This window comes from Aptenodytes patagonicus, chromosome 1, assembly GCF_965638725.1.
Source record: "Aptenodytes patagonicus chromosome 1, bAptPat1.pri.cur, whole genome shotgun sequence".
NCBI classification, from domain to species: Eukaryota; Metazoa; Chordata; class Aves; order Sphenisciformes; family Spheniscidae; genus Aptenodytes; species Aptenodytes patagonicus.
Genome location: NC_134949.1, coordinates 24,755,570 through 24,827,658, shown reverse-complemented (window position 1 = coordinate 24,827,658; position 72,089 = coordinate 24,755,570). Strand labels below are relative to the sequence as shown.

General features: G+C 40.3%; 1 protein-coding gene across 3 annotated transcripts; it reads right to left on the bottom strand.

Annotated features, from left to right (window-relative positions):
- Window positions 1-15,011: 15,011 nt before the first annotated feature.
- On the bottom strand, window positions 15,012-68,570 carry WASL (WASP like actin nucleation promoting factor). 3 transcript variants are annotated; one of them, XM_076329731.1, is made up of 12 exons: window positions 68,161-68,570; window positions 41,420-41,554; window positions 39,871-39,957; window positions 39,233-39,329; window positions 33,584-33,607; window positions 28,318-28,486; window positions 25,053-25,095; window positions 24,498-24,651; window positions 23,631-23,648; window positions 20,393-20,913; window positions 19,157-19,265; window positions 15,012-17,744 (listed from the first exon to the last, which is right to left on the bottom strand). In XM_076329731.1, the coding sequence occupies exons 1-12, from the start codon at window positions 68,278-68,280 to the stop codon at window positions 17,683-17,685; spliced, it is 1,539 nt and encodes a 512-aa protein (XP_076185846.1). In that variant the 5' UTR covers window positions 68,281-68,570; the 3' UTR covers window positions 15,012-17,682. The 3 variants fall into 3 exon arrangements, with proteins under 3 accessions (XP_076185846.1, XP_076185863.1, XP_076185854.1); XM_076329748.1 differs by lacking the exon at window positions 68,161-68,570 and adding an exon at window positions 62,560-62,586; XM_076329739.1 differs by lacking the exon at window positions 23,631-23,648 and having other exon boundaries at window positions 68,161-68,569.
- Window positions 68,571-72,089: the final 3,519 nt, after the last annotated feature.

Genomic DNA, 72,089 nt, shown 5'->3' with positions numbered 1-72,089 from the left:
AGTGTGTACAATGCCAGTAACTAACAGCCAGGAAAAATTGTTTTGAATCAGAAGAGGGGCAGAAAATGGCTAGGATAATTGGGGAACTGGAGAGGCTGTCCTATGAGAGAGATGAGAACAGGTGGTGGGATCAGCCTAGTCAAACAAAGGCTCAAAAGGATTTCAGCTCATGTCTATAAATACTGCAAGGGGGAAGGAGCTACAGGACACTGAGAGCAATAGGAAAAAAAAGGACAGAAAATGTGCATGACTGCATTTGGATCAGAAATGAGAAGAAATTTCCTAAATCTTAGAACAAGGAGGTTCTTGGAACAGCATTCCCATTAAAAAAGAATGGGCAAATTCACCAACTTACTGTTAAAAGAATGCAAGAAGCTTATGAAAAGGATACTATGGTATGGTGCTTTCAGCAGCAGAAGCCTGAAACTGGTTACACAGAAGCTCCTGCCATGGTTATATTAATGCTCTTAAATGTGATAACTCCACAGGATCTGCAAGCTGGAATAGTATTGAAAGTTGTAAAAATCTCCTACAATTTGTAGTAAGATGCTTTATTTTCAAATCCATGCAAGTCAGAGGTAACTTTAGAAAAAGACTATCACATGGAAGCCAAAGTCTTCTACTAGATGCTGGCTTAATACCATCTACGCTTGATACCAACAGGAACCAAATACTTACAAGAGGGAGCAGAATTTGGTTCACATATTGATAAGCCCAGCACTGTACATAGACTGTCTCGGTCTGACAGAGCTCCATTTCCAAAACCCTGCACTTAAGACAGAATTCATTTTTATATTCATTCCTCAGAAGTTACAACACAAGTTTACTTTGACTTGCCGGTTCAATGAATTCATTTTGAATTTTACGTTCTGGAATAGGATAGTGATAGTTGTGCCTCACACACAAGGAGAAAACCTGCAACCAAGAGATAAAGCCTTGCTCAGAAATTAAATTGTGTGCCTGTGTCACTGAGAAGATGCTCTTTAGAAGCACCTGGTGATTTGGAGTGGCCACTTTTATATAAGTAGCATGAGATATTTTTCTTTTCAGACATGCAAAATGTCAACCCACTGACGATGTTTCAAGTTAGGCACTTCTAAATGAAGTTTCTGAACCAGACTGTGATTTTTGCAGTATTTTGGTCATTTTATTTTATCTGACAGTTCTCTTGGTCTTAGAAGTACAGAGGACTCATGTTTAAGAGCTGCTACTCAGAAAAGACCTTCATCATCTGAGGACAGACATCTCAACATCCTACCTCTCGGCTGGGACTTGGGCTTCCCAGTCCTCAGCCTCACCCCAAGCTGCCAAGACCCGGAGCCACAAAGGAGGAGGATTACGGGCAAGGGGTACCATCACAGCTCGGGTGGGCAAAGTGAAGGTATGAATCTGGATGAAGTAAGTGGGCTACTGGTAAGGTTTAGCTGTGGCAGGGTAGCTCCCAGCATGGACTGGCCGTTTCCCCCCGGTCCGTGCTGCTCCCCAGCTTGCCAGGGCTGTCCTGCGAGGGGAGCGTGGGCTGAAGGTCCGTTGCAGCTTTGGGTGGACTCAGCCTTGCGCTGAAACTGGAAGGTGAAAGAGCGAACTGCAGCTAGTGCACAGCAGTTGAGTGGCTTACTTTCTGTGAAGATAGTGGAAAAATAGGGCAATTGTCACCAACCATCACCAACCGGCTGTGGGGTAGCTGGTGCGTTATCAGACTAGATGTAACTGTTCTGTGTGAAAAAGATGGCTCAGTCCAAAAGAAAAATGGAGATATGGAAAAATTCTGCCCTTGTTGAAAGCAGGGCAACAGCCTGCCTGCCAGGTGTATTTATTTCTACCATCTGTAACATTTGACTATTTTCAGCTTCAAATGAAAATGAATTTTATAAAGCCTTTTTAATGGCAAAAAAATGAATTATTTTCTACAGAACTCTAACACAGGGAAAGATGCTTCTCTTTCCTTAAAATACTGTCACAGTGAAAATTCTCAGTGAGTTTCTGGTAAGAGCCAGAACATGTCTCCCAGAGCCAAGACTGAGGTTATGTCCTGGGCTGTGCTTCTGCTATTTGTGTACTCTGGGGTATATTGCTTAATTTCTTGTGCCTCTTTGCCTTGGAGATATCAGTACTGATCTGCCTCACAATACTGCAAGGCTATGTTCACATAGACTCAAGTGTGCTCCAAGATCCTCAGACATCAAGAGCTATTAGATGCATTATTTTTATTTTTATTTTTATTTTTATTTTAGCTAACAGGAATGTTTTGACTGGCTGAATATAAGTGAATATGATGAGTGTCAGTGTATTTCTAAGCAGTAAGAGAAACACAGCCCATGACCCAGTGCAGGAAATTTTGTAAATGCAGATGAAGCAAACCCTGAGGACAGGAATCCCAAGGCTGACTCGGCCGTGCAAGAGTGCCGTCGAAGGGAAGACATGCCATTTCTGTCATTTAGTCACCTAAGAAACAAGCCTATAAGGAACAGAAAGGACAGTCAGAAATGCTTATGCACCCTGAGGAGGATCAATTGGGTTTGTTTCCCAGGAGAGGCCTAGGAGACAATTTCACCAGACTAACCAAGTATAACCTCTATCCATCAGACTATTTTTCTTGCGTGGGAGATACCTGAAGTTTCAATTCCATAGGTAAGAAATTTGTCCCTTCTACACCCCGTTACGCCTTTCTGCTGAGAGCATAGGTCAATCCTCCCATAAAGGGCTAAATATTTCCTGGGTTTTTTATTTCCAGGGCTTTTTCTGAGAAACATTTGGAGCCATAGCTTTATTTTTTTATTAACATACTCATGAGTGTTCTTGAGGGCCGTCAATGAGCTACAGTTAAAGCAGTGAATTTCACAGGCACCTGAAGGAAGTGTTTATGTGTACACAGAGTGGGGTCACTCCTTTTGCTCGGTCTCAGCTTACTGCTCTTTAAATCAGTGATACATGCACGTGTTGCTGTGTTTCACAAACAAGTTGGAAGGCAACAGTGCTCATGTTTCATGTGCTCTTGAACACTTCCGCCGAACTCCAGCTCTTTGTTTTCCTCTTCACCGAGTCTGCCCTGGCCACGGCAGGTTAGTCTCGGTTGTGCAGGGCGGGCAGGTACAGGCAAACTCTGCCCATACTGCGAGCCGGTGAGACAGGCACCAGCGCCAGGCCAGGTGTGCGACTGCACAGGCAGCACTCAGGCAGGGCAAATATTCCCGCCTTTCATCCCGGTTTAGCACGCAGGTTTGGGTGCATCACTAGCCCCTGTTACATGACTTTTGACATCCCATGCCAGGCTTATCTTCTGTCTAGCCAGTCATGAGCTAAACTTAGTCTCTGTTATAGTTTAGAGGTACCAAAAATAGCCTAAGTGAGATCCAATCACTCCAAACATCCTAATAGTTGGATTTTAGGTGCTACATCAGTCAGAGCAGCTCCAGGACAATTTTGCAGCTCTGGATGAGCACTGCTGTGGTCCCTGTTGCCTGCTTCATGCCTGCCTGTTTGTGCATTGCTGTCCTCTCTCTCGCACCAAGCCTGCAGTCAGTCATTTCAGGGCGGTAAACCAGCACCAAATAAAAAGAAAACCAAACAAACAAAAAGGAAGACTGTTCTGGTTTGGTTTCCCAGACCTCTCACTGCAGTTTCAGCACGGTGTTGCTGGTGCAGGGGAGGTGGTGGAAACCTCTGGCCAGGAACGGAGGGAGGACAGCATTGGGCAGCGTGGATTTAACTTGGCTTAAATTGTTCTGGATCCGTACCCTGAGCTCTTTGTGACAACAGAACCGCGGATGTTGATAGCCCAGCACAGCTGAGCAGCCCGCATCACCCCACCGTGCCGCTGGCTCCCGCTCTCAAATTCCCACTGAGATGAATCCCACAGGTCACATGGAGAACTGAGCTCACAGCTGGGTGTCAGACAATCCTGAGCTCTAATCCCGCCCTGCCAGCTCCGTGCTATGAGACATGGCGTGCCTCAAGGGCATTGAGCAAGTTGTGTCAGCTTCCTATTTCTGTAGGGCATAAAAATTAGTTATAGAAAGCACTTCCAGAGTGGCCTTTGCTCCAAGACAAGATCAAACATAACTAAACCAGTCCTTAAAAATATGTAATAGATGGAGATCCTAGTCTCCCTAAACAACCATCCATTGGAAAGTCTTCCTTAGTGCTTCATCATCTTCTCAGGTGGAAAGTAAGCCCATTACTTTTTGTATCATCAACCACATTGGACATGGAGGATCATTCACACTGGAGGGTCGTCGTTTGGCTACCTCAGAGTGACAGTGCATGTCCTCACCTGTGAGTGACTGTATAGCATGTTAATACTACAAAATGCTGTATCTCGTTCTACCGTTTAATTAAATGCAGGGTGACCCGACCTGTTCAATGATAAGGGTACTGGGTCCTCTGACGGTCATCCATTCGAAAGCTAATAGGGCCCATAGCTCATTGCAGATGTTAGCTAGCTGTGATCCCACCAAGAGCACGATTAATTCTGAAGCAGTCAACTATTCCTCCTGCAATGTGTCGCTCCGCAGCTCCTCGGCTATATTCCCCACCAGAAGAGACATGGTTGTGAGTAACTGGGAATATGGGGTCATTATCACATTTGGGGATCTGCATGACCCAATATTGCTCTCCCATTGCTTGCTTTGCCTGTCAGTTTTCTGATACTGTCACATTGTTGTGTTGACACCGGTAGTGCCCCCTGGGATAAAGTGGTAATGAGGTGATAGGTGCAGAGGCGGTTCTTTCCTCAGGGATGGGCCAATTCATCACTTCCAGGGCGGAATTTCTGATCAGAGTGAGAACCAGCCTGAGCCTCTGGGTCTCAAGTGCTGCTGTTGTGGTGGGACTCACATGCCCGAGACCACTCAAAACGAAGACCTGAACTTCACTCTGTCATATTTCAATGAATGTTTAAACACCTGCTTTCCAAGTTAGCCTCTTTCCAAGCTGATAAATACTTACTCCCCTCTCGAAATGGAGTGGTGGTCTCAAGAGAATTTACAGTTTGACTGTAGCTTTGTTTGTAGGACATTTCCTTGTTTGAAATTCAAGGCTAATGCATCTCTTGGGCAGATTCAGCGTGTCTCTCTCTCTCGTTTGCTTTTCACGAAGAAATCTGGAGGGTTCATTTCTTCCTGGAGCAAATGGTGAAACCGTTCAGTTCTTCAACAAGCCATGGGATGGAAAACCTCTGCAGGGCCATTCAGTCCTCTCGCGGGGGCTGGGAGAGCTGCAATGATCTCTGTGCAAAGGAGAAAGAAGATTCAAATGTGTCTACCTCATTCCAGTCTTTCTGCCAGCAAGAGATGCTGCCTGCTGCCCTGAGGTCACGGGAGGTCTCCAGGGTCATTGCTGGCATTTAAAAGCAAGCAATGGACTTGAGTACGTTCTTTCTGACACAGAACATCATACTTTAAAAGCAGCACATCTGATTTAGTTGAAACTGTCTTGGAATGATCTGGAGGCTGATCAGGAGTTGCATAATTTATTACAGTCAGCTTTTAAGTGAAATCAAGGATTTAGTCTGGAAACGCTGTTGAAGCTGCAGCTCTACTCTGATCTCCTGCCTCTTACACCAGATATTCTATAACGCTTCAAAATGCAAACACTGAGCTAACCAGTGGCAGAATTTCGTGCACGCTATCTACATGGCTGCTTGTGAGCAGGACTCCCACTGCAGTACAGGGCGGAAGGCTGTATAAAAATATATATGAGGAACTAAGGATGCTATACCCCTTTATTTGCTGTTCCACCAGTGGTATGTAAGGGATCACCTTGCTGTGAGACGGAGGTGGGCACCATGCTGCCAGTGATCAGACTTTTCACTTGAAGGGCTTTCTCACCAGCTTGGCCTCCACGCTGCACGGCACCAAGAAAGGTTTAACTATGGTCAGTTTTCCTTTTTTCTTTCCATGTCTCTTCCCATTCCTCCAATTACCACTTTCAAAATGATGGAGGAAGCATGTCCCAACACATCTATTTTCTCCTGCTGCCCCTTCTCTTCATTTCAGTGTTTTGCACAGAAGAGGCTTGCTTTTTCCTGCGTTTGCTTTGGGACATTTGTCTGTTTAATAACTCTTTCAGAGACATACTCGGTGTGATCCAAGTGTTATCAGCTTGGGCTCAGGGTGCTCTCATCAATGTCAATCCTTCCCTCACATGTCTCTGTGCTGAGCTCCACATTGTTATGTCAAAATCTTTCCCCTTTGATCCTCATCTGGCATTGCTCGGGTCTTGGGAGATGTAAGTACAAGAGGTAAGGAAAAGCCGAGCCTAAACCATGAAGACAGCCTGAATCAAAGCTCCATCAAGCTGCTTTTCCTTCCCACTGGCTCTGAACCAGAACAAAGAACAAGACATCTTTTCATCTTATGTCTCACTACTGATGAAGAATGTACTTCCTAGCAGACGCCACACAGGCTTTTAAATCCCTGGATGTGTTTCAGGTAGAGGGTCCTGTCCTGGTGGTTGGAAATGTGATAAACATAAATGAGAGGTTTATCTGGTGGATAAAGAAAGATAAAACTTCCACTATGAATCTAAATAAATGTTCTTCAGCATTAATTTCTCTAAAGCAAAAAATCCACAAAGCATTTTTAATATAGATTTGCTGCTTTTCTGTATTCTAAAAATCTCTTTTACAGATTTTATTGGAAAGCAGCTACATAATCACCTGCACCACATATAAAATATGTAATTGCAACTCAGAGGAGAAAGTAAGTTTGTTCTGGTATTAAAAATTCTCTACCAGAAGAATTTGATAGATATAATGCAGCATGCAGAATCAGCCTGATTTTTATTTTAAATGCCTTCTCCAGTACCATAGGGGTATTTCCTTTATGCAGATCCAGCCTCCGGACAGCCAAACAATTACCCCCGTTACAAAGGCCAAATGCTTTGCCAGCTTGCAAGAATTGCCAAAACTGTAATATGAACTTGTGGATCTCTTGATATATTCCCGTACAGACTGATGTCTTTCTGTGTAACTGGCGCTGCCTCAGATAGCCTAACAAATCCCTTCTCAAGCCTGTAATTCCAGTCTTTGTTTCTGCTCTGAGTTCTGCCAAACGCTCATGTGCGCCAGAGAGAGAAGTCTGGGGGCTTTGATCGTACATACTGTGCAGATTGCTTCAGATGCTCCCATCTCCAATGTAACCTTACATTTTGCTCAACAGCTATGTTCTTCTCTGAGATAGCATACATTTAAGAGGAAACAGTGATGAAATGCAGAGACAACCCCATACCATATGTCCCCAGCAGGTAGCTATGGTACATGAGAGCTGCTCAACGAACATTATAAAAACTAATCCTATAGGGACTCACCCTCTACAAACTAATAGCTCTATTCCTTACCAAACCTGTGGTTGAAGTATCACACCAATTAAACACATATGCCTCTCTGAGACTGAGACTATTGCTAGTTAAGTACTGCCATACCACTGCATTTGCTGTTGCAGAGCTCCCATCCCGTCTATTTCCAGAACATCCCAACAGTTTGACTGATTGAGTCCATACCATGACTTCACTCCAGTTTAGTAGTTCTAAATACAGCTTGGCGGAAAGATTTCATGACTGGATAAAATGTAATGCTGCTGGAAATAAGGAGCAATGGGTAGAGCGCATACCTTTATCACAAAATTCTGCAAAAGCCTTGGTGAAATGAGCCTTTCCCATTTACAACTGGAGCAGTAACATTTTATTGCCTGAACCCTTTACAGAACCTCTTGCAGTCCAATCTGGTTAGTGTTAGGAAAATGCTTAGAGGTCCTGAACAAAATGCTGGCACATGCGTGCAGAGAATAACCAATAAACTGAATTAAAAACTTTGGGATTAGTATGTCTATGAGCTTCTGTTTAGCAAGACCTTAAGAAGTTGTGTTGGGCAAAAACATTTTGCCAGTTTCAGGCAAATTAGCAACACAAAAGATCAAGTTTTTGTTTCTTCTTTCCTTCTTTAATGCTGCAAAACAGATGCTGCTAAATTAGAACCCAACTGTCTTCATAGTAATAAAACAGTAGGTCAGATTTAAAGAGCTACATTTGCCCTTGTGTTTCTTGGAAGACCTCTCTGTCTCTAAGTTGACAGTGCAGCTGTTCACTGAAAATTATGCAGAAAGATTAATAAAATCTTAGTTGGGATCTTCAAATATACGACAAGTCCGACAGTTTTAAGTAAGCGTGGATCACATTGTTCAGCTGAAACAGCTGACACATTTTTACCCTATGGCTGTAGTATTTATCAAGTGCAAATAGTAAAAAAGAAATTTAATAGAGGAAGGTAAATCAATCTGATTTCAACTGCGTCCAGTCACAATGTCTCCTAATGTCCCATGATGATCCGAGAGGCTGGGGGATATAGAGTGTGACTATCATCCCGCAGCAAAAATATTATCACACACTTCAGAGCTATTGGCTGCCTTTCCTCAAATAAAGTCAGAGCTTTAACATGCACCCTGATGAAAACAGGATGGCCCCTTTCAAACCGAGATGATAGAGACAGATGAGGCAGTAAAACAAAACCAGCAGAAGCCAGCACACTCAGAGCTGCAGTAAATTCAAACTATAAACAGAATGCCTCCTGTACCTAAACCTTCCGAGGCCCCTGAGCTTTCTGAAAACATGGCAGCAGCACTGCTGCACCCTTAGGTCTTGCAAACCTGCAGGGATTCAGAAGAGGCACCAATTCCTGCGATTTTATAATGAGTTACACCCATGAAACTAATGTTCTTTACATCTTTAGGGCGAAATGTGTGACTGTTCATAGCCAATCAGCAAGGAAGTCTGATAGATGAAATAGGCAGAGCTGAGTGGCCATACGATAGGGCCATACATAGCTGCTGCCGCTCGTACAAACGCTGCCTGCAATAATCACGCTCTCGGGCTCGGGTGGCTCGCCCTGGCGAGGACTCCCTGTTCGGGATCAGTTAAGCTTCTGACACCGTCAATCACAGTGCAGCGCTCCTGATGGGAGCTGCTGTGAGAGGGTGTGCTGCAAACCTGCTGAGCACATTTCACTTGTAAACCATGGGATTAGCAACTGCTCTATAACCTTAAGTCCCAAAACTCATGGTTTTTCACATAGTTTATTAAAACTTTTTTAGTTTATTAAAACTAAATCAGAGGGGAACCGCATGCTGTGGCTGGGTTTCCAGTGTTCTGATCACATAGGAGACACTAATTCAAAAGCACAGTTTAAGGCAACACTGGAGTATGACTCAATATTTGCACACAGAGATAATCGACCTGCTCAGATTAACTCTGGTTTACAGACACGATTCAGGTGGGTTTTGTTTTTCTTTTTGAGAGCTTAAAAATGGCTGCTGATTCTGAAAACCAGGCCTAATAGAAATAAAGAAGTCTTACCTAATGTTTTTGTTCTGAGAATTGAGATAACTAAATTTTAACAAGTAAAATGGCATTTAAAAATATTTTAAGTGTCATGTCTGGACTGCTGTACCACAGTCTGTATGTATTTATATGCATTACTTTTGATATGCTGTTACCACCATTACACAGATGGGCAACTGAGGCACAGGGCAAGCTGGGATGAGATCTGGTTTCAGATAAGACACCTACGTCTGTGTCTGAAGTACGGATGCCTACCTGCTCAATGGATGTCTACACTCTCATTACAGCCAATGGAGATAAACAAAGTCTGAAGAGTGACTGAGTTGGACTAATGTAGGAGCCTACTTTGGGATGCATCCCACCCTGATTTCTCAGTAACACATCATCTATTTCTGAGAGAGAATACAGCTAAATCTCTTGAACGCTGAGCCATGGGGCCTGTTAAGTGGGGACATGACCCCCATGATGTTCACTTTAGGTTTCTGTACGCACTGCTGAGCTACCCCATGTAGACAGTCCTCCCTGGTGGCCACCACTCTTTGGAGTCACCTCCAAAAGAGCACCAAGAGATAATCTGCTTGAGGTTAGACAAGATGCTTCTGCCACACACAGCAGCAGCTTCATCCACGGCACTGTCCTCCTGCTAACAACCTGAATGAGTTTTATGGCAAAGAATGGACAAGATGGCAAATCTTCAGATAGTTTGTCTTTTTACTGTCTTCCAGAAGGCACTAGTTCTATCTATGCAGAGGGAACATCTGAAGAATGGGCCAAAGGTAAGAGGCATAGTGCTGAAAATGGCTTGGGGAAGGACATAAGGAAGTATATAATCTAGTTTTATTGGAAGGTTAGGAACCACGAAGATCTGTAATGATCTCATATTGTATCACACTTCTGGAGGATTTCAGGACCAACAGAAAGGCTGTTCTGACAGTGAAAACACAAGGAACACAACCAACAACTTCAGCTACCGCAGCATTTTATTTCAATCAGGGGGTTGCAGCTACAGCCTTTCAGGAAACATAGCCTGGAGAAAAGGAGGCTGAGGGGAGACCTCATCGCTCTCTACAACTACCTGACAGGAGGTTGTAGCGAGGTGGGTGTCGGTCTCTTTGCCCAAGTAACTAGTGATAGGACGAGAGGAAATGGCCTCAAGTTGCACCAGGGGAGGTTTAGATTGGACGTGAGGAAAAACTGCTTTACTGAAAGAGTGGTGAAACATTGGCACAGGCTGCCCAGGGAAGTGGTGGAGTCCCCAACCCTGGAGGTATTTAAAAGATGAGTAGATGAGGCGCTTAGGGACATGGTTTAGTGGGCATGGTGGTGTTGGGTCGACGGTTGGACTCGATGATCTTAGAGGTCTTTTCCAACCTCAATGATTCTATAGATATGTTATGTCTGCAGGTAACAGTGTGACAATTCATTTCTACTTGGCAGAATACACAGTCTCACTAAATCCTCTGCACTGCAGTGTAGCTGAAGGTAATTCGGTTAGTCAGCTGGCATCCACAATGCAAGGTACAAGGAATGCTGCTCTAAACTCATTCCAAATCCAGATATCATCTCTAGACTGGATGGGCAGCTTGACTGAGGAGGCAGATTCCTCACATAAAATAGTGGAACCACGATGTTCATCCTGACCGGTCGCTGCCCAAGGCCCACATGATTTCCTGAGGTCCGTAGCCTAAAAAGTCAGCACACACAATGAACCAGGCAATGTGCCCAGCAGCAGAGAACGATTCCAGTATTTTTTTGTTTTCTATGCCAGCAGTGATCTATGTTGGGTTGACTCCTGATGAAGAATGCATCTTGGATTACAGCTATCCTTTGACCAGCCACCCATCTCTCACGTTGCTCGTTAGAGCAATCAGTGCAAAGCTTTCTCTATTCGTCACTTAATATCTCCCACTATTCTTCAGCTAAGTATGTAGATAAGACCATTTTTTCCCCATTTTCAGGACAACTTCCGTTCACTTTGAAATGGCTCACGCGTTACACAACAGCTGCATGCTGTAGGCTGCTGAAGGTATTTGTTAGGCAATTGTGCTAACTCTATTTTTATGATGAGGTTTGGAGAGCTGTCCAGGAGTAAGACATTGGTAGTGAAGACCAGAATGGCCGAGAGTAGTAAGGGCCGAGATGCGATAATATATCTGCGAGAAAGAGACACTTCAGTTATCTGGGTAGGACATTAGTTTATCAGGAGTCAGAAGAGCATCCCAGCTCCTGTAAGGCCAGCGTGGAGGATGTTCTAGCACAAAAGGGATCCTTTAAACATTACAGAATGATTTCATACAGTTTTTCTTTTCTTCATCTTGCTTTACTGGACTCTGTTGGTCCTTCTGCAGACTTGTAATCAGGTATTTTTATTTTTTTCCCCCCAAGGTCTCTGAACACTCTTGGTATGTATTTATCTCCATTTTGGCCACTAAAAAACCCTAGTAGGGCTGTGCCTTCTTCCCAGGCATCTTGCTGGCTGAGGTCTTAAATTTTGTTGGTAGCTTTCCTTTTTTTCCTAGTCTGAGAAGAATTCTGTTTTATCTGATAGCTTGCATTGCATAGGGTAATTCATAAGGAATATACATGAGGTTTTTAAGTACGATTTTCTCCATAAGGAGTAACCCACATGTGATGGGTTGCTGATCTGCTCCTGAGCCAGGCAATGTAATGTGCCACATTCAAATACTTTTCTAAGAACACAGAGTCTGCGGGGAGACCTCCTGCCAAGAAAATCGGCATTTCCCTCTCCAAACCACAGTATGCCATTCAGACGGAAGTTTTGGAAAAGTCATCTAGAAATACTTCTAAAGATGTATTATTTCTGCTTGGCAAATTGTGGACATGGTGAAGAAACTAAAAGGCCCAGATACCATCCCGCTACGCTTTTCATCCAGGAAGCGTATCGACTCACATATGAAAAAGGCAGCACAGAACCTAGATAGGAGCCGGGTGGGATGCTGAGAACTAATCAATAGCATCCCCGTTTCAAAAACAAACCCAACAGCAGTATCATGGTCTGCGTCTTCCCTGTCACGCGCTCTTGGCACCAACTTTGATACAAAGAGCTTGCTGGTTTTTTTTGTACCAGATAACCCACCATTAGCGTGGTCAAAAATACAAAACGCAGGCCTGAGCACTAACACAACTGACAGCAGAGGGGCTCGCTTGCCCTCCAGAACTAATCTTCCTCTTACCTGTCTTGGGGACAGCAGGTGAGTTTTAGTAATATATTCTCTAAGGATTAGATACTAAAGCTACTACTGGTGAAAACTTAATTCGTGATGTAGGACCTTGAAAGAGAGTGTTACTACCTAGCAGATTTCTGCTTTAGCCACTTGCCTTTCACACTTACATTACCCTCAGGAAACTAACCACAGAAAACATGTTTTATGTTAACTGCGTCTAGACCGCTTCTTCCGTTTCTTTTTGAATTTCAAAATAAAGACAGATTCTCTGCTGACAGTTGAACAGGCATAACCCCGACAAAGAACTATATGCTGAAGATCATTTCTTCCCTTGATGACGAAACAGTCCAAAAGACTATTCTAACCAGAAAAATTCTACAGTAGCATCTAGTTTAAAAAAAAAAAAAAAAAAAAGAAAAAAGAAAAGAAAAAAGGATGCAGGTTTCTCAACAGTCTGTCAGTCTGCGTACCTTGTATCCCGAGCATCTGGGAAAGCTCCATCTACCAACAAAGGGCTCCAAATCCAGCTCAACTGCTCCGGTAGTTGCCTGTTTTTTTGGCATCAACATCCAGAAGAGCCAATTCCTGATTTTGCGTGCCTGCCGACATCATTTAAGCGAACACTTTGTATCTGATATACGATACAAGCATTATCATATTTCTTAAGCTTTAAACTCTGGATTGTATTGTGTCCCCCAGCTGGCACATACAAAAATACAGTGCGGGTTTATGGCTGTTTTTGAACTTGTGCTGGTTTTTAAAACTTCTCTGAAGTTTTTTCCTCAGAAAACCTTACACCCCCTCATCTGATCCTCTAGTAACAAGTTTAAAATTCGTACTGCTCAAGTAGCAAAACTCAGAAAAGATGATTAAGCTTCAGGGAGGGAAAAAAACCACACACATGAAGTAATGGCTCAAGAATTTAACTCCAAAAAGACTCCAAAAACTCTTTAGAGCACTAGCAAAAAGGCCTTTAAGTATGTTTGTCAGTACTAATAGATAAAACCCACAATAAATGTAAAAGATCAAGCTTCACAATTTCAGGTGTGTATTAGGCTGCTTATAGATGGGTAAGTCCTGCAGGTATTACCCAAAACTACATTAGAGAAAAATTTGAATACCTGATAAATTACTATTCTAGCTCATTTTAGCAGGTTACTCCACAAATACTGTAAAATTCAGCGTGAAATAAAATTTGTCAGAAAACAACTTATATTTATTGATGCAGTAATTCTACTTCTCAACATGTACCTGGCATTAATTTCAAATCTGTGATTTCAAACAACTAATGGTTTATTTTTTCAAGCACAAAACAGCAGACATGCCATTGCAGTTTGGTGATTAAAAAGAAAAAAGTCTCTTCCATAACTGTATAAACATCCTCAAACTTTCGAACGCTACCTTAGAGAGAAGTGTCAGGCTTAAACATGGACATTAAACCTCCACAGCTCACGTTCTAGTTCGTACTACCCTACCCTTTCCTTCTTCTCACTCACAAGAAAACTGCAGGCAGTAAACAAGTACATAGCAACAGGAGTCCTTACTGCAGCGCTAGAGGGTTACGCTGGTCCTTTGAGAGACAGAGGTTTAAGTATCTTCTAAGCTTCCCTAAACCATTTTCACTTTTCTATAAATAAAGCTGCTTATCACTGTACTTAAGCTTCAGGAACTTTAATTAGACCAGGAATTCCTCTAATGATTAGATAAAGGCTGTTGCAGCAGATTGGTTACAGTCTTAAACAAAAACAAAAGGATCTCTCCTCCTTTTTCCTCTTTACATATGTCTTACTTGGGAAAGTAACCATTGTCAAATAAAAAAATTGAAAGGAAAAGTCTCCTTTCAAAAGTATGCTTTAAGCTTCTGTTTACTAAGTGGAGAGGAAATAATGATATACTTCAGCACACCCTGTAACAATTCCAACTTTGCCTTGCACTTGAGGCCTGAAAACCACAGAAGTACTAAACTTCAAAAGAAAGTGTACACCAGATAAAAATTTGAAATGCTGGACTCTTCAGCTCTTCAGCTTTAGAGGAAGAAAGCAAACGTCTGAAGTGTCCAGAGCTCAAACATGACAACACGCAAGACAGATTTACATCTGTAAAAACCTCCTAAGTTAGAGCATTCATGGACAAGTTAACTGTTTAGTACTCCTTCTAGACTGTTTATTAGCGAAGCCATGTTTGTTTGACCTTGAACTGTTGCTGGATTACTGCACTTGCCTGCAGCAGTAGCTGTTTCCAGAGAAGCTGCTGAGCAGCTGTGAGATCTGCCAGGAGGACAGGGTGTCACATTCTTACTCATTGTGTTTATTCGCTAGCACAACCCAACTCTCCACAGACATGAAAACGACTGCGATTTGACAGCGGCTATTTACTGCTTTGTGAACTTGGCTAGGTGACCAAAGTTACTTTTAAAGCGTGCAATCAATATGCAGATCTATTTTAAAAGCTGTGCCACAATTAACACTTACAAACCACACAGTTTTACGCTAGTTGGGTCAAATTAATTTTATTATGCTCCATGATGAATTGCCACCAGTGCAACATCCTATTCACTGTACATTTCAAAAATTCACATACTAAAAATTTCAGTTCGATAAATGGAAAACTGAATGATTGAGAAGTTCTTACGGATTTCATACGTACAAGTGGCTAGCTGATATTGTCTATGCACATAGAGTGTTGAGATACAAAAGCCTCATGCTAGTTCGTTAATTGCTAAGGCTATCTGGACAGTCATTTAACCAGAATATATAAGAGAGGCCTTCATTACAATGTTTAGCAACAATGCACCAGTATCATGAAATGCTATCTTCTGCTCATAGTGCAAGTGGCGGAGTGCTGAAGCATGCGGTTATGACTACCTTAACTGCCATTGCAGTCTTTATGCCCGAAATTTATCATGTACAAACACTACTTTAAAGTAAATAGTAACCTGGACACCACAGAATGTGAGTGTACTTTTTGTATGAAGAAAAAGAAATAGAAAAACCAAAAGCTGTCTTTGGCCAGTATCTACAAATCAAACTTTTATTCAGTAAGGTAACTCCAGAGCTCCCAAAACCTGGAATAGAAGTTTGATTAATGAACTGTGATGCTTAATTATTAACTATATTACAGAAATTCCAATTCTGGGAACATAACAGCTAAACATATCTAACAAGTAGCATGTCAGGAAAACCTCTAGGCCTCATCTGCTTAATTTTAAAATGCCCTATATGCAATAAAAAATAAGGGAGCAGTGCCAGAAGTTATATGAAAGCCATACAAATATTTTCCTTATACACAAGTTCTTAACTCCACTGCCATTAGCTACCCCAGGCTGCACTTGCACTTGATCCAATGCTCAAGCCATTACAGCAGCAAAGCTAGTAGGAAGTGTTTCTAGCAGCAGAGGGCAATGCGAAAGTTACCGCAACAAAGTGAGACCACTTGGAAATTTTCTTCCTCAAGTTATGTGCTTAAATTACTCTTGGAAGGAAGTTAGCATCCTCTGAATAATTTAACTACAACCTTACCTCGCCCACTACTTTTCAGCAACTTTCCTTTCTTCTCATATGAATGACTAAATTAATTCGCTAAAGACTAGGTTATAACTGGGTTAGAAATCCAAGCCGTATCATGCAGGTCCAGCCTGTCAAGATCAGGTTCATCACTGGGTTTCAGTCAATACAATTCCGATAACTTAAATTTAGTCTGATAGCTTGACTACAGTCAAAGACCCAGGACACTATGCATTAACTACGCTCCAAATATGACTGACTTAACTAAACAGTCCGTGCCAGATAATGTGGTTTTAAAAAAGATTTTCTACCTGAAAGTTACAGTAAGTACAGTAATTAATGCTGCAGATATTAAATACCCACATAGCATAGATTAGTATTTTGTAATAGGCAGATATGCCAATGTTTACTGCACTACGAAGTACAACTTATATAAATGTGCAAGCTGTGAAATGAGAATCCTATTTTCCATCCACTTATTCAAATACTATTCTTGTGAATTGGGTTCTTGATCTTCATCACAACCCTTGGTCTTAAAGCCAACATATGAAGACAGAATATTTCCATAAAGTTCAGTACTTATTCAAAGTGTATATTGAGTTAATGGCTTTCCAACTTTATGGATGTAGGATTGGTGTTTCGGAATTTGTTGTGTACCATAACGCAAAGACTGCAAAGTAATACCACTTATGTTTACTTTATTAGTACACCAATGTCCTACAAATTTTAAAAAGTAATTAAACATTATTGAAGCAAGCATTAAACGCAGCCCTTCAGCCTGAAAACCACATAAAATTGATTTTAAAAATAAATCAAACTGTAGCGATTGCCAGCCTCCAGTATAGCCCCCAGTAATTTACACTTCTTCATTCTTAAAGTAAGAGCTGGGAAGGGAAAAAAAAATAAAATAAAAAAAAAAAGAACGAACTTGTCTGCATCAAGGATGCTTTTACCACTATTACAATGTAAAGCCACCCTGTTTAACTTCAGATAGAGAGTTCCCTAGTTGAAGGATTTAATTACTACTGCTGCTCAATAGCAGTCAGTATTGCTACAGTTAGGGCAAGGTAATCTTCACAACTAGCTGTGCATTTCTGTCGTGATTTTGTTTTATGTAAAGCATACTGCTAAAATTTGAACTGCAATGTTGTGATGTATTTGAAACCATGCAATAGTATAAACCAGCCTCAACATTCACGTAGCATTGCATTTGAAATGAAGGGGCTAAATAAACTAAGAGCTGCATCACTTAAAGAACATAGTGCTATACTAGGTTTTAATAAGAAAATTTAGATACAGAAAAAGTAGGGTATGAAAATAGTGTTTTCCTTCTTGCATTATAACTAAATTACATTAAGGTTTTTGTCAGTCTCACATATTACATTTAAACTCCCTTATTGATGGAATGGAAAGTATTCACATGTACATGATCATCCAGGTGTAAACTTGCACACATTAACAGGGAGTAGCTTTGTAGAGGATTATGACAAACCTTTACAGATTAAATGAGGTATTGCACAGATTAATAAAAAAGCAAAAGGCAACAAAAATATACAGCAAATTGGTAGAACATTTACATGATAATTTTACAGAATCCATAGACAGAAAGTAGTGTTTAGTATATCATTCACCTTAAAAAATATATATATAATAATATATGATCAATCATCCCATTCATCATCATCCTCAAAGTCTTCTTCATCATCTTCATCCTCATCTTCATCTGTAAGACAAAAAAAGCAAGTCACTTGCATGCACCAAATTAACATGACAAGAAGTGTTACTGATTTCTCCCACAACTTTCTGAAAACAGAACAATCAGTTTAAGGAGGTCACGACAATACATGTGGCAATACTCTATTTTAAGATTTCTAGACATGACATTCAGTTTAGATAGATACTGGCTGAAAGTTAAATCTAATTTGTTTCCCTTCTCACGCCTTTCCCAAGGTAGGAAAAATGTATCTCGTTTTCTGCTATGAGAAAAAGAATCAGAAGTTCTCATTTAACACTTACTACTTATTAATCTTTCTTAGAGAATGTGAGAGTGGCCAGCTTGTTCCAGACTGGATTTTAAATTTCAAGGACAGATTAATTTCTGAAACGTAAGAACTGCTTCCCCAGGTTTACTACATAACAGGATTTCTGTTTACCATACAAGCAGATAAAAAAATTTTGTGAGCCAAGTCTGTTGCGGTTACTGGAATATTCTAAGCTGTGTAATGCACATCAACTTCAACATCAATGTTTGTTGTTAACTTTATTCAGCCTTCCACTATTTTTATATGTATCACAATTTAAAAGTTGTAGCCTGTTAAAATTGAACTACTTATTTGTTAGGCAAGAGCATTTCCTACCCTAGGAAAATCCTTTATTTAGCACCCTTCTGGTACTTAATTTATGTAAAGTACTGAAATTGGAGATTGCTACATAGGGCAGCAAATCAACAAACTATATTGCACTTAGTCAAACGGTCTGCAGACTGCAAGTGCAGTTTTGGTATCAAGGCAAGCTCTGGAAGAAAAGTGTATCAAAGCCTAAACAGAAGAGACGTAACCAAACAGCTGCACTGCAGCTACTGAACTGCATTTATTACAGGCTGGTATTTGAGAAATGCAAATCCTCTTGCAGCCTTATTTTTTTCCAAGCACTGAAGTGTGAAAAGTTGATCCAGCACTAGTATGTGACTAGTCAAGTAACACTAGTTATCTGAGTATTATCCAGCAGGTGGCATCCAAAGCACACTGGAAGCCACAGTTTTAAGAGCATGAAGCTTTTGCTTCTAGAAACAGAAAGCATTAAAAACCTTCCCTCCAAAATATTTTGACAACTTATTTCATCAGACATCTAGTGGATAAGAATAAGTCAGTTGTGTGTAAAAAAAAAAAAAATCTTTATAAGGATATTAACCTTGATTAGTAATTTTTAATTCAGTATTACTGCAAACTACTATACACCAGTAATTCAAAGTAGCACGACGTAACCATTCAACCCATCACTAGGGGTCTGCCTAGAGCATTCTGTATTGGACTACATGCCGAAATCCATGCTTTTTTCCAACAATGTTTTATGTTGCATAGAAGTGTTAACTCTTGAAAACCTGACACCGTGAGGTCAGAAAAATTCCAGACTCACCTGAAGAATGAATGGCTTTGCTCCTTTTCTGCATAACTTCCATTAATGCACCCACAATTCCTGAGGTGGGTGCAGGTGTAGGTGGTGCATTCTCCTGACCATCAGATACCTTGGAAAAAAGGATACATTAGAAAGATGCAATTAGCAAAACAGAACTTGTTTATTTTGAGACAAACTTCCTTATAAGATTAACGAGTTTATTTCAGCCAGAAGGAAGAGTGAAACTGCAGTTTGTGTCTTTAGCTCAAGCTAAGTTTTTATTTATAAAAAAGTCAACTTTTTCTCTTTTGCCATGTAACACAACTGTAGTTAGTCCGTACTCAAGATTAAATATTTCAGCTCTGACTGTCATGAAGTGAGTGCTCAGCTAAAGGAAAGCTTCTTAATATGGTTGTACAGGCATGACTTGTATGGCTGCATAAACATTATTTATTTTATCCTGGGTATATACCACAAAATATTTTTTCTTTTTTGGATTTGTTAACCAGGTCTGCTTTGGGTTGAGAATCCCTTCTGAAAGTAATAGACTTTGAAACTGCATACCTGTAATGGCAAATAAACATTAACATGCCCTCACACTTTTTACATCAGAAGCCTCAAGTGCAGAGGAGTGGCAAAAACAAAGAAAAAAAGTACCTACGGGCAAAATAATTTTGAAGATAGTCAGTGACATCAAGAAGAAATAGTAATAGCCTGAGCTGCTGCAGCAGGAACAGCAGAGGCATCCCCCACAGGCGGCACTTTTCCAGACACAGGCAGCCACCTTCTTACAAGCCTCAACGCTTGCAGAGCACAGGTCCATTTTAAGATGGGGAAAAAAATTAGTAAGAAAAATCTAGTGTTTGCCTTTCACTATCGTCACTGCTGAACTCATCCCCTGCAGTTGTTTAGATGATTTTAGTGAAGTATTCAGTAGACCAGCAATCTTTCATAGTTCTTGCAAAAGTTCTTTACAGCCACGACATTGTGGTATCATCATTGTAGGACTTATGCTTAAAGCTTTACTGAAAAGTGAGAAATGAATTTGAAACAAGGATAATTTCATGCACCAATACTCATCTATAGCAAATATACGTTCTAAGCATTTTCTCAGTACTGCCATTTAAAGCATTACTTCAAAAACTCTAAAAGTTATGATCCAGCCTGAAACAGAGCCACAAGTTACTGTTCACGCTGCAATACTGCAGCCATTTGCAAGTCCCAAGGGAACACAGATGAGAAACAGCTTTTACTCACGGATTTCAGCTGTATACCCTGTCGTATCTGGTCTAACAGTGCATCTCTTCCTGAGCAGGACACTGGTCGACTGTTCTGTTCTACTTTCTTTAACTGAGCTCCTTCTCTGATTTGATCCAAGAGTGCTGCTTTGTTTCCTGCAGGAACTGGAAGCTGGTGATCAACCTCTGAAGGAAGGCCTGGTGGCGGAGGAGGACCAGGAGGGGGTGGAGGAGGAGGAGGTGGTGGAGGAACAGATGACCCACTTGCTGGTGGTGGTGGTGGTGGAGGAGGGCCGGATGGTGCAGATGATGAATGCACTGGTGGTGGTGGAGGATACATCCTGTTTGGAGGAGGTGGGGGCACTGTGGCACCAGGTCTAGATGGAGGTGGGGGTGGAGGTGCTGCTGTGGGAGCTCTTGAAGGAGGTGGAGGTGGTGCCCCTCGGCCCCTAGCAGGGGGGGGAGGGGGGCCTGAGCTATGGGGAGGTGGTGGCGGAGGTGGAGGAGGTCCTCCTCTGCACGGTGGTGGTGGAGGTGGAGCTGAAATGAAACAAAACAATTCACAATTACATGCTACTCAATAACCATAAGTCTTTTAGACTAGCAGAAAAATTAAAAAGGCTTTGCCTTGCCTTTTGCAAGGATCTCTGTGCCTGTGTAAATTTTACCAATGCTGGATTAAGTTGAATATAGCTGAATATAAGATAAGCTGAATATAGCCCCTATGTCTGTCATGTATTCTGTAGAACAATCAACACCGCAGGAAGCAAGTGCAATACATAAAAAGACTAATTAAAGTCACAAAACAAGCTTGGTCATTAATTTTGGTTTGGTCCTATGGTAGTAATTTTCTTCATAATCCAAGTGTATCTTAAGTTAGTGTTTCAATTTCTCATAACAAAATGCAGAAAAATTTCAGAAAAATCCTCTAAAATTTTGTTGAGCTAGGACAGAAGGCAAGAGAAAGAAGTTTTAGAAAATACACTTAAAGTGAAATAGAAAATTTCCACTTTATAATCTATCCATTATTTTATCAGGGAATTACAGAGGCAAATATTTTTTGAAGCATCATCTTCTAGTAACAAAAAACTACTAATGCATTACGATGCAGCATAAACTCTGGGGGACTCTTAGTACCTTTTACTGAAAATTAGTTCCAACAATGTCTTTATGGAAGGGACCGTAGAAAGGAAACAACTTCAAGGCTACCTCAACGCACAGGATCATTTCTGTATGAAGTGGCCTTGAAATATATGTGCTCTGCTAATGGCATTTGAAATAGCACCGTTTCATTTCCTCTTCCATTAAGCATCTAATGGCTTATGGTACTTTAGGTTGTGTGGTTATTGCAAGTAACTACATAACAATCCAGGTGCTGTCATACAACTAAGAAAACTCACATTTGATTTCATATGCTTTGATAACGAAAAAGGTATTACACTCAAGAAGATACTTCTTTACATCTTCTATTATCTCCTTCCTGTTACATGCTGAGAAAGTAGGCTGTCTGCACTGGAATACAGAGGGGACATCCCTAAAAAAGGGATTTTGAGGAAGCAGGAGACACTAGCGCCTCAGTGCCTCCTTCCTTGCCCATCTTAGAGAAACATACTCCTCCTAATGTTACATGTTATGTTCTTAAGTTCCACAAACTGCTCTGTTCTTTTCCATCCCTTCAAAAGAACAACATGGGGAGTATCTCCTCTCAAACGTCATATATTTTGCAAGAGACATACTGCCAACAATCTTGGTTTTAAAAAAAAAAAAATAAAAAAAAATCCCACCACTTTTTGGCTGACATGACCATAGTTTCCTTTTCGGCCATTGGAGGCCAGTATTTTCAAATATAACTTACTCAGCAAGCACTACAGACAGTTTTTCTGTATTACTGAAAAGATATGTAACATGGTCATGCTCCAGAGTCTGTAGCGTCTGTAGATTTTGAACACCAGGTTTAAGTTTTCCTGTGAGGAAAATAGAGAGATATGCCACATCCAATCTGTGGAAATAGAGTTCAGGAGTTTTTATAAGGCTTATCTACACTCAGCTGGAGTGAAATGAGGAAGGAGGAACAAGGAGGGAGCACTGTTACCTCATCCTCTCTCCTTCCCCCCCCCAAACAGATGGTACAAGCAAAGCAAGAAAATAATTTAGATTTTTATAAACGCACATTAATCTGAACATGGCTATTAAGAAAAAAGATATGTAAGATGGCGGCAAACTTTTTAGCAGGGCCTGTTGCAACAGGACAAGGGGGAATGGTTTTAAACTAAAGGGGGGTAGATTTAGACTAGATATAAGGAAGAAATCTTTTACGCTGAGGGTGGTGAAGCACTGGAACAGGTTGCCCAGAGAGGTGGTGGATGCCCCATCCCTGGAAACATTCAAGGTCAGGCTGCACGGGGCTCTGAGCAACCTGATCTAGTTGAAGATGTCCCTGCCCATGGCAGGGGGGTTGGACTAGATGACCTTTACAGGTCCCTTCCAACCCAAACTATTCTATGATTCTGTGATTCTAAAATCTATTGATGGTATTGTCACTAAAAAAAACCAAAACAAAACAACGAACAGTACCAAAACTAGGGAAAGGGCAGGAAAAACAAGAAAGTAACTTCTATCTGAGCAGAACGTGTCTGCAACTCTCTAGTCAGCATCCTAGCAGGGTGAATACGTAAGCACAGAAATTCTTGCAATAAAACACAGAAAAATGTGTTTCAGTTGAGAAAGAACACTTCAAACAGCAGTCAAGCCTACACATCAAATAACATAATTGCGGAAAAACCCAGTGAAATACTGGAATATTTTCTCTACCTCTATCAAAAAGCACAGAGGTAGATTATTATCATGCATGTTAAAGACGAGGCAGCTTTTCTTTCAATTGCGTACATGCAAGTGGCCGTAACTTGATGTTAACACATACGTAATAGAAAAATAGGCATCTTTAAAGTATTTTAAGCTAGTCATAAGACTCCAAGGCAAGTCTTCTCAATTCAATTTTATGGTCAGCAGTCTGGGATCAACAACTCTGTAACATTTAAACAGAGTTAAGATTATATAAAGAAACTGACTGATTTCTTACTGAGGAAAAAAAAAAATCATAACTGAAATTTTGCTTGCAATTTAACTAAGAAGTTTGACTATAATTTTTAGTATTGCAGTCAACCAGGTGTGGACTAAGGTTTCTCATCTAGGAAAGAAATCACACAGCAGCATGAATACTTTGAAGCATATACTTAGATGCCAGCTCAAATACGTACCGCTCCACCGTGGGGGACCTAAGGAATATGAAGAAAATTAACTCTATCCCAGCCAAAACCAGCACAATGTAACAAATCATTGTACCCTGAATCTGTATCTGTTCAGTCACTCAAACAATTTATTCACTAGTTTCAAACTGCTATAATTTCAATGGCATTTATATCCTACTTCTCTTGAGAAGTGTTCTAGGCAAATTTTTGAAAGTTTGACATTCGCAGTGTAATTTTCAGACTGACTTGCTATGTTCCACTAGATAATGCATCAGCTGAGATCACATTTAAAGATTAGGCAGGAAATGGCTTATTTGAGAATTTTCTTGCAGCAGAAGCCTGCTCAAAACTAATACTTTTTACTTTAAATTAGAAAAAAGCTTTTCTTCTTTTTTAAATATTAATATAAAATTTGCAGGCCTCTAGCTGTTGCAAGGTTCATTACACAGTGCTGCCAGGGTAAATGGGCACCACACGTACACCTGTCAGACATGTGCTACTACTATAACTGACAACAGCAATATTGTTTCTAAGATTTTAATTTATTTATAAGATTGAGATTATAAAACAAATATGCAACATACAGTCTGAAAAATCTATATGGAATATACTGCATAGCTTTACAGTCAGACTAAGTGTTACTGGAAATTACTTAACTGACATACATAAGATCCTTATTCGTTAGGGAACTCTCATGGGTCATGCATGAACGTTTTTACATAGCGTATGGTATACAGAAACATTATGAAATCCAGTGCAACTGCGGTGACATGAAGTCCAGAGAAGAGAATCAAAAACTGCTCATGATCAACAGCTTCTACTCTTAAGGCAAAAAACACCCTGCTAATTTTTACATGGAAATAAAAGGAATCCCACCTTGTCTACGCAGTTCATTTTTAACAGCTTCCACTCCTCCTGTTTTTTCAATGAAATCATATATGACCTTTGATGTTTCTTTGTCTTTTAGTTGAGCCTCTGAAATTCCACACAGATCAAACAGGTTTTTCAGTTCTGGGTCTAAGTTGTTCACCTGCAAGTCAGATACATTAGTTTTAAGTAGCTTGAAATAGAAGAATTTTTTAAAATATCAGTTGTATTGGGGAAAAAAACCCACAAACCATGTAGTTAAAAGAACAGTAAAGCCAAGAACATGTCTCTGGGTTGACTTTTCAGTGAGAAAGGACTATTTTAGGAGAGGTAAGTACCTTGCACAAAAACTTTAAGTTTTGCATGTTTTCCCCTCAATCCCAGATCTCTCCTATCCACTTCTACTCCAACATCTCTATGTCTGAATCATATCATAAAATCACAATTTATAACTATTTTGATGTACAGTTAAATTTATTTAATGCCAATCTTTACAACTTACATTAAAAAGCCTCTAAAGTTTTTAATTATTCAGTGTTTTGAATAACTTATTAAATTACTTACATCAAAACCTGTGTTTGGATCCCAACCAACATGTCCAATGTGTCTAAAAAAGCAGAAAAGTCCATTTAATCAGCATAAAAAGGACCTTGTTAACTAAAATAACAGGACACCAAGATAACTATAGAGATTACTACAGCTTCTACCTCCAGGCTTATAAGACACTAAGCAATTCTTACTTCTTAGTGCCCCACTTGAGAACAGAATAGTAAGATTTCCTTAACTCCCACTTTTTGTCTTGCGTCAAAAAGAGCAAGTGGAGACGTTATTTTCCTCCCTTAGGTTATGGTCTGTGGCAAAACATGAAGGCTCCATGCCACCCTGTGGCGCATATGGATGGTGATGGAAGGACTGCACAGAGATCAGGGGAGGAGTTTGGCCTTTATATAGTAACTGGACTTCAAGCTACTGCCAAAGTCTTGAGTGTCATGCAGCTGGAAAACCTCTTCCTCCCTACCATCGCTGTTTGTTCTCTCATCACCCTTCTCCCATTCACCTTCTTCTTTCAAAGAGAAGTCAGGATTGTTTTTTGGATATAACTATGGTATAACTATGATTCTGTGCCCCTCCAAGCTACTTCATGCAACTGCTGTTGGCTATAGAAGACAGAACCATCACGTTACCAGCACTCGATGTTTTGGGTTTCTTTTTGCCAATGGCCAGTTCCAGAAACACAACACAGTCTTCAGGAAGTCCCATTCAGAGTTTTAAAAATACCAGGTGAGCCATTAGTAGCCAACACAGCCTAGACTAAGCTTGTCAAATTACAAGGACTGTTTTGCTGTCCTTATACAGTGCCTAGCGCAACAGACCTTGTATTCTTGCTTGGGTCTGTTAGTACCACCACCAGCACAAGTTTTCCTAATGAGATTACTGAAGCGCAATGATCAGTTTTGGTATAACTATGATTAGTTAACTACTTAGTTTGAGGGGTAAGAAGTAAAAAATCTGGTTTTAAACTGACATTATGCTACAGAAAAGGCAAAAAAGGGAAGCGCTCCGTTTTGCTTAAATATTTAAATGCCTTTCATTACCAAAATATAGGATGATTTATTGATTACAGAATTCTGGATGTTAAGCTACAGCTTGCTTCACATAAATTAGACACACATTTCCTAATACACAGTCTCATATCCAATTGTAATGTATTAACTGGCATATGAAAGTTGACAAATTTACCAGCAAATACAATCTTACCCATATATCTCTGCATATCTGTGCAATTCGTGATGCTCTTTTAAGAGGCTGTAAGCATACGATTCAGAGCTTAGTGTACTTAATTTATATTAAAATTTATATGGAGTAATGTTAGCATTATTTCTCATTTAGTCTTCATCCTTCAGAGTAAAATACGTTATTGTACACGTTGACTGTAACACATTGTTTTCAGAGGTCTTTTCAATGAAAATGCATACTTACCAGGTAACTGCAACTCATGTTATTTAAAAGAATGTACACAGCAATAAGTTATATTAATGTTAAGTACAGGTTGATTTTTTTTTCTCAGAACACTGAAAGTCTACATCTGTCTAATAGAAGGCAATAAAAAATTGTGTCTACTGATTGCAACTTTGATCCGGCATAAACAAACAGTGACAGCGTTGGCCTTCACCAGTATCACAGCTCAAGTTACATACAAGTTATCCCACTGGCATATTTGCCTAACAATACCAAACACCAATTCCCCTATGTTTGTACAAAACCAGCAATTGAAGTATCTTACACAGTAAAGTGACACTTAGCTGCACTCTATGGGAAACTTAACTAGACCTTAAGCTGAACAAAATAGACTTTCAATCTTCTTTTGCAAAGGTTCACCACTTACAATTTAATATTACATTTAATGATACAGGAACATATCTTTTGTTTGAACTTCATTAAATATTTTATCATCTTATTCTCAGCTTCTCTAAGTCTCCTTTAATATTTTATGAGTGCACATAGTGTTCTGCAATGGTCACAACCTGACAGACATTATAAACAAAATCTCAAATTCATTTTGTATCTGCGCTGCTGCACAACCCTTTCCACAAATTCTGATCAGAGGTAAGACACACTAATGCAAATCATTATTTGCAATTTTGTCTGCATATGCTGAAGTCTGTGCCAGCTACCAATCACCACTCAGTTTTCTTTCTTTCATTCTTCCTTCTTTTTTGCATTTTTCAGTTTAAGTGACATTAATAGATGCAGCACTTCACTGATACTCAGATCAGAAAGAACGTGGTTGACGTCTGAATTGCCTAAGCACAGTCTGCTTAGGGAAGCATTTTAGCCATCTCTGCTTTTACTTCCTGTCCACTATCCCATTCTACAGAGCACTCTCTCAAAACACTGTGCAGTAACATTACTGTAACCGGTAATACCAGCATTATGTTTTGGAGTTTTATTCTGGGAAGGCATGTCAGTGGAAGTGATGCAAAATAATGGTTCAAAAGAACAAGACATTCACTTGGCATGTAAACCTCACACTGGTTTTCTAATACTTCACAGGAACTGATCTTTCCAGTAACTAACTCAAGCTCTTTAAATTCCTGTTGCTTTAGCAAATAAAGTACGCTTATTTTAAAAGGCAGAAGATTAAAATACCAAATTATAGTTCAGGAAAACTATAGCTAATTCAGTAAACTGACCAAACCCAAGTTTCATGAAAGTGAAGCTTAAAATGATACATCATAACTATTCTAAAAGATTGAGGATGCGTAAGAAACAATATTAGAAAAAACAACTCATTCCTAAGAGGTGTAAACATGCATGCTGTACTTTCATCACAAGGTATGGGTACTAGCCCATATACCAGAGTAAGTAAGTTTGTAAACAGAAAGCCAGAAATAAAAACATGGCTATGTCATTTCTGCTGTTAGGACAAGTCAGGACCTGCATGCGTATTTTGTACAACGAAGCACAGCTAAGTAGGCACAGTGGTAAGAATAACAGTGCTAAAGAGTTGACCATTGAGGCTAAATATGAGTCTGCACTGAGCTGACCACTTCAATAAGACATTTTTATGCAGCTAAATTGTTTTCTAAACTATTTTAGGAGAGCAAGTTACTTTTTGTTTACAATTGCAGTAAACTCCTCACCTGTGTATAAACTAACTTGCTTTTAAACTCCGCAGCATTCCAGCTAGCATTCACTGTAGTTCAGGTTACACACAACAGTCACACATTTAAGTCTTGAGCATTTGCAAGTGTAATTGACACAAAAGAAACCAAAAAACAAACCCCTCCAAGCCCCCACCAAAACCCAAACTCAAAAAAGTCCTTACTGGAAATTAGATGGCGTTCCAATATCTGCCTTTGTCAATCTTCTCTTTTTAGTTTTTCCTTTCTTCTTTTCTTTGGTATATGAAATATTGTTGACTTGTGGAGTATAAAATCTGTTAGTTGTAATTTCTGGGTTTTTGATATCAACAGTTGCCATTGGTAGATTTGGGCCTGTGAAGGTAAAGTACAGGAGTTTTATTATCGTGTTTCAACAAAGCCATATTTAACCTACAAACTTTTTCCTTTTTTTGAGTGGCAAAATACTCGTACTGTAGCCATAGTTCTACATGCCACATGCATCTGGCTGGATTCTGGATGTCAGAAACAAACTAAGTTATTTGCTGAAGAAAAAAAAAAAAAACAACATGTTGCTAGAGCAGAGCAATGGCAGGAAAATTTTCTAAACTAGAATTTGATTTTTGCAAATTTGGCAAAGAAAGTAATTCTAAACTAAAGAGCTTTCATGTGCACAGAACACATGGAAAGAGACACATTAAGGTACAGCATAGTTACAATCCTACACAAGATTAAAGAAGTGAGTGCTATAAACAGTAACACCCAGCACGCCATTACCTGGGCAAGCACAGTAAACTGATCTTAAAGGAGAGGGAACCTTCGCTTAATAAGCCCCAAGTGGGAATGCTTTCTGCCATCGCACACAGAACTAGAATATCACAAGAATTTCAGAAGGCTGCTCTGGACACACTGTTGTCTTCAAATATATGACAGTATCTATGGAACTATTCAGGATTTCTTATTTCTTACTCTTTGACAGGTTTACAAAATAAGTTAAAGTCCCAGACCAGAAACAAAGCTTGAAGAGCCGTGACAGTGAAAACAGCACCAGAAATAGAAATTAAACACTCAAATTATGAATCATGTTCTCAAACCTTGTTCTTCATTATAAACAATTCTAAATAACTACTTGCATTACTTAAAATGCATCTAAATTATACTGCCAATTTTAGCATTTTACCTTTATATTACTTGCATAATACTAGCAAATAAATACACCTAGCATGTTTTCCACTCAGGTTCTTTAGTTTTGACAGAAGATAACCCCTGACATAATTAAGTGATAGTATCTAAATACTAGGAGGCAGTTTATGCATTTTCATACACACACACACACACGTATATGCTTATTTTTAAAGAAACCTGCAAAAAGGATAAGCAATCTCATTCTTCCAACACTGAAACTAAGCAGTCAGTTTAAGACCAGTTTGGCCAGAAATAGCTTGAAAAGCATCCTCCACTCTGCTGTGAGTTACTACCCAATGGTTAGCAAATCAATTAAAATAAGACTCACGCATGCATTCTTACTGGGCAGATGATAAAAATGTCTAGTTAGACTTTGATAAACCTGAACCTTATTTTGACGTTATTTTTTCATAACTACATTTTGTACGGATAATTCAAAGTTCTCCTAAGCATTCTGAAAGGACCAACATGCCTTAGGTTTCACAGTCCAAAGTCCAAATCAGAAAGGAGAAGGAGACAATACAGTAGATAACATAGCTGACATTTGGAGTTTAAGACCTCAGTGGGAAGCACCTAGTACCAGCCAGAACAAGAAACAAGAACAGAAACAGGACACTGGGCTAGACAAAACACATATGACAACTCCTACGTTCCTGTAGGAGTCTTAAAGGACAAGATTTAAAACTGCATTGAACTGCAGGAAGAATTTCTAAAGTGTTTTCTGCAAAGCAGAAAAGCCTTGATCTAGAAAAGTTATGATCTAGACAACTGTCCTTTGAGAATACCAAAAAAACCAAACTGACCACATACAACCAGGCAAAACAATTTGTACTGTTAAAGTTACACTTAAAGTTAGCATTAATTCACTAATTGCCAAATATTATCAACCCAAAACTTAACAAGTGGAGTTAAGTAAATCTTCAGGATTAATTGAAAGTTACAGTCTTAATTTAATTAGATTCAAAAACAAAACCAAAAATACTGTAGGAGTTCACTTTCACTTTAATTACCTATTGTATTTTATCACCATTACAGTGATATTTGTAGTTTCAAAAGCTATACTGAGGTTCAAAAAGAAACATGTACCTTAGCACTTCTAGGAAGTTCTTGATATTCTTCTCAATTCCTAACAGTCTTTGAAATTACACCTTTTTTGCATGTAAAATCCTAAAGTAACCATACATGGTTTTAACCATGTAAAGCAGCAGCCATTTGCAAATTGAAGTTTTATTCAGCTCAGCTGAAATTAAGGACTGATAGCCTGGTATTAATTCCTTGATACTAATGATATTCATACCAGAGATCATAGTAAACTTAAAGATAAAAATTTTTCTTACTGTCAGGTTTAGACCTGAGATGTCCACGAGGGATAAAAGAACCTTGCAAAGAATTGTACTCTTCTAGAACTGCCATATTTATATCCAGTAAAATTTTTCCCATCATAAGACATGCACCTTCCCCATCAGGTGTAGATAGCTCAATAAAATGAAGATGAGAGGGGCATATAGAGCTCATCGTTAGGAAGTACCTGACAGTAGAGTGGCCTTAAGCATCCACTGTTATCAATATCTGTGACATCTTCAGAAGGGGCTCCAGAAAATGTAGTACAGAACATTTTGAAATGTTAGTTCTATGAAATTCTTTGTATTTTGTTTAGAATCTCTCTAGGCATCTGTCCCAGACTACAGACAGCCCTACAATAAATGCAAACTGTTCTAGTTAACATCTGAAACAAAATTCTGCCACATGGTTCTCAAAGATTCCCTCAAAACCTAATTCTCTGACAAATCCTTATTTCATCCAGAACTTCACTAAGAGGTCAGTTCAACCACAACAACTCTTCTTTATTTCCATAAAGAGACCTAGCTATTACAAATGAGTAAAACATAAATCCCAGGAAATTACAGACTAATACATTTTACATAACTGTTAATGCCAATTTGATTTTAATCCTGCAATTCTAAAAAAAAAAAAAAAAAGAAAAAACCCCACGTAAATCCGTACCATTGAAAACGTCATACAAAAAGACAGAGTGCTTTTTCCGTGCAGCTTCAACATGCAGAAAATCCAGACAAACAAGCCCCACTAAAACAAAATTCCCCACAGTATTTCAAGCATGGATCATGTGAGTACAGAAATGTGACTGTTCTTGTTTTTCAGTTTTAAAGGTAATTATGCATTGATACCTAGTACAAAAAAAGCAGGTGTTCCATTTCTTTTTCCCAATAGAATTTCACTGCATATGGAGAGTAAAACAAAAACTAGCTGATCCTACAACAGTTTTGGTTGTTTTTTTTTCCAGTAACATGCTGATAGTATATATCTGCTCTAGTCTGAATTCCAAATACTGAAATGCTGAGTCTGTACAGAATATAGCCACCTGAGGCTATAACCCATACCCTGACCATGTCTCACCTGTGACTACAGAGGGCATGACCACACTTAACTCTTTGCCAGCAGAGAAGCCAGGCATTATAGAATTTGACAAAAATCAGAAAAGGAAAATGGACAGGTTGTGAAAGAGTACGTGGATATCCCAGGGAAACAGTTTACTGAAAAGCTGACTAGTGATTATAAACCTGAAACACTGGGCATAAACCTGTATCTTCCACAGAATATTCAGGATAAAGGCATAGGACCAATGACTGCAAGTTTAGTATGTGAGTATTTTTGAGAAAAAATGCTGTTGCCTGAGGTCTTATAGGATGAATTATGCAGACTACTTTAAGCCCAAAAGTTTTTGCAGGCTTAGTTTTTACAGGTTTAGTTTTCTTAAATCTTATTCCAATCACAGATAGCAAACTAGACAAACAAATTGTTTGTGTTACTGTTGGTAACATTTACAGTAGAGACAAAGGCTAAATTTTTTGTGGTAGGTGGCACTACACAGCCACCACTGCTGTCTTCCTTCCCGTCTGCTCTGCAGATATTGCTATCAGGGATGCACTGTTTAGGTGAGCAGAAGCAAATGTCGCTCAAGAGGCAGAACAGTTAAAACCACCTGAAAGCTCAGAAAAGCTGGTAAGACTATCATGGATGGTATTACTATGACTGTTTCAAAACTAAACAACCCAGTCCCAGCTGAAGGAATTAATACTAAACATGCCTGGTCTAAACTGATGATTGCCTGAACTTCCTCAAAACTTAATGTTTATGAAACAGAGTAATTTTTTTGAGAAGTATTCACATGGTGGGGGGGGCTTTATTTGGATATAAAAGATATCAGGAGTTCCCATAATTCAGGATTAGTTAAGGATTACCTATTTTGGTGACCTACCGAGATGTTTGGACGTCTTGGTTAGCACAAATTTAAGACTACATCGTCAGGCCATAAGGAGACCTCAGATGACCAGTTGACTATACCCTTGCTCAAACAGCAAACTAACAGATACAGTGATATGACTTATGATCTGGATCACCAACAGAAATATCACAGGAGAAGTAACTTTTTAACTTCAGTGTGAATTCAGAACTACAAAGACTCCAAACTTGACGTTCACTGATGTGCATTTTTCACTTGATTTCAGAATAGATGGTAAAAAATTTTTGGATCAAATCGATACATAGTTTTGACTCCTTCCACCAATTTAATGAGAGGATCTCTTGAGGAACCTGTATCTTCATGCCAGTGAGATGTATTCCTGACAGGCAAATAGATTCAAGTAATCCTTCGTGCAAAAAAAAAGTTTAATATTGACAAACATATGACATTGTTTAGTGGGCATGGTGGTGTTGGGTTGACGGTTGGACTCGATGATCTTAGAGGTCTTTTCCAACCTCAATGATTCTATGATTCTATTCTATGATTCTATATGACCAAATGGCTATGTTACACGGTTAGCCGGTTACACTGAAATTGAAGTTTTATGGATGTTTTATGAAATCTGTCATCATTAAGCCTGCCTTTAGACAAATAGGCTAAGATTTAACTTCAGCATTCGTTTCTGTATAGTGATCCTATACATGCATATTCTGAAGACCAAGCAGCAAATGCAAGGTACAAAGTTTTCTTCTCAGTTTAATATGAAGGGCCTCTGTCCTATTTGCAACAAAACATACTCCTCCAAAAACATTCTTTACAAATGCCAGCTAAGCCACAATTCTTTCAAGCTACAACTAAATACCAAAGAACAGAAACAAGACAAGTGTACTAGCCTCCAGAATAAGAGTTTACTGCTTTTGCCACCACATAACTATCCTGAACAAGTCCAAAACAAAGCTATACGTAAACAGTAAGTGACAGCAGTAGGAAAAAATAAAATGCAGTGATTCATGCAAAAAGCTTACCATTTGGTGGGTCTCGTCTTTTTTCTGTTGAAAAAGAAAAAGAGCTATTTATTCATAGGTATCACAGGAAAAATTGATTCTAAATTTTAGTTTCTAGTGAAACGTTCAAAGACCTTGAACTCAAACTTAAGAATCTATTAATATCCTTAAAGCCTACTTGTTGTGCAGTTGAAACAAAGCATTACAGAACAATAAAAACCCAATCTTAGATAATAAGCACCAATTTCAAGTGAGCAAACTGAGTAGGAGGATAAGGAAATAGCTACTGAGTTGGTTTCAGACATTTTGACTGCAAAGTAAGGTGAAATATTCAAAAAGCAGCTGTTTTGGTACAACCTATCAAAGCAAGATTTTTGAAGCGTTATGCTTTCTGATTTCCACTGAATGAGACTGTTCTTTCATTTTTATTTGAAATATAATTAGCACTTTTATACAGTATTGTTCTCACACAGAACCTAAAATATATTATAATTATTTTTGGGTTTATGCAAAGAAAATAGGACACAGAGGGGCAAGACACTTCACCTATGTTATCCAACAGGTAACTGAATAATACGGAACAGAACTAGGGTCTCCTTAGTACTAATCTGATATTCTCTTCACAACGGCAAACTGTTTCACAGACCATGAAGAATTTGGCTTGATCATTTAAAATGTAGTTGTAAACATTTCACACCTCAGTACTCTCAGCCTGTGATAGTAAATTCTCCTTTAAAGGAGATTTCCCTCACTTACTATTAATTCCTATCCACCACATTTACCTGCCCTGCAACCCATCAGAAATAACATTTACCTACCCTGCCTTCAAAACCCCCAGTAAACAGTTACACTATTTGTGTACCTACACACACACACTCTTAAGAATTCTGCATTTAGCAGTACCCATATGGGCAAACAGTTTGTCATCTCACCACACCAAAAAACATGGCTCTATAAGGCAGGCTGAACATCCTTCCCTTTCAGATCTGGAGCATCTGAAATCTAACAGGACTCCCAAGAGTTTTGTATAAGAATTTGTAACAGACACTTGTTAACTTGTTAGCAAGTTACACTTGTAACAGCAAGTCCCAGAAAAACTGTTAACATTATATTTTTCCAGATGCAAACATAAGGGAAAAGGAGAACGTGCCTCCACAGATGGTGTTGACCTTGTCCTAGCAGTATTTAAAAAAAAAAATCTACAATCCTAAGTGTGCAAGGCAAGTCAGCCTCATATCAGTCAGCTGATCTTCAGGTAGAAATAAAGAACCTGTCAAGGTCATCAAACCTTCAGAGGAAGGTGACCAAAACCCCTTGAGAATAAGAATCAACTTTTGCTGAGCAAGCCTTCTAAAGACAGACAAGTTGCCTCTTAGCTCACAGCAGGTTACTTTTAGGCACAGAGGTGGAGAACCTCTGCAAAGGTGCCTCAAGCAAACGGCATCAGGTCTGGGGATGGGGGAGGGGGAAGGCTTTTTGGCCAAATACTGTGCTTTCTCTTCCTAGAATACTCAGTTTAAGAAACCACTGGTGTTGTACTGCAAAAAATCCAACAACCCGCCCAAAAATACCCACCCAACCCAAATTCAACTTTTGGAACATAATTAAAGTTTTATTCAACAACTCAGAGACAGCAAAGAAGAGTGCAAGTCATTTGGCACAGGATGGGAAGCTGGCAAAAGCTGGAGGTATTCATAGAAAGTGTTAAGTGGTCTTGGGCCAAATCACGGGAATCTGTTACAATTTTCATTAGAAGAAAGAGTTCTAGAGAGAAAAGATAATGGAAAACAAAGCAAGACATTTTAAACACTTCCTGTAATTTTTGCTGGGTATATAAAAGATTAATTTGTGGCCCAAAGATACTAGATCTGTTTTTCTATGGTTCCCACTTCCGACTAGAAAATATGAACTCCTGTTCTGAAGTGCAGATGACCTGACTGGAGAGTGGCGGATTTCTCCTTTTTTGAAAATGGAGATGCCCACTGATCCAAAACAGATCAACTTCACCAGCTGCCTATGTCCAAAAAACACAGCTCCCTTCAATAAGTATTCCTGGAAACAAGAATGATCTCTGCTGAGACTTGAATCCAATGCAAGCTGAGCACTTCAGAGATGCCCTTGTCTCCCAGGCAGCAAAAACAAAAGCTGTGACCAAAGATGGAAAAAAAAAAAGCTCTCCATATTAAGTATCCAGCTTGAAGCTTATCAGGAGCTAAAAGCTTGTGGAGGAAAAGGGCAACTTCAGAGAGGGCTAACAGAGCTCCCACCCATAAGCTACAAGCAGTCCATAAAAATTAGTCAGGAAGCCTCCTACTTCAGAAAGGCAGTTAAGAACAAGGCTCTGTTCTACAAGTCTCTGTTGCCCTTTTATGGCTGAGTGCTCAGCATGTGGAGAGGACACTTGTGTGTGTGTACACACATTAACATTTCTGAGGCAAGATAATAAAAATAAAAACTAATGGTACCTACGTGCAAGAATACCCAAAGTAAGAATGTACTACACCAACAAGCACTGAGAAGAGAAACACTGTGTTCACCCTGCTTACTGAGGGAACTATTTGGGATTGGTTTAAGAAGTAAATGGAGAGATTATTTAAGTAAGTTTACCAGAGAAATTAACTAATTATAGTAATTTCTTCCTAACCTAAGGTTAAGAATTTAATTGACTTTAAAAAAAAACCAAACACAACAGAATTTAGCTAGATGAAAACTAGCTTGATATTAAAAAGATTAAGACAACACATCAACAATTCCTTCTCTGCCTTTCCCCCTCATTCTATTCTCTATTAGATATTTTGTACATGTGCAAGCTTTTGTACATTCTCTATTTGGAGCCAAATTTTCACCTCTCTGGAACTCCAGATGCACTTACTCAGGAGTTGTCTGTATATTGGAGTGCATTTCATGCTGAGTGAGTGTCCTGGTTTCAGCAGGGATAGAGTTAATTTCCTTCCTAGTAGCTGGTACAGTGCTCTGTTTTGGATTTAGGGTGAGAACAATGTTGATAACACACCGATGTTTTAGTTGTTGCTAGGTAGTGCTTACACTAGTCAAGGACTTTTCAGCTTCCCATGCTCTACCGACTGAGAAGGCTGGAGGTGCACAAGAAGCTGGGAGGGGGCACAGCCAGGACAGCTGACCGAGAACTGGCCAAAGGGATATTCCATACCATGTGACGTCATGCTCAGTATATAAAGCTGGGGGAAGAAGAAGGAAGGGGGGGACGTTTGGAGTGATGGCGTTTGTCTTCCCAAGTAACCGTTACGCATGATGGAGCCCTGCTTTCCTGGAGATGGCTGAACACCTGCCTGCCCATGGGAAGTAGTGAATGAATTCCTTGTTTTGCTTTGCTTGCGTGTGTGGCTTTTGCTTTACCTATTAAACTGCCTTTATCTCAACCCATGAGTTTTCTCACTTTTACCCTTCCGATTCTCTCCCCCATCCCACCGGGGGGGAGTGAGCGAGCGGCTGCGTGGTGCTTAGTTGCCGGCTGAGGTTAAACCACGACAGTGAGGAAGAGCAAAATACTGTTGCCTCTTCTTGCAGCTGTTAGACAGTATTTTGTGTACTAGTCTCGGCACCAAGACATAGTTTCATGAGCCAGAACTGCTGTTCCTGCTACCTTCCAACAACATAAGCTTTCCATAAGACTCCTGGAAAAGTCTCCTAGCAAGCCCTGAATGGTATAACAGGCTGCAAAGTGATCACATGGAGTACTCATTTCAGTTGAAAGCATGTCAGGTGGCATTGCTATGAAATGAAACATATTTTGGAAGGCATGGGAGTAAAAATCCCATTAAAACAGAAAAGCATCAAAAATACCAGACTATTACCTCTGTGTTTGAGAAGTTAAGATGCATTAGAATACACACAATTTATATATACATTATAAATAATATACAACTTATATATCATTTATATTATATATAAATATGTATAAATTAATACAAGTTTTATAAGCATTTATATATAAATAAATAAACACCAACAGCAAATCAGCTTTGACTTGGGCAAGGGCAAAGTCTTTTATTTTAGAAGTGCATTAGATACAGTCACATCAGTGACAAATACAGAACTCCATCTGGTGGCTTGACTAAGGAATCTCATGATTGTTTTCAATTCTTGTTTTGCAGCTCTTAACGAGAAAAAAAACTTGGAAGTTTTTTTTGTTTGTTTGTTTTTTTAAATTAAAGTTGTCTTCAAGTTGTAAGTGTTTGCAGAGGGGGAGTTCTTTGTTTGTTAAAAGACAAGGTATGGAGTAAGCTCACCCTACAACATGAGTTTGAGTACACAAACCAAGATATTAGCTCAATGAGTAAACAAGAAAAACTTATGTGGTCCTGTGAAAAAAAACTCTATCTGGAAGGACAGAAGTGAACCTCTGTGCTGTGAACAGGAGGTTTGACTGAACCATTTTTTTCAAACAAAGTTTGCTATGGCCAATAATGCAAACGTATTTCCTCCCAAGTCATGTCTGTGCACTGTAGCACTGTGTTTTAGACACATAATAGAGTGAAACTTCAGGAACAGGAGATGCAAGCTGATGCAAGATTACTTTTACACAACGAGTATGGGAAAGATTATTAACGCCACTTCTTAGTGACCCCACTTCTTCTCATGAAACCCTATGAACTTATTCTAGTTCTGAGCAGAGGGAATCTTAAAAAAGCTATTTAAGCTTCTGGAACAAATGCTCTGCACCTGAGACACCATACCTGAATGAAATCCAAGTGAATACATATAGATCATGTAGGTTCTCAAGAATACTTGCAAGGATGGCACTCCAAGATGAGGGCTTCCTCCCTTTACATTAGTCTACACTGCATTGCTAGTGCAATTCAATTCCCGAATGGACTACAAAAAATGCATCCTATAGCTTGAACACAAGTCCACACTACAGCTTACAGCAAGCCTGAGCACATCCACGTGTTCCCGGCCTGTTTTATATCACCTTATTCTTCATGGACATATGGCTGTCAGACAGGCAAGTTGTTTATGGGCTCCCTGGAAAAGGACCAAGACAAGATCTGTAGGAAGCCTGAGCTCCCTTTAAAACACTGACCATGTTCCTAAGGCATCTTGCAGCTGGCAAAAAGCATACTGTGCTTCAGACTGCCCTGTGCTGCTAAGGACAGTATAGGCACATTATGTCTTCTGTTCTTGTCCTCCGCCAAGATCACTGGTTTTGAATAAAAGATATTTCTCTACTAAATGCTGGACCAATGCCAAAAATTCATTCACATGAACTACTGAACATACCAGATGGTAAAATCTTTGTTACAACCCACTTGGGCTGAATTTAAACAAATCAGTTATAAACAGCCCAGAGCTAAAAGAGTGTTTAGTCAAATGTGAAAACAGCTTACAGAAAGATTTCTAGTTTTCCCACTGACAGCTTACCATTTTTGCTTCCTCCTGATCTATATTTTCAAACACCACAACCCTGGAGTCTCAGCTTACAAGGAAACTTACAGCAAGGAGCAGCAAGTTAAGGTATTTCAGATTATTTTTGCACAATAGAGAAAAGAAGCACACTTTAGTAACACAATTACTTCTAAATATAAATATGGCAGTAGTGCCTCCAGTAGTTTTCAGACATAGAAGTAGCTTCCTGCCTCCCCCCAAAACAACATAAACAAGCCTGAATTTAAGATTAATTTGAATATTTACCAGATTTTCTCTGCCGTCGTCCAAGTAAATCTGTTACTGTTTTGCGGAATAGTTTAGCTTCTTCTTCATTAGCAAAATTAAGACCAACTTGACATGTCTGAAAAACATTAATATTCCCCCACCCATGACTAAGAAAATGTTTCAAAGGCTTTCTTAAATGTCTTCTTACACCTTCTGAAGGTGTAATCAGAAAAAAGTCATCACTGCAAATTTGGAACCAAGTCTTAGTGAAACATTCTATCTTAGGAATGTCTGTCTACTAATCAAGTTTCCAGAGATCATGGCTAACAAATTTGAGCAAAATCTTGCAGTGAAATCAAATGGGAGAGGAAAATTTGTGCTTTAAGAATATATGATACTTCACAAACATCATCTGCAAGTCAAAATGTAATTTCATTAAAAGGAGTTGAAAATAAAGAACTACATTTTATGCTTCTGTCCTACTGATTAAGTTTTTCAGTTGAGACACAAAAAAAATCCTTTTATAAATAAACTTAAAAAGCTTCAAGGAACACAGGTAATATTATACTTTTATAAATAATTTACAGAATGAAATAAAAACCTCAGTTACATTAAAAGAAGCTACTGTTCAAATAAAAGGCATTTTAAAATAGGTATTCAAAGACGTTGAGACTCACATCTCCAGCAAAGGTATGAAAATATCCTCTAGGACTATTATATACAAAGTTATTGTACAGCTCCTGCTCCCACAATAATTTCCCATCCTGAAAAGAAGAAAAAAAAAGATTTTGAAAAACTTAGACAAATTGCAGACTTTAACTTCTTTTACAATAGAACCTATTGAGAGTTGGAAGCTGCATGGTGTTAAGCATGCTTAACCTTGCTATTAACCCAACGAATGAGATCAAAATATATTGGAACTTGTGGAAGACTGTTCCATCAGGTCACTGTGTTCTGTTCACATTCCTGGATGTTTTCGAAAAACATCCTTCAAGTTCTACAGTCCTGCAATAGTGATACTGGGAGCAGTAATAGTGAGCAGTGATAGGAATACAGTGTTAACAGCAATAGCAATAAAGGAGACTTCCAGTCTCCTGTTATCATCTCAGGCTTGACTTGAAAACAGTTAACTTAAAGGCAACAAAAATCTCACCTTTTTAAGAAGTTTTATATATTTAAATGGCCTCAAGTTGCGCCAGGGGAGGTTTAGATTGGACGTGAGGAAAAATTTCTTTACTGAAAGAGTGGTTAAACATTGGCACAGGCTGCCCAGGGAAGTGGTTGAGTCACCATCCCTGGAAGTATTTAAAAGACGTGTAGATGAGGCGCTTAGGGACATGGTTTAGTGGGCGTGGTGGTGTTGGGTTGACGGTTGGACTCGATGATCTTAGAGGTCTCTTCCAACCTTAATGATTCTATGATTCTATGAAATGGCATTATAGTTCAGCACCCAAGGAACAGGTTTCTCACTAAGTCTAATAGCCAAGTGACCAAATCACAAAGTGAAATGCAAATGCCAACTGGCAATCCTGAAGAAATCTGAGAGACTTCAACCACTGAATGCAGACAGATAACTAGCTGTTCCTGGCTGTAGGGATAATGGGAAGCTTTCCAAAGTCTCAGCAAAGTCAGTAGGACTTATGCTTCTCAGTATCATTTTTGTAACGAAAACACATCTTGGACACTTCATCTCTTAGTTCCCACTGCCTTGAGTGAAATATTATAATAGGACAAAGATCTTCAGTATGAATGTATATATTGTGGAGCGAAAAAAAACCCCAAACTTGTTTGTCCTGCAGTTTTCACATGCACCAACACACTAATCAAAAAGATTGTTTCCACCCATACAGAACACAGCTTCTATTTTGTTAGTATCATCCAAAGTAGTGGATTTTGACAGCTAGCCATATCAGTGACACTATACTAACTTTCACTAGTTTGACTAATCAGATCCGTAGAGGACAGCTTCTGTGAGCTGTAAGAAAATTGTATCTGATATTTATTTCATCCATAAAAGCTGACATCTATGAAATAATTTAAATTTAGAATACCTGAGAAAGTTGCACTTGCCTATTAATAAGCACTGTAATTGCACCGCTTAAAGCACAACCATTTACTTGAGAATTTCTGAGTTTGTAGATACGACATCCTACACTCATTCAATTCTAAATGGAGAATGAATACAACCAAGCTTAAAGAGTCTGAAAAAGAAAAAAAGATGCTTACCTTAATGTCAAATATTCTGATAAAATACGACCTCTGCGGATTGTCCTTTACAAGGCAAGCTACACCACAGCATTTCTTTGACCACATGGCATTGCGATCTGCAGCGTATATTTGAACAACTGCTGAAGACATCGTCTAAAAAGAAAAGGTAGCTATTACTTTAAGGTAAAAAAATCACAAATTCTACATTTCGTCTTTTATCAAAGCATCTCTTAATTTTGTTCCCTGTTCTAGGCAGCAACTTTGATGATTTCCCAGGTGGTAACACAGTAAAGTTCAAATGACCCCAAATCACTTCTACGCTTTAGATTTTAACTTCTACACAAGATTTAGACATCTTAAGAAACCAATTGAACTTTTTTTTCTTGCTCATAAAAATCAGCAGAGACTTTGCCTGTAAGAGGCAGACCAGTAACTACGGTGGTCACACAGAGAAGCCCCACTGTGCAACTAAATTTCTTTCAGTTCGGTACTTCAAACTGGATAGAAATGCAATACTCGGGCTAGAACTGTAAATTACACAGCGCCTGGAAACACTCCCAGGTACTGGAACGCAACTGTCTACATTGCTTAATTGTTCAAATGGTCTCTGGCATGAGTTTAGCCTATGCCAATTAGCAAACTCCTAAAATTCTTGGGCATGGTTTGAGAATTCACATGAGCTAGGCTCGTTCCCAGTTGGCAACCTGAAATAATCCTGTTTTCAGATTGAGATATTTTAATAAGAGATGAAGATTATTCCACACCAGATTGCTTCAATCACTGGGAATGTTCCTCAGCATATTGTCTAGTATATATGTGTCTTACCTTAAGAGACCTATGAGGGAATGAAAATTGGAGCCTTTGAAGAATATTTATTTAACAGCCAAGCCATAAGGACATAAAGCTTAAAGGTTCTGTAATGGGACAGACCAAAGGCTATCTAGCCCAGGATCTACGCTCCAAGAGCACCAGATGCCTACGTAAGAATACAAGAGTACACTGTTACGCTATGGGAGTATACCCCCAGCAACTGGCAGGTTGGAGCTCAAAGCTCCCCTGAGCCAGCATATGTGTTTTACAGCACATGTTGGATTTTTCCTTTGTGAATTTGTCTAATCACTCTTCAGACCCATGTAAACTTCTGGGCATGATTGTATTTCACAGTTCACTTATGCACTGTGTGAACAGTTAGCTACTTTTATCTAAAAGTTTGCCACCTGCTAGTTCCAGTTGACTGTCCCTCCTTGTTCTTACACTAGGAGACAGTGTTAATGGTTTCATAGTTGCCTCTCCATGCTGCACATGCTTTTATAGATATCTGCCACACTTCTTTGCCCTGTAAGTTCTCTACCGATACTAGTTTTAAGTCATTCTTGTACCAAGAAAAAAAAAAATAAAATCATTCTACACTTTAATTAGCCTTGTCGCTCTCACATGGATCTTACCTAGTCCTACTACATCCTTCTTTGATTGGGGATGAGACTTATGCTGTATGAATCCAGTTCATTAGCCTTTTGAACATAGGGTCACAATAATACTGTTTTCTGTTTTGTTCTCTATTTCTTTCCCTGTAAGTCAGAGAGTTTTATTTCCTTTTTCACTATGGAACGTTAAGCAGATGTTTTCATAGATCTGTTATACTTCCAAGACCCTTCTGGAGGGATCATATCTAATCTGAGTAATGGGCTCCGTATTAGGTTTTCCCCATCTGCTCTACAAGCATTACTTTGCCTTCATCAACACTGACTATGTACCAAAACAGTTAACATCTAGCATGCAGGCATGTCTTGTTGCATTATGAGATTACCTATTAAATATCAGTATCACCCATGTCACACTTTTCAACTGGTTTAAAATAACCAAAAGAATAACCTAAGTTTCATGGGATTTTTTTTAATCAAAAAACCCTTCCAATGTTGTTAAAATAGAGTCAAAGTAACATAGCCAGACTGACAGCTACTCCTTAGGGAAGCTTTATAACCTTTGCCCAAGAACTGTGATGTAACTTTCACAAGTCAAGATCTAATTCTGTTCCTCTTTGCAACCACCTCTTCAGAAGCTGCCAGACTGACTATTCATCTTTCTGGTAACCTATAGAAAAAGTTAAAAGCATGACTGATTAATGAAAAGAAAGCTTTGCAGTTGCCTCCTCAAATGCTCTACAACTAAGTGTAGAGTAAAACTTCTCTCCCTATAACCTACATAGTAATATGAATAATTTAATCATAACTGGACTTGTCAGATGAGTAAAAAAGGACCCTTGAATTAGCCATACTACCACAACAAAACAGTTAGCTGACATTAAATTGCAGGTTTAAGAGATGCCATTTTCCCCCTCGTGTTGCAAGAGGCAAAGACTTAATTTTGGGTACAACTGGCCAGATTTTGTTCAAAACTTCTGCTAACAGCCTTTTCTCTCATTTCTCCAGTATCACCTCATTGTTAAACCAATAATCTTGTAGACACAAGACAACAAAGAGGAACACAGGTGGGCCATTCTACAGTTGTAACGAAAGCATCACATTCAACCACAGCAACTATCCCACTATCCATGCAAGAAGCCTTCTCAACCCTCCAAAACAAGCCCAGCTCCACTAACCTCCCCCCCACAGGACAACCCACAGAAATGGGTGGTCTTGGCAGAAATTACGCAACTTGAATTCAAGGCACAGAAGGCAGTGATCTGTGTCAAGAAAGGGCTCCCTATGCGTTGCTTCCTAGCGTACCTAGCAGCAAAAGCACCAACTGGATTATCTGGGTAAACCAGCAGCTGTCGTAACTCGATGATGATTGCATATAAAACCTTGAACCAGCACCTACCCCACAAGTAGACAGAAGAATATTACACAAAAAGAGTGTGTCCTCATTCTGCATAATCATAATAGATTTAATGTACACTTGGATACCCTATAAGTAGAGCTTAATTTACAAGTTAGAGAAAAATTTCACTGAATCTGAAGTAGGTGTTGTTTTGAGGCCTTAGAGTTCAATTATATTTTAACTTATTCATTAGCATTGTGCGAATTCCTAGTGTTTGACAGACTGCAATGAGGCTTTCACATGTTAGAATGTATAATTACAAATTCCACTGTTACACCACTATCATTTTTTTATTAAAAGGACAATACAGGAAAAAATACAAGGTGTATTTTTGTGGGGAGAAGGACAATAAAATCCAACTCCTTTTACTTTAGCTACTGTTCATTTTCATCATGCAGAGCAGTGGTGCCGTGCTTTATGTTATTCAGCTTCTGGAAGACAGGTGGCAAAAATATTTAATCATCCGCAGCCTTTGGAAACTTACAAACTTATCAGCAAAATTTAAAACTTGAAAAAAATATATGAACCACAAACTTCATCTACTGCTATTCATAATGAATCCTAGCCACATAAATTAAATTAAAAAAAAATTCAACTTTAATTGCAGAATTGCAGCATCTGAGAACATTTATGCAAATACTATAATTTGAGTATTCTATTGCATTTTCTGAATGAGCATTCACTTTGTCTATTTTGAAGCCAATTAATATACCCAGCTCGGTTTCTCACAGCATTCTTGAAGAGAATGTTGCATTTAAAAGTATGGTTTCTTTAAAATTGTATGTAAATATTTCTTCACAGGAGGTCACACCACCAATTTTACAGACAGAATTGAACAGGACTGCCATTAAATACTCAACGTAATTAGTGCATTTTTACTGAGATGTAGTAAGTTGATTTGTTACTTAATACCGGAAGTTATTACTGTATTTTCAAGAGGAGGATTTTGAAGCTGGCACTACTGCTTTGCTTAACAGTTTTGGTGAGGACCTTGTCCTTTTTATGTATCTATATATTTGGAAAAGGTGCATAAGGGAAAGAAATAAGGTAGCCCACCAAAAACTGATGGGCCATGGAGATGAGAATCAAGCCCCCTCGGTTCCCTTTATTTTTTCCACAGTCAACCTCCAGATGGAGGACATGCCATTGATTCCAGGGACTTGTCACACCTCTCAACCTCATGAGCTATGAAGCAGTAAGTCTGGTGTTGTCAGCTGTACGCTGGCTGCCTCACTGGCAGAGCTGGTCTCATCCCTGGAGACACATACTGCAGGATGTGTGGTATCAACAAAAGGCTCATGAAAACACCTTCTGCCTGCAAAAGGTAGCCACAACTACTCATCGCACATTTGTAGAATGTGATCACAGCAGCCACTGATAGTTTCCAACTGGGCAGCAGATAGCTGTGTACTTTGATCAGCTTCTGGTGTGAACATTTGCTGGAGTAGCCTGTTAATCACTTGCTGTAACTCAGTGTTTCTCAAAAAGAGTAAAGCAAGCCAACACAGACAGTGGCACATCTCATTATGAGAAAGAGCCATCACACTAGATTGCTTATGGCTGACATGGATTGTGAAAAGCTAAGAAATTACAGGAAACTACAGACATTAAAACATAGTGGGCCAAAAGTCACAACAAAGAGCAGCAGCAAGATTAAGGCTGTAAGAGGGTGTTCAGCCACCTCAGTATACACCAGAACAGAAAGCATTTCAAGACCCATCAGGATGGTTTTTGTAGTGTTCACGTACAGCTGACAACTGCTTGTGGTGCAAAGATCAAAGACTCATAAAATGGCTTCGGTTGGATGTGACCTCTTTAAGTCTTCCAGTCCAACCTCCTGCTCACAGCAAGGGTGATTAAAAGCCTAGAGTTCAAGTTGGTCAAGGTCCTGTCCAGTCAAGTTTAAAGGCTGCAAATCACCTCTGATGAACCTGTTCCAGTGCTTAATCACTCCCATTTTAGTGCTTGTAAAAATGCAACTAAGTTTAATGTATTCTTCTAATGGTTCAGTATTGTTATGTGTTACATGTTGACAGTACTATTGAAGACACACTAGCAGTGATTTTCAATCTTTTTCCAATTTTAGGAGTCACGTTTTTTCCAATAAAGTGCAGAACCCTGCATACGTACATAATTTAATCACACATGACAGGCTTGCTTTTCTTAGTTATCCTTTCCAGCCCCTGGAAGTATCTTACAAATAAAACTGGGGGAAAAAAAGACCTTGCCCTGTAATGTAAGAATACTAGTAGTAGCAGATGTTTCCAAGCAGAGTAACCTCTTGAAAAAAAACCATGCTGATATAATGCCTGTAGCTTCTTCACGAAGTCAGTCTGAAGACTTTCGGCTTGAAAGTCACAGTGAACACAATTAGCTACTTTAAGTTTTCTGTGAAAAAAAGCTATGGTGAATAGTTTTGTGCAATCCAAACCCTGTAAGAATAGAAATAAATATTTCCATTATCTTTTCCTTAAAGTAGGTATCTGGAAGAGTTGTCCTGATCAATACTACAGCTGGTGAGAAGGTACCTGTGGCAGGTATTTTTTAAGACCTACTATGGCGGAAATCCTTATTATGGCTAAGCCAACATGCTGAAGCCTGATCAGGTGATGCTGGGTGCTCCTGGGTCACTCATTTCTTCTTTGATACAAGACCAGGAAGATAGCCCACAGTTTGCTTCTAGGGTGACTGTTCAAGAGCAAAGGGCTGTTGCTATTCATTGACATTAAAACAGTGGTAAGTAATAGTGTTCCTCAGACAGCAGGGTTCAGGAACAGAGACATGCTGACATCAAGTACCACTTCACTGTGGAAAACGCTTAGTGAGGTGTAACTCTAATCTTGACCACAACAAGGACAGGAAGCTTCAGTACCAAGGCAATCTCTAATAGCCTAGCATTATCTGAGTCATGGAAGAAGATACGGAAACTCATTAAGACTCATGAATGAGAGACAAGAAGCAGAAGTGAGAATGCAAGGGTAGCTAACTCTATAAGAAATCGAGACTAATCCACAGAAAATTAGGCAATTAGAACTCAGTGGTTGACATTTCTTTCTCTAGATTAAAAATATTCTGCAGAAAAAAACCCCAAAATGTAGCACTGACCAATCAAGCAGAAATACTGCTGGAAATCTTAGTTTATCTCAAAAAAGCTTATGTTTAAGCAATTGCACATTTAAATGTCGATACCTTAATAAATTCATGTTATTCAAAGCAAACACAGTTGGAGTTAGACAGTGGTAATACCTTCCTGTTGTTCTCCAATTACCTTATCTTCAGTGTCATAAATATATGGAGCTTCCAAAAACATTTCTACAGTGTTTGACACAGCTATGCATTTTATCTCATCACTCTTAATACAGAAACATAAACAAAACCTGCTGCAGGGACCAGGCGCTGGAAGCTCCTCCCCTTCTCAAGGGAAGGCCTTTGGTGGCCTACACAACCAAGCTCTGCTCACTCTTTCTGGCAGTTTCATTTCCCTCCTGCACAATGGTCCCGTTTCAAGAGCAAATGTAGCTATTTCTTGGCATTGAGGATGTCTCCTGCCACATGGGAACAGCGTGTTCCCTTCCTGCTAGGAAGGGCTGATAACCCACTTCCAGGGTGAATGTTCTCATCACCACGCAATCCCACAGAAGGCACGCACTGCAATCTCCTCCAACGGTGCTTTTAAATGAACTGAATAAGCCTGCCACAATTCAGATGAACCCGAACTAATTAGGCCACATAAACAACATGCAAGTATGCTTCCCTAACAATTTCTACGTAAGTAGCAGAGGCATTTGCTAGAGTAGACAAAAATATTTCCTAGCACTTTCACAGAAACTTAGAAAACTTGAGTTTAATTAGGTTCAGAATCCTACAATATTTGTTAGCCCTGGATAGTAGATAATCCAACCCTCTAAAGCATGGGTGTCTAGTACGATGGTTTAGGTGCAATTCAGGCATAACAGCAAGAAATACAAACACAAATCAACACTTTCACCAAATTTTAAAGGTCTCAATAAGTATTCACAGGTGTCAACTTGTAATTACCTACTTTTGCAGTTTTAGACAGGAAGGGATAGAGATAGGAAGAAACAGCACAAAGGAAGAGAAAAGACTAATGACACTGAAGGCAGACTACTCTTGCTTCCTGCTGACGCCTTCATCTGAAGCACCACAAGGATTATGGCCCCACACGACAGAAGAGTAAGTACAATAGATGCATGCGACTGTCTTTTTAGCCTTTTCCCCCTTAAGAACAGTGGATCAGGCTACTTATGGTTACTGTATCTTGTACAAAAAAAAAGTGCGTGATGATACTGTCTTGATAGTACACACACACTTTTCTGTGGATAAAAATACTTTTCAAGGACTCCCCAATATTTTGACTATGAAATTACCGATTTTAGTAAGTTAGATTTCGCAACTCTCAGACTGGCTTATAATTTATGCCTTTGCACCAGGTTGCCTCCAGAATCTTCACAAATGAGTCTGACATGTGACAGTGTTTGTCCACTGAGGATCTGGATACTTCTTTATTTGCAATTTGGGTAAGCTGTGATTACTTCAATTTTTAAAGCTATTATAGCTGTTAAAGATATATTTAACAAATTACTAATAATCTTATATTTAAAGACAATTGTGTATTGCAAAAAAGTTATCTTCAGATGCTACAGACAGGATTTCAAACTAGTTTCCCATAGAAAGAAGAAATACAGAACTTCAGAAGTTTGCTGGCAGATTTCAACAAGTTAAGCAGCTGGAAAAAATCTTCTAATTTTAATGCCATTTACAGGACATTATTTTCAGAAGACAGACCGATTGCTCCACAGACAGGAAAACTAAAGCAAGATTTCACATTATTTGACAGAACTGACATAAGAGAGCCTTTTCTAAATACCCAATCACATGAGAAAAGCTTTATTTGGTGCAAGTTGAAAAATTACTCAACTGAAGACACTGAGGCCTCACCAGTTCTACTGCTTGTGAAATTATTTGCTACAATCACCAACAGTGTTCAATTTTAAGCTTAAAGCTTGCTTTTCATTTTTTAATTTCCCATGATTGCCCACTGATTTAAAAATGCACTATGCATAGATGCTAAGAAATTAATTTTTTTTTCCACCTATACACAAAGTTAGGCTATGTTAAAAATAAAGCCACTGCATAAGAGATGCTGCCTTTTTCTTATTTGAAGGGAGAAGGAAAAGAGGAAGAGAGGAAGAGAAGAAGCTTTTCTGAAACAGCAAAAAGCCACTTCAGGTATTTCCTATCATTTATGAAACATGAGGATCTTAATCTAAGTTAAAAGACAGTTCCACACAACACATAGCCCAAAACATTTAAGGGATCAAGAGACCAAAACCAATTTAAAAAACAAAACAAAACAGAAGAACAGATTCCCTGCCTTGTTCTGATCAGCACACAAGTCAGCTGCAATATCCTCACTAAAGATCTTTTACTGATGTGGAGAAGGTACCAATGATCACTAAGTGACGTTACAACAAAAAAGGGGTGAGACAAGGGACTGCTGTTTAACAAATCTAAACTATAAAAGTCCTTGTCCAGACTTAAGTCTGCAGTTGTCTAGCAAAGCGATCCTTCACTCCTAATCCTCGGTCAGCCAGTTACAGACAGCTCATTTTTCTGAGTGTCTTCAGATACAAGTTCATTTACATTTCCAGTACCTCCCAGAACCCCCCAGTTCAGCTAGAGCTGGCCAACTGCTTTTCAAACACTTGTTGCTCAACTGTGGATCACAGAAGACCAACAATTAAGATGTGGGTAAACAGCATAGCATATAAAACCAAATCAAAAAGCACATGATTAATTGAAAGAGACATGCTTTTATCAGACACAGAATAAAGATATTTTTAAATCCTACAACCTCAGTTCAGACAACACACGCAAGACTTCAGCCTTCCAGAGATATGACATAACCATAACCACAAGCACCCTCCAGATTATAATATTCCAAGCTATCTCAGCTTAGCAGATCATTTACCAGATGACATACACAACCTGGGGTTTTTGTTGCTGAACACTGTCACTTCCTGTTTACCTGCACAGCATCATTAGTGGCTTACTCAGCTGCATCTCACTGCTTAACGCTGCTGAAATCTTGGCTGGCCAGAAAGCAGCAGACACATGACAAAATGCAGTTATTTGTGTTCTGTTGTTAAAGTTGTACATTTAGTTACTTTCAGAACAACAGGAAGTGTACTGCGCACAGGCTGTCCACAAATTTGTCACTGTCCTACTGCCATGGAGCAGAAATTCTCACTACAGAAGAAAGACATTTTGTCTTGCAGCTCCACTCCCACCCCCGGCCTCCCAAGACACTCAGAATCAAGGCATATAACACTGTTCCTTTTCAAAGCTCAGGGAATTTTTAGATGAAATGTTAAGGTCTACCTTGTGATTTTGAGCCATTTTAAATTCACCAAGACTCCCAAGACTAGAATGATCCTTACACAAATAGAGCACTGTACAGATATGTAGGTTAACCGGTTCTCAAAACTATGTTTCATGGTCACACACAGAAATTGCAGATTGGTGTTTCAAGCCATACAGATAGATTCAAGGCAAGAATCATGAGTTTCGTGCAACCCATGGGATAAAATTGGAGCTCGAATCTGTTTTGTCCTGTTCCACTGCCTATTCAGCTATAGGGGAAACCAGCTTCTTTGACTCAACATTCTCTTCTCTTCTACCAGCAACCCATTGCCTTCAAGCACTAAGGCCCTCTTTCTTCAGCCTTCACCAACCATTCAATTTTCTACGCAATAATGTTTTCCCAGATGCTACATACTAATTCCATATTTAATGCAGGTTCTTATAAGCAGATCCTCACACCCACTTTGAACATATGAGAGTGCTGTGAGAAAATGTATTAGAATTCAGACCCTTATCACCCATAAAAACCTTAACAGGTTTGTTTTGGGGTTTTGTTGTTTGCTTGTTTGTTTTAAAGAATTAGACCCACTGTAGTTCTTTACAGACCCACTTAATGGTACATGTATCATCACGTTCACAAGTAAAAAACTTCAGAACAACAGTTAAATTGATTAAATAAAGGATGTGAAGCATAAGCCTCACAAATTCCTGAATTATCCCAGCTCATTCATTAATGAGCCCTTGAAAATGCCATTCAGTATCTACTGGTACTCCCAGGTCCAGATTTAAAAAAAAATAAAAAATGAGTATTTGCTTTGCAGAGGTGAGGTTTAGGTGACCTTTTCTTATGATCTTTACACCTGAGGACAGAAAATAATAAGGAATTTTGACTTCAGATACTTAGAGAACACTGAAATAAAACAGCTTTAATTGTTTTAAAAGAAAAAACTCTTTTATAAGAAAACATTAACTTCATGCCAACATAAAACAAAGAACCCCCTTCAAAATATTAACAAATTTGAGAAAAGGCTATTAAAAGCAAAACCTCTTTGAATAATAGCTAGCAACTGGTCTTGCATTCGTGTATACAACTTGTGTCCTGTCCCGTAAAGCAGACTCAATCCACTTACATAAAGGTATTTAGAGATGCAACCCCCCTCACACTTCCACTGTGCCACAACTCAACATGTTTTAATTCCTCCTTCAGCAGTTCATGTTTGAACAGAACAGTTATGATAATTCAAGTCAGATATAAGGAAACTCATAATTGCACATAAGATTTTTTTTTTTTTTAATACCAACGACTGAATCTGCTATGAATAAAGTTATTCGCAGTTATAAGTCTTAAAAAGTAGATACACTATGGGAAAAAATAGCATGAAGTTGTAGTAGTTATGTGATTCCCTGGCCATATTCAAAGCTCATTCCAGAGATACAACGCTAAAAGCTCTTCCGGAGTAGAAGACATACCTAATAGTGAAAGCATCAGCTGAATGTTTGGGAGACTGCTACTTTTCATTTTGTTCTGGCAGCAGCCTGTTGCATGATGTTTGCGTTTATTTCTCCCCTGTGCCTCAGTGTACTCATCTGTAATATGGAGATATGGACCTCTACCTCTGTAAAGTGCCGTGAGAACTACTGATGAAGAAAAAAAAAGTTATCCTGCCACAGACAGAAATGCATTACTTGGGGATGGGGGGTGGTGGTTGTGGGGTGTCTACATTATCTTCTCTGCTAATAGCAAAGGTTAGGACAGCTTAATTTCCACATCACTAGTGTTAGTTTTCTCCCCAGTGCATGAACATTAATTAATACCCATTAGCCTGGTCACTGTTGACTGTTTTAGATAAGGAAATGGAGATATTCTTTTACCATGAGGGAAGCCCCTTGAGTAGAGTGACATTTATTACAGCTAACAGTTACAATTGTCACTGCCTGTATGGGCTCCTTCTTTGTAGGTCCAAAGCACTACATTTACCAATGCACTGTGGAGGCTAAAAGCCACTTAAATTCACCCGTGTGTACACAAACTTTAGTAGTTTGGAAGCATTGTCAAATAATGGTGGTCTTATGTGGCCAATTCTATGCAAATCTCAGGCTTAAGGTAAGTCACCTATTTCCATTTTAGACAAACCACAGCTGTAAATTCTTTGTAACAAACCTACTAATGCTTTTGTAAGTCATCACCACACTTACTTTTTACACAGTATATTTAACACTTGATTCTTAAGATGCAAGAATAGAGAGCACAAGGCATATGACTCAAAACTTAATGGCAAAAGGAAAATTATTTTTATGAAACAAAAATAATTTCCCACCTACCTGGCATTTCTCAGTGGTCTCTTCCATGATAACCCTGACACCTGAGCAACAAAACCCCCTGAAGTCTTAGTACATAAGGATTGAGAAAATCATGAGACCATGCACCAAAGAAAAAAAATAAGTCTGATGTTGGCAATACCAGAGGAACTAGATAATCACCTGACAAAAGTAGTTTTGAAAACTAGGCACTCTATCCTAGTTCCCACACAGACCTTCAATAGGGGCAATCATCAGCCCATACATCTAGGTTTTTTACGAAGGATTAAAGCTACATAAAAAATGCTAGAGAGAGTTTAGTTCATCTTTTGGCATTACTACTTATGCCTCTTAGAAACTGCATTAAGAGCTTGCCCTCAGCGATATCCTGTAGCATGGGCTCTGCAGCTCAAGATTTGTGTTTAAATTCTGAGGCCAGGTATTACAAACCCTCAATTTCTACTATGCAAGAAAAGCTCCCCTGTACAATTTGTGTTTCTGTTACACTCTCCCCTTGGATTATCTAAATGAATAGTACAAAGGTAATATTTGAGTGTAGTTTATTGATGGAAAAAAAAACCTTAGGGAAAGGAATTGCTGAGTTTGCAATACTCAATTTTCAAGGAGAAAAAAGAAATTGATAGAACCGACCTCTGCCAAGCTAGGATTTCAAATCAAAGTTCAGGTGAAGAACAATTTTGAAACTCGGATATTAACAATGGAGTTGACAATTTCCTTTCTGAACTGACTACCCACTACCCAAAAATAAATGCACAGAGGACTGCTGAATGGGAAAGCTCATTCCCTGAAGCCAAAATTCTTCCTCTGTAACTCCCTATGGTGCCAGAATGTTACTTATCATGAGGTTGCCTGCTCTGCTGGGCACAACCAGAACAGCAAAAACTGTAAAGAATCTACTCATTTACAGTTAAAGCATTTATTTATACAACAAAAACGTTGTAGAAAGAGGGCAGCAGGATGTATTTTTCCGCTGCACTCAACACTTTGGTGTCCATGTCCAGTCACCAGTTTCCAGTTTAAATTGCACAATACTTATTTTCTTCCTTCAGTACAGAGCTGGTAATACAACTTCACATAGCAGTTCTAACGAGCAACCATAGGCAGAATTGAGGAACAGAGGTAGTGATATTGTTCTCAATCTTTTATTCTTAAATATTCATATGTTTGGATGGGTCAGAACAAAAGCATCCCCACAAAAAAAAAAGAAGATAATTAGCTCTCCAGTACTGCTGTGTTCCTGTTCATAACTTGTGAACATTGTTCAGCAGCAATAACAAATATGCTACATGAAAAGTTAAAAGTATGTACCAGCCTGAATGCACAGATAATATAAAAATTATTTCACTCTACTTACAACAGTACTGAAGTAGCACTAGATCTTGTGCTAGAAAGAAAATCAATATTTATTAGATCAATACAAGAGTTTAGAATCCACAAAGTCACAGCAATGTAATTTTAACATGAACACCGTAGTTTAAGATATTTTAAAAACTCTTAGGACAGAAAATATTTGTTTCAAAGAACATTTAGAAGAAACATTACGTCTGAAACTGACCTTTACTCTTTTTGGTGAGTATTGTCTGAAGAAATGAAATACAGCAAGTTGAGCCAAAAAAATAACTTTAATGAAAAAGATCTTAAGATAGCTTTGCTTTTGATCCCAGTGAAAATGAAATATTGAAAACAATCAATCTGTATTGCACTGGCAGTCCAATCATCCAGTATCACTACCCTAATCGAGCATCAGATTTGAAGCATTACACGCTTCAGTTTCTGAACTACTTTTCTGCAAGCCTCTGGAGCTGACAGAGAGGCTAACGTGCTCAATGTCACTGGTTCTTGCTGCTTGGGAGAACTGGCAACAGCCTTACTGTCAGGTCAAGTGTTGTAACTTTTCTGAAGACCTCCACTTATGCAATGATAAGTTACGGTGCTTTTATGACAGTATAAAGGCAGCAGGTATACTGTTACACCACACTAAAAATATTCATTAATACTGGTTGTAACCATTAAACAGGAAAAAAAAGGTTATTAATGACATACTGATTAATTTTTTTCAGATGTGTAACACCTTTGGAAATGAGATATTCCTCCATAAGGGCACTGATGCAACTTAAACCCCAATGACTGAAAGAAGGTACCCCTTGTCAAAGCAGACACTGGGTTTCCAGTTTTTGTATAGATATTCCCTTCCTTTGTGATCAACTAACGACACCAATTGCTCTGAGCACCTGAACAGCCTCAATCCGTTAGCATAGAAACGGAAAACTCTTGATGTTGAGTATATGAAAGATAGTATCAGTCCCAGGAGTATACAGTTTAGAGAAAACAAGCTGGTTACCTGATTAAGACAGAGTTCAAGAAAAATGACACCCTACTCAAAAGACTTTATGTAAGTATAGAAATAGGGTACCTCTTCCAGTCTCCTGGAAGAAATAATCACAGGAGTGGGACCTACATAATAGCAATGCATTAATAGGTTGCTAGAGGTTCAACATGGTAAATTTTATGAACATCAGATTAAAGTCTGTATAACTGGGTCCTCAAAAGATCTAGGAATTAAATTGTTCGCCAGAAACTTCAACACTGTGGTACAAACACTGGCAATCTTCCTACACGAAGATGGTGATGGGAGTGTGCCAGTAACACAGGTAGACCTTGAGCAAGCCTGGGGGGGGGGGGGGGGGGGTGTCTTGATTTCTTGGTAGTCCAGAATCCACTCCTGGGCACATGGACTATTTACAGAATATGAAGCAGATTTACAGAATAAATTGAAAAGCTAGCCAACTTCACCGATGGAAGCGTCCTGTAGAACATTTGTTATTCAAAAGTGCATCCTTCAGAAGGTGGCCTCTGCCATCCACTATGTGACGTGCAATATGATACAGAACGTGAGAGTTTTAGATTAGCTGATGTGGAACTAAGATCTCTAAATCTGCCAATCCCCATGTAAAAGCTTCAGTTCTGCAACAAACACTACAGTCCTCTGAAGAATCCCAGAGTCAAAAGAAGTGACATGTCAGTCAACTCACTTCAGGACCAAGTTAGTCTGACAACCCAGGGCACCATGCTGCACTTCAATGAAGTGCCCAAAGCATCTGAAGTGAAAAACCAGCCTTGATGATGCATGGCAGACATCCTTATTTATGGCTGGTTTGTTTATTTGGAATAAGCCAACTACGTCATGCCCTTTGCTAATTCAGACTTGCATCAGTGATATTGTCTGCCTCAGAGAATAAGTTATTTCCAGTGATACGGATACTGGTACTGCATCACTTCATTGCTAGAGCAATTATCGCAGCCAGAATTGACATGCAAGTCACCATCCTGAAATTAAGACTAAAACCACTCAGCTTCTAAATCCATGATGGATTGTTATCTCCCTTCTGCTCTGAAGCAAAGACCACCTGCTGTGGGAGAACTGCTTGTACAGCACCAAGCATGACCAGAGGTCCAGTTCCTGCCAGTGCTGACTTATAAAAGTAGACATTGGAAAAAAATGTGGCTTGAGGGGGAAGAGATCATCACAGAACACTAGAGGGGAAGAAAAAATAAGATAAAATATAAACTTCAAGTAAGTGTCTACAGAACTGAGGCATCTAAACACTATCTAACAGATCTAGTGGATATAGAAGACAGAACTGAAAAGGTTCCTGAGCTCGCAACTTTACATCCCAGACAGAACCAATGATTAAGGTGACACCAGAACAGGGTATGTGATGATTAAACTATCATTAGTAACGCTACTTCATGCCCTAGAACTGTCTCTGGAGCTCAAGTGGGAAACAAATTGTTGCATCTGAACTGACAGAAAACTGTTAAAACGCTCCAAAATGCAGCTGCGGGGAAGATTCCAAGAGACCTCAGCACATCCCTGGAGTCTCTGAAGACACACAGAACTTTTCTTAAATTACTTACAAACTACTCATCAGAAAAGAAAGCTCTAGACAGGAATTCATTTTCTTGGTAGGCCAGTACTCTGTAATCAAGAAGTACAGCAAGTGAAATGCAGCAGCCCTAAAGGTCACCCCTGCTGTACCTAATGCAGTCTGTAGAAGCATGGCTACAAGTTAGCCAGATCTCCTTACCAGAAGGCAAAATATTTTTTTTTTTCCTCCTGAAATTGGAGAAGAGGATCAGGAACCTTATGAGCTTGTGTTCACAATATGTCAGATGCACTTGATAATTTGACCATTGCAGTAGGTTGTTACACACACAGACACGCTTTCATCTGCTGGAACTTCTAGTCACCTGCATTTTCTCAGGTTTCCAAAAGCAGTTTCTAGGAGCAGAGAGACAAGATTGAATTTTGCTGCTGGCATGAAAACCAGGTTTGACTCTGGCTCGATGTCAAAGAGGACACTTATGAGAACCGCAGCAGAGCTGACCCTTATTCTCCAATGTACACGCTACTGACAACGCTGGAACAGATAGCTCACTTCCGTCTCCCCATCCCCATCACTAGAGTTGCTTTTGTCTCCTGGTAGCTTTCACTGGTTGTGCAAATATTAGTAACTAGGACCAGGGGCACTTTCTGGATCCAATGGCAAGTGGTACAGCAGAATGCACATCTGCACAGAGGAACTCACCCTCTCCTCCCAACACAACACAAATTGGGTAAGGATGGCCCTACCCATCCCGTCTATTAGGAACTGTGTTTACACCACTCTGTTCTCAAAACCATGCTCATTAATTTGGGTGAGTACTAGCTCACATTACCCAAACCTGTGCCAGGAAGTGTGCCAACAAATTGAACACCATGGACAGCCACAGAACAACGCCTGAGTTCATGCTATTGCCCTAACTTAAGTTTGTTAGCATCAATGTTAGCACAGCTGGCTGACAGACCAGAGGTGAGAGAAAGGACAAGATGCATCCTTCTGCTACTAAGCTTCAGTGTACCCTGGGTATCTCACATTTGAGCCTGCCAATTCTGGTTATCGGGGACAGAAAGGTATGGTCCAGACAGGTACGGCCAGTGAGGGATGGACCCCTTGGTTACACTGCGTGAAGCTTGGTGCAGCAACAGGAACACTTGTTCAATAAGCAACCCTCACCTAAGCAATATGAACAGAGGGCAGAGCAACAGACAGGCTTTGTTGTTTACAGGCAGCAAAGGCCAGAGATGTTCAAAGAGGCTGTTAAGGAAAGTCTCAATGAAGAACTGAAGCACTGAAAGAGAGACCTCCTAAATGACATAAAAAGATGAAGTGAAAACCATGACATGGAGTAAGATCTACATCTCCTAGAGAAACAATTAGCACCAAATCCATCTCCATTCATCCTGTCAAAGAAAACTGTAATGCAACTAGGTGTGTTGCCTTAGTTCAAGCGTGTACAAGATGCAAAGAAGGGCATGCTCTGTGCAGAGATACGTATGTAGTAACAGACTCTCAAGTATATAAATATTGGCACCTGAATATGATATGGACAAATCTCTCAGACAAAACTAAGTTATTTTTTTTAGATAGATAAGTGGTTTGTTGAATCACTACTGAGTTCTAGAGATCAAGTGCTACCAGCATTTTCTGTTGCAATGACACTTTAAAACCTTGTATAGTTTTAAATTTAGAGTTCCAGCTACACAAACTGAGAACAGTGCTAACAGTGCAGTATAACATTTAGAGGCCAACACTGTTTAAGAAAGGTCAAAATGACAGCACCTATTGTATGGCTAAAAAATACTGGTTGATAAAAAATTGCACAAAATTAAGCCCCAAACCTATGTTTTTTTGAAACTGTTAATTGCCAGGTTACTAAAAATATAAACACTAACAATTCTGTGTGCCCAGTTACAAAATGCATTTCATATCTGAGATACTCAACTACAGACTAAAGAAAAAACAGCCCTGTATTTTATTTATTAGAAACTACTGCTTCCTTCTTTGCAAACGCAAGGGGAAGCTTTTGCCTGTGGTATTGCACAGAACACATACCACTACATGATGTTCATAGTTTTCTTCCTCTTTTCAGTTAACCACAAAAATCAAGCACAGTTTTACAGAGAGGAGCCTATTTGGATGCCTTTGTGTATATTTAGTGTCATAAGCCAAGTGATGTTTCTATTTCCTTTGGCTGACTGAGGGGGAGTAAAGGAAAAAAATGTCTACTTACAAAGAATGACCACATCTTAGCTGTGTTCAGAGAGAGCTGTCACATGGTTAGAGGAGCAGGAAATCACTTACAGTTCACTCAAAGCAGGACGAAGCAATTCTGTGGTTTCAAATCCGAGCCTGTAGAGTTGCTGAAGCTGTATCTTCCAGTATACAGTTTCTTAATATAGCAGCTTACGAACTGGAGAGTCTGGTCCTCCCTGGAGAAGCAGCAGGGGAGGGTGGAGCAGTGCAAGAAGCCTGAGGAATATCATACTCTGGTTTTTGCTTCCCCCCCTCTTATCCACCAAAAGTTCTCTTTACTATAGCAACATTAACAATGACTTTGGGCCAGTGAAGATTAAATAGGAGAGAAATGTCTAATGGCCATATCTGAGGCTGAAGTGCACTCTATGTATGCAGCTGGCTGGCAGAGAGACTGTCTCCTCTCTTCATCTTTTTCCTCATGTAATGCTCTGTTGAGTTATTAGAATACAAGCCACGTCTATCCCAGCACTGGGTATGGGTAGGACTACATGTCTGATGAGACACAAAGTTCATCAGCAAGAACAAAGCACTTGTGAAACTGAAAAGTAGGGGGTAAGGGAGCGGAGGGAAGAATGGTGAGGAGGAGAGACACTTCTACCTGGAGATCTTTGTGCAGATTATGGATGCAGGGGTGTCGTGGTTTAACCTCAGTCAGCAACTGAGCACCACACAGCCGCTCGCTCACTTCCCCCCAGTGGGGGGGAGCGACTAAAACATTGGTGCGTTATCAACTTTGTTCTCAGCCTAAATCCAAAACACAGCATTGTACCAGCTACTAGGAAGGAAATTAACTCTATCCCTGCCGAAACCAGGACAAGGGGCTGAAGGGAGAAAGGAAGATCCTGGAAGCACTTGAGGTACAAGGGGAAAAGAGAAAATAAGGGGAGGAAACCCTTTTGCTGTGACAGAAGGAGAGAAAACTTGTTAAAAAAAAAAAGAGCACGTTTGATAAGAGAATGCAAGGAGACGCTGATGAAAGCTGAGACACAAGATTCGGAGGACCGAGGTCACCATGCAGGACTTTAAAGCAAATCAGCAGGATGGGGCTTACAAAAGAAATAGTGGTTAAATTGATTCCTAAAATATCATTACCAACTTTACAGTAATCTGCTGTATAAAAATCTTAAAGCTTTATTTTCTACATAGAAACTAAGATTCTTTTTAAGTCAATAAATTACTGCTTCTGTTATAAAATGTACTGAGAAGGCTGTAAAACATCTCTTACTTTTCTTTATCCCTAACATAGAAAGATATTAATACAACAAATTAATTAAATGCATTTTTTAAAAGTGCTTGCAGTCTTAGAGGCAAGTGTTATCTTTTCACAATTAAGACTTCAAATAATGAAATACAGTTTTCTTAGCTTTTTGAAGAGGAGAAAGCCACATTTTCTTTTGTTAGGTTGGTGTTTCTCAAATTGCAGGCACAGTACCCCCACATACAAAATATGCTTGGTGAGCACAGATATGTTCCCATGTAACTATACCACTCTGATGCCGCATAATGGCTAATTAACAAGGGGAGATAAAGGCAAAATAACACATTCACTTTGAAGGGAAATGAGATGAATGCAGGGGAATTAGGAATTACACATAAAGTTCTAAGGGGAAAACGGTGTGTGAAACCATCTTACAGAAATGGAAACACGACCTTGATTAGCAAGGCTTAATGTGATCTTTCATCTTTAAGCTAGACACACTGCAGAACTGGAAAATGCATTAACACTGTTTCTCAGAAAACTTAAAAGAAAAAAAGCTGCCTTAGAGTGAGGATTTTAAGGATAGCCGAATAAACAGTAGAGGGAAAACAGTCTCACCAAGGTGGGGATGCACGTATGAAAGCAAGTGCCTAAGGTGAGCTGCTATCTGCAAGACTGCCAGTATGTCGTGGAGCTCTGCGGCAACAGTTTCCTTGCCAGCAATGATCTTCCCCACAGACCATTAAGTCTACAGGAACTGAGTAATTCATTTAATTAACTTCTTCCAGAATCATTTATTCTTAACACAGGCATTCTAATTTGAGATGCCTTAAGTGTCATGCACTGCAGAAACACAAAGAGGCGTCAGGAAAATTGTCTACCTTTAACTCACGGGTAGCTGAAAATACACTACTGAATTTGAATAATTAAGCAAGCGAGCAGCTTTCTAAGAAAGTGCCCCTATGATTGTTTGCATTACATCTCTTCTTCTTCCATTTGGCCCTTCTAGTACACTGCTCCTGTCATGTGAAGATCACAGCACACTTCAGGATCTTCCAATTCAACTGCAACTGCCCCTGAAGGTAACTGTACACCTACTGTGCCCATTTTATTGGTTATCCAGCCATAAACAACATGTCTGGAAGCCACAGAAGTTAGTGTGGCAGTGTACTCAAGCAAATACCTTGAGAAACAAAACTATCTTGTACAGCATCTGAGTCATGTCCCAGTAGGGTGGGCTGTTTAAAACCACCCATGAATAGATACACTTCTAGTTCCACTAAATGCACTTTATATGATTTACTGTTACAAGGAAAACAAACTGGCCAATAAAAAAAAAAAATACCTCTGTGCCCAAGTAACACATAATGCCAAACTTTCTTGAGGAAATTGTACCCTAACCTACCAATAAGCAACTCTGTCTAGTGCCCATGACACATTTTGTTACTTCCTATATTTTATTATCTAGGTATTAGGTCATGAAACCGTAAGTCTCCTGCACTTTACTAAGTTGTATTTCTGTACTACAAAGATTCCTCAAGAGACGAGCCTATGAAACATGCTCACTGGAAGAGAGGACACCATAAATCTTACCACATGGCTTTAAGTGAACAGCAAACTTTCTCTGACAAACTGAGCACTTAAAAGCTCACCAAAAACCTCATCCCCACTGCAGACAGCTCTGCCTATAAAAGCTCATTGAAAGAATCAAGCCTTTTGTCACGCTGGTTAATGAATTACTGCAAAGTTCCTAGATGATACTCATTCATCATATACAAACCACTTCAACACTTCAGCCATTTCAGCACTGACCTAGAAGCTGCCGGTGGCAATTGCTGCCATTGCTGGCACCTGCAGCCACTACTTACCAATGATAGCAGTAAACAAGTTCTTAATTCTGGCACTACTAGAGACACTAACAGTAGAGCAATAAGGGTCATAAGAAGCTCTACAGAAAAGACAGGGAAGTTCTTTCAGGCGGAAGTACCAGAACTCCTCTGAAAGAAGAGATTCGAGATCTAAACTTAGAACATTCTCCATTATCACCTTTTGACCCTGAAATTGCATGGTATAAGACGGACCTTATACACTCTACTTGCTATAAATTGGGCTTATACTAAATCCTTGAGAACCCCAGAAGAAATATTAAGAGAGGAAACATTCTAGTGATAACAGATTCAAATCGGTATTTATGATCAGACAATGCAGAGAAATCACATCAATTCTCCATTAAAGGAAGAACAAAGTAGAGTCTTTCCATTTACATATTTGCATGAAATAATAAACTCAATCTTTACCTTCTAACAAGAAACTACCTCTTCCTTAGGTGGTATCTGGACATCTTGGTGGAAATCTTGTAGTCAAAACATGATTGTTCATCTGAATCCTACATTAAAATTTTGAGCTCTTCTAAATTCCTCCACCTGATTCTTAGCTGTGAAGAGCTGGTAAGGTACAACACAACAGCTTGTGACTACAAATTGTTTTCGTCCTGTTGCGTCTGTACACTGTAGGATTCCAGAGCACATTATCAGGAGCATGAGTGGTATACTTGACCAGCTGATTAACCACAGAGATGCTAAGAGACTTTTGGCACTCAACTACCTCCAAAACAGAGAAAAGATCTACAAAGTAACTCAGAAGAGAATGCAAGAGTGCTGAAGCCTTAATAGATTGAGGTACTTGTTCCAGGACTATACTACTAGACCATCTTCTGTTTAACAACACATAACACTTCATAACAGCGATAGACAGTGACTGAAATTTGTAGTAGGACTCACCTTGCATGTCAAGACACAAATTTATGTGTCTAGCACACGAGCCACAAGCACGGTCAGGAGAGATATAACCACTACAGTCATTGAAGCAAAGACAGAAATTCAGCTGATAATTCTAAGTTTCTATCTTAAGGTAAATTGAATAGGAGATTTAGATAACAGCCAGTGATGTCTACTGATGATGGGATTTTAACACCTAAATTTCTGTCTCCTACTCCTGAACCAAACCCCACACTTTGTGAATTGATGCTTTGTCTCAAATAAAGCTGCAAGATGCAATGCCTTGTAGAGCGTTCACATGTGATCTCAAAACATTTCTCACCTATAGGTAAATAATCTGTTTACAGCATAGTTGACTACCTTAGCTTAATAGCAAGCTGTGAGGAAAACAAGCATGAGAAACACTTTATGGTAAGTAACCCTACTGTAGATACATGGAGGCAGTTTGAGGACGATGGCTAAGCCACTTGCTCTGAAGAGTCTAATCTCACCCATTCCTGTGGAAATCAGTTTTGTAGGCACAGGTTTGGTTCAGAGGAACTGTCAAAAACCAACATAATTCCTTCTAGAATTCCCTCTAGAAGGGAAGATTATTGCTGACAAGTTGTTAAGGGAAGTGACTCCAGTGGATACTAGTGAGGCATCTGAAGATGTTACATGTCTTTTGACAGAACAGGACAGATCTCAAAAGAAATCCAGGCATAACTCTCAATATTCTTCTGTTCCACAAGATCCTATCCTTTGCACTTTGTGTTCTCCCTCTCCATCTCATTTAAAAACACACGCAAAGATGAGATAACCACCACTGAACTGATGACTTAGTTCTTCCTATCTGTTCAAGAGATAACTCCCTTTCAAACTACAATCTCAACCTTTTGTGGGTATACAGCCTGCCTTTACAGTATAAACTCAAACTGAAGAGTTCCAACATTTCTCAGCTACATGAAGTTGCCCATTACTCAGACCTTTAGTCCACCTTCAAGTCTTAGTTCATGCTGTTCTCATACGCACAAATAATCTTACAAGTCCTGTCTTGATAAAACCTTTAATTCTTATCAGTTAAGAGCTATAACTGCCATTCAGGTTTTTATTTTGTTTTATCTCAACTGTTAGTGTAATTTGTCCTTTGGCTCTGACATACAACCTTATTCTGGTCACATGCACTTTAAAAGCAGCCAAAACAGTTTTCTTAGTTTAGTGCTATGTCACTTCTCTTTTTGCATTCTTTAGCAGTTCCTGTTTACCATATGAACCATGGCAAGATCTTACAAATAACAACCTATTCCTAGCCTTACTCATTACACCTTATCCAAGCGTTGAGTCCCACTTCTAAGCAGTATAAAATATCCATACTCCATTACCTACTTCTAATGTTATCAAGTACACACTTCTCACGTTGTCTTTCCTAAGGCCTCTCACACATATAAAATTATTTCTACAGAATAAGCTAATTTTTCATCAGTGACATTACTGACTGATATTAATCATGCAATTATAAAAGAACCTTCTCTTTATTAAAAATTATTAATGGAACACCTAGCATTTGCTTTTTCTTACAAAACTCATTCTTATTCCTCAGGACAAAATTTAAGTGACTGATTTATAACTAAGCTGACTTAAGCAAAAACTTCCAAGTTTGGCATAACCACAAAAATATGTCATTAATATGCACAAAAGTAATCTCATAGCTCACCTTAGCATAAGTTTACATAGACTTTTATTTCTACATTATGATAAAAAAGTTATTGAAAAATTTCTACAGATAGTAAATTTTACACCTGACCCAGATAACAAACGTCAGGTACCTGAATAAAAATTAGTTATATGCCTAAGCAACAATCAAAGTCCTAAAAGGCTATCTTACGCTGGATACCTATCGCAAGTAGTTCTACATTTGGATTCGTATTTCAACCAAATTAACTATAGCTGCAGCTTTGACTATTAGCCAGTGGCTTGGTTTTGAAAACCTGATCTGTCATGGGCAAAGATGTTTTAATTGCTTATAGATTCAGATAAGCATTTTACAGCTCAGCAAGCGGGGAAAAAAAAAGGAACTAAAAAAAAAAAGTCAGTAACCTTCTGTATGTACATTTGCCTACTAGTCAATGAGATTCACAAAGTATCAGTAGCAGTCCAGAAAATGGTATCAACCTCAGCAACACACACAGAGCGATGTCTCTTCACCACATTCCCCCACTCTCAGGTAATTTTTGTGTCTACCAATCATCATTACTGATATAATTTCAATGGCATCTTAAGTATCAGAGTTCATAGGTTGCAAGTACTCAATCAAAATTAAGCTACTTGATAAATTCCTTTGCTTTTCCATAGAACAAAAATCAAGCAGTTGAATCCTCAATGTTATTTCAAAGTAGCTGCCTTGTTATCAGACAAAAACAGAGTCAAAGGAAAGATAGTTGAAATCAAGTCTGGAGTGCCACATGCTTTCTTAACCAAGCCCCTCAGGACTGATAGCAGCACTATGCCCTCCATAAGAGCACTATAAACTATTAGTACAAAAAGAGTATCTAGGATCATAGTTTAGTGTCTCAACTGTTCCTCTGGCATTCATTTCACTTGTGATGTAAACACAAGGTCAAGTCAAACATAACCTAAAATTATGGCGATACGGCAGATGCACATCACATCCAGTAGCATATCCATGCCCCACACGAACAGAAACACCACTTGCTGCAGCCAGGTAGCACAGACAATTCAGCTGATGGGAAAGCAAGCTTGTAGCATCCTACGAAACTTGCAAGATTTTCCTTTCTTAAAGAGTAGCATTTGCAGTCTGAAGCTTCACTAATGAATAATTCAAACATGGATATTAAGAGATCAAATACCACGTACATTACAGCAAAAAGGCATTTGTTAGCATAGCATGCCAACACTGAATCAGGCTAGAAGGTCAAGAGTATCAAAAGTACTATCGGGCTCTGACAGACAGACATTGCGGATTCAAGTTAGACAGACGAAGCCGTTACCATTTCCAGGTGCCCATTCCACTTCTCTGATAGACGTTGCCCTCCAAGGAACAGACACATTTAATCTGTTCATGAATTAGTTTCTGAATTATTACCAATTTTGGCTCATGCCACAGTAAGTCAAAAAAGCCTGGTTAAATATCTCTAGAGCTTCAACACTCAAGTCCTCAAGATTGAGCAGACACCCTCAATTATAGTAAGATGAGCCTATGCTTAACCTAGAGAGCATACATATAGGGCTGGGGGAAAAGGGGAAGAGAATGGGCCATAATTAGAAAAACCTCAACTGGAAAGTCATCCAAGATCTAGTATAAACCACAAGAATGTGTAGTTTCAAGAAAAATACAAAGCAAGTCATGTCTATGAAGCTATCAACCTGCCACAAATCGCATGACACCCAGATACTGTGAAGATATTTACCTCCAAAGTCTGCTTTCAACATGCTATTTATGCAGAAAAGTTGAGAACTTGAGTAGGTGAGTGTTACAGCTGAGCATAACAAAAACGAAAAGTGTGTTCACTTGACAAGAAAATCGAAGTTGTAGAAGAACAAACTGGAAGTCAACTTACACAAATTCATGCACTATTTTTTAAATTTAGATAAAAGTTTTATTTTTTTTGCAAAGGAGCTAAACATACGGAATGCGTGCCTGAAAGTAGTTGAATTAATTGAAGGTGTTTTTTAAAAATCTATTACTTTTAAAAAACATGCTTTACATTCACACCTTCTGACCCATTTAACTTAGTTACTGTGACGGCATCTTCTTTAACCCACCCCAATGCAAATATTGCCTACTTCCTGTTTAGTTACTACATCTTATGCCTTCCTTGCAACAGTCAGTTTGATCAACAATACCATTTCAAAGTCCAAAGAGTTACGTGGAACCATTATGACTGCACGGATATCCTGCTTTAAATCACAATTTTAAGGTAATGAAATACTCTTCATAGCATTACAGCAAAGATGCACAGTGCCTAACATTAGTATGCTAGGCGCTGGATACAAAGCATCAGGTAACACAATTTTCAACGGCTTCCAAATGGTAATTTTTTTTTTTTAAAAAAGGAGCATTTTTTCAAAAACAGTTTTTCTAAAAGCTGCTTCTTTTCTAAAGAAAGTGGTTAACTTTTGAAGCCTTCAAGTATCTTTAATACAGATAAGTACAGTTTTAATACAGTTTTGTATTAACATGCAAGAAGGTATTCTGAAAATTAAGAACTTACTGATACACTTGGTAACACATCCACTACAAGGCTTTTTCTTTTAACCATTATGTTGCCTTTTATATATATATATTAAAAAAAAACAGGAAAAGAGGCAGTATTTGAGTCGCATTTGAATACATGAACCTGTTGTTTAGGCTAGAACAAGCACAGACTAAATCCAAGGCAGGCCTAGCACTGATACGAGTCTTCCTACAACTTCGCCAACATTGCTTTGTTGTACCGCAGGTGCACCTGGGGCTCGTCCCAGCCTCGCCGAGCAACTGAACTTTTTCCACCGAGCCCCGCGGCTGCTCCCTTGCTGTCCGGTTCCCCCTGCAGAGCACGGGTCAGCTGCAGGGCGGGGGTGAGCCCCACCGGCCGCCTCCCGGGAGCTCAATGCCGATGGACAGGGGAACGCGGAAGGACGGAGCCCGCACCGGCGCTCGAAGCGGTCTCGGAGCCGCCCCGGTGAGCGCGCCTCCAGCCGGAGCCGGCACGGCGGAGGGGGCGAGGCCGGGCCCGGCGCTCGGGGTAGGCAGCCCCGCCGGGCCGGGCCGGGCCGGCCGAGGGGCCCCGCCACCCGCGCTGCGGGCCGCGGCCGCCGCCATTCATTGCCCCCAGCACCCCCGCTCCGCTCCCACCGCCCGGGGTGTTGCGGGCGAGGCGGGCAGGGAGCGAGGCCTGCGGAGGCCGCCCCCCTCCCGGGCGTCGGGTCCGGGCAGCGGAGCGGGCCGGACGGCTGAAACTTCCGCAGCCCTCAACTTCCCGGCGCCCCGGCCGGCCTGTCCTCACACGCCCCCTGCCTGCCCCGGCCCCCGGCCCTCCGCGCCCGGGGCGGGGACGGGCTGGGGGTTCCCGGCCCGGGAGCGCCGCGGGCCGCCGCCGCCCCCTCCCCTCCCCCTCCCCGCCGCCGCGGGCCGGGACTCACCACGCATTTCTTGCCGAGCAGGCTGAAGAGACTCTCGTTCTCCTGCGGGGTGAGCAGCAGGGAGCCCACATTGGTGACCCGCCGCGGCTGCGGGGGCTGCTGCTGCGGGTTGCCGCTCATGGCCGGGGCCGGCCCGGCGCTGCCCTCGCCGCCCTGAGACCGTTGGCGCCCGCGGCCCCCTCCTCCTCCGCTGCCGCCGCGGCCTCACAGCAGCCGCATCGCGGAGCCTCCCTCTCGGGGCCGGGGAAGGAGGGAGGTGGAGAGGGGCGGCGGGGCCTCGGCCAGCTGCCGGCGGCCCGGGGAGGGGGGCAGCCGCGCCGGTGCCGCTCCGCGCTGATCGCGCGCGCCCCTCCGAGAGGCGCTAAACTTCCAACTCCGGCCCGGCTCCGGCGGCCGCACGATCCAACATGGCAGCGGGGGCGGGCGAGACCACGGCGCGCGGCAGCCAGAGGGGAGGCCGGCGAGCGCGCTGCCGCCGCGACCATGCGCCGTGCGGGGAGGGAGGGAGGGGGGGGGGCGCCGCCTTCCGCTCCCGCCCCGCCGGGCCGCGCCTCGGCAGCCCGCTGGCGAGCGCCGCCGCCCGCCCGCGCCCTCCCCCTCAATACCTGCCAGGCCGGCTTGGCGGCTGCTGGGCGGAGGCGGGGAGCAGGGGAGGAGGAGGAGGAAGAGGAAGGAACGGTCGCCGCCGTCCCCGCCGCCGCCTGCCCCGGGTGGGGCCCGGCGGGATGCGGCCGCACGGCGGGGACCGGCGCGGCGCTGTCCCGGAGGCCGTGGGAGCCGCTAGGGCAGGGCGTGAGGGGGAGCGCGGCCGGGGACGCTGCTGGGTGCTGCGGGCGAGGGGCCGTGGAGGCATGCCGCCCCGGGGCGGGGGGAGGCCGGGTCCGTGGGGGAAGTCACCCGGAACGCGAAGAGAGCCCGAAATCCGTTAAACCGAAGGTCGTTACCGAGCGAGTGCGGGGGGGGGGTGGGGGGGCAGGCCTCGCGCAGGGGTTCGGGGACGAGGGAGCGAGGGTGCCTTGGAAGCCCTTAAATTTTTAGTGAAACCGGATTTAATTTAACTCAAAAATCTTTCCACCTTTTGTGACAGAAGGGAAAATGTTTCCTCATGGTTTGCCATGCAAATTACCAAGTCGGTTGTATTCTGCCCTGCCGCGTTGCGTGGGGCGGGTAGTTCACGCAGTCCTGGCGGTGTGCAGTCGCGCAGGGAGGCAGGAGGGGGGGTGTCAGCCATCACACTGCCTAACGCAGGCTGCTACAGTTTGAGGTGAAATACCTAAAAATAGCGGTAGGTACTTCAGGCTTTCCGGGGGTCAGCTGCTGAGGAGAAATCATGTATACATTCAGCAGCCTTTGTCAGCTAGATTTCTCCCCCCTGCTTCTCTCCATGTGACAGCAACTAGCTGGGATGGAGGTTGAAGACCTTTCAAAGCCTGGAGATCCAGGGCACAGCTGCCTGATGCCCAGCCTGGCTTTCAGCTGCACGAAAGAAATGCTCATGCTTCTTGCGTGCAAAGGTGAAAACCAGATGTCAAAGTGAGCACCTTGCTAGTTTTCTCAGTGTTTTTAGGTGAAGAATGTGTTGGCTTCACGTCCTCTGATAAATTCATTGTCCATCTGGAAGGTGCTAAAGCAATTCCCCCACGGTGATTTACTTTGTTTGTATTGTAGGAAAGAACTGAAGAAGCACAGGAGGAAAGGAACTAGAGAAGCACAGGAGGAAAACCTGTGAACACAAGTCTTTGTATGAAGCTGTACTGACTTCTCTTTGTATCTTCTAAAAGATCAGGCGGGAACAGATGGCAACCCCTTCTGCTCTGCTTATAGGCCCTTTTCCCGGTACTTAAGAGCCTGTAACTGTGTCCAAAAGTGTAAGGAAGGGAGAATATGGTGGAAAATCCTGAGCTTCCAGCGTAGAAATGAATTTAAAATATATGCCTATACAGGACTCCTCAGTCTGCAGATGTCACAGAAGTGGCTTGGGCCCTTGCTGTAAAGGAAAAACAGTAGGAACCAATGCTTCCAAAGTCCTTTTCAGCAATCCTAGGTTCTTCAGCTTTATTCCTTTCTTGTGTAAGTATGTGCATGTTTTAGTGGAAGGGGAAATACTTTAGCTAAAGAATATTGGCAGCATTTCGATCATTGAAAATGTACGTAAAAAGATAAAACACATGGAAGCACTTTACAAGACACTTGAATTTTTTTTTTTTATTTCATAAAACAATCAATTATTTTATAGCCAAAGCTGTTTCAAGGAAATTAACATACCTCTGTTGGTGGTCACAGTGTAAATAGCTAAAAATACAGTACACCTTTGATGGGTACCTGCTGGGACTGTCCTCACCTCTCTGACCACTTACGTTCCTTGATTTTTTTTTTTCATTTCTGTTAACTTTTACTGTTTGTTCCTTACTGTGTACATCTTGCCATTCAAAGAGAGTTCTGGGTGTTACGGGTGATACATTTTGCTTCATACGGTTCTCAGACCAGCTGGCTGGTAGCTATTCGTAAGGGCCCTTTAACCTTCGGGCTGTATTGTTAGGATTTTGTTTGCTTTTTTAATAGGGGTAGGCAGGAAAGGGAAGAAAAAAGGACTATTTTCAGACCCCATGTTTCATTAATTATGCAAAAGCTGTTTCTGTTTTTGTATCATGGCAAAGTCTTGAAGGGAAATGGAAATATTAGTATCTGGTGGTAAGTCCAAGGGACCCACTGAAAAACAGATTTTTGCCTTTGATATTTATGTTTGCAGTAATATCAGCAAAGAGCTGCTATTCCTGCATAAAACATCCAATTTCAAGCAAAGTTCTCTCAAGGAAAGCCACCAGCTGGAATTACCTGTCTGTATTTTGAAGAAATTGCAGTGCTCTTTCTGTCCTCTCTTAGGGAAATTGCTGTCATTGTTTATCCGAGGCTTTCCTCTGAATTTCTAACTGTAGTCCTTAGGGTTAAAGCTGTGTTACCCACTGCTGATGTCTGTAAGCTTTATGGGAAGCTGCTCTTCCGTATTTTTCCATTTCAGGATACCCACTCGTAGCACCAAGGTACTAAAATACATTGGAAGTGACAGAACATGTATCAATATAAGCAAGTGGGAAGTGATTGTGCCCCTGTACTCGGCACTGGTGAGGCCGCACCTCGAATACTGTGTTCAGTTTTGGGCCCCTCACTACAAGAAGGACGTTGAGGTGCTGGAGCGTGTCCAGAGAAGGGCAACGAGGCTGGTGAGGGGTCTGGAGAACAAGTCTTATGAGGAGTGGCTGAGGGAACTGGGGTTGTTTAGCCTGGAGAAAAGGAGGCTGAGGGGAGACCTCATCACTCTCTACAACTACCTGACAGGAGGTTGTAGCGAGGTGGGTGTCGGTCTCTTCTCCCAAGTAACAAGCGATAGGACGAGAGGAAATGGCCTCAAGTTGCGCCAGGGGAGGTTTAAATTGGACGTGAGGAAAAACGTCTTTACTGAAAGAGTGGTGAAACATTGGCACAGGCTGCCCAGGGAAGTGGTTGAGTCCCCATCCCTGGAAGTATTTAAAAGACGTGTAGATGTGGCACTTAGGGACATGGTTTAGTGGGCATGGTGGTGTTGGGTCGATGGTTGGACTCAATGATCTTAGAGGTCCTTTTCCAACCTCAGTGATTCTATGATTCTAAGCATAATGATTTTAGAGATTTATATTATAAATAGTTATTTAATAAACAGTTTTTATTATCCTTGTCAGACTTACCTTTGACATAAAATATGTATCTCTGAATTTTGTCTTTAAATGTGGACCTCTACAGTAATTTTTCATACTTTCATACTTTGAGTTTCAGAGTTTAAATATTCACACAATTTCAGAAATAACATTCTGCAATTGAAAATGGAGTAAAAAGGTGAGGAAAAGTTCCTACTTAAAGTTCATTTTTCTAGCGCTACAAATCATAATATATTT

Bases quoted from the DNA above. Each gene is read 5' to 3' on its own strand.
- WASL (XM_076329731.1), bottom strand. From the start codon at position 68,280: ATGAGCGGCAACCCGCAGCAGCAGCCCCCGCAGCCGCGGCGGGTCACC. The intron at 39,330-39,870 runs GTGAGTCTCAAC...AATGTTTTTCAG, and splicing joins TTCATACCTTTGCTGGAGAT to ACATGTCAAGTTGGTCTTAA. The intron at 33,608-39,232 runs GTAAATATTCAA...CTTTTTCAACAG, and splicing joins ACGACGGCAGAGAAAATCTG to AAAAAAGACGAGACCCACCA.